Genomic DNA, 72,089 nt, shown 5'->3' with positions numbered 1-72,089 from the left:
TCACCCGGTTGACCAATGGTCGTATCCTAATCGAATACGATGAGACACATTCGGCAGCACCAACGGTGGAGCAGCATAGTGCATTGGCCCACGACATTGGGCATGTCGTGCAGACCTTTTGCCCTATGCGGTGGAAGTCTTGGAAGGTGATGCCGGAGGAGAGGAAGAACACAGTGCGCAATCAATTGTCCGTAAGTAACGTCGCCTTTTTAATGTTTTTCATGTAAAATTTATATGTTTATATTTATTACTAATACTTTCAAAATATTTATTACATTGCAGACAAACTATAATTTGGAGGACATGGACGCGGACATGTTCGCGTACCTCAATCAGCTCTTCTGCGAACGTTACAAGCAGTGGAAGAATGACCTGCACCATTGTTTCTAGTAGTTTGATGATCCGTAAGTCGCTCTCGAGGAGGGTTGTCCAAAGGAGTTGGACGACCGACAAGATAGTTGGGTTTGGCTTTATGGTCATTTTAAGGAGCCGGGTTATGTGGTGCGTTTTTAATTACGAATTCTTTCATTTTCCTTATCTTTTTCGATTTTATGAAGGTTCAAAATTTCTGGAGATCGACGTCTTTGCTAACGTTTATGTCCAACCTGGGGACGAGTTAACCGAGTCCCTTCATGTAAGTAATTTCTTATGCATTAAACATTTATACTAATTATTTCAAATTGTTTTCTATTAATAATCCATGTTTTTTTCACAAGCAATTATAGTGGAGAAGAGTCAGTCGGTGCTTCAAGAGTCCGCCTCCCAGCTTTCCTCAGACACGCTGATCGAGTATTGGATCCCCCTAAGGATGCAGGGTTTCACATCGTCACAGAGACGTTCGACCAGACTTTCGGTTAGAGGCCAAGGACATATTGTCGGCGGATTGGAAATGCTAGGCGGCGAGAGAATGGAGCCTCTTCATCCTCACAGTCAAAGAGCCAGGTTATGGCTTTGACGTAGGAAGTCGCTGGCCTGAGGAGTGAGCTAGCATCGTACAAGTCTCAAATGTCAATGCTTGTACAAGCCCTCAGTTCCTCCGAAATATGTCTCCCCTGTTTTGTTGCACCATCGCCCTCAGAGCCCTTCCACACCAAGCAAGCATAGCAATCAGGCCGGTTGACCTCCGAACCCGTCCCCAACCAGCAGCAAGATTACCAAGCACCTCCAAATGACATGCCTACAGATTTTTCCGCTTTTTTTTCATAGTTTTGTTCCCGCTTTTTTTTTAAACTTTATATTTGTACGTACATTTTTTTTATATTATAAATAAAATTTTGTTTTTTTGTTACACTTACACGACGCTGACCAATCGTCGCGCAAAATTAAGCGCATCTTACTACTTCGTCGTGCATTACCATGCGCCTTACATTTTTTGTCGCGCAAACTTTTTGAGACAAACTAGTCACAAAGCGCACTCGTACCCTTTTATATTGTACGACGAAAACCTTTATCTATATAACTTTAGTGTGACGAGTAATAAAGCGTCGCGCAATTGTTTAGATGCGCGACAAATTTGAAATTGTTCGTCACGCAATGTCTTTTTTCACAACCTTTGCGCGACGATTTTCTGTTCACCATAGTTTTGTGCGGCCTAAGAATGCTTTGCGCGACAAAATCTCCCTCGTCGCGCAAACTGTTTAATTTAGTAGTGCAAAAAACTTTGCGTGATGAAATTAGATTTGTTGTGGAAAGTATGATTTCATTGCACAAAACCTTGAGTGACGAAAATTTTGTCACGCAAGATTCATAGTGCAAAGTCCAAAAAAAAAAAAAAAAAGGTTTTGCGTGACGACAGTTCAATCATATTGCTAAACCTCTATGCTTGGTGAGCCGATGATAACGTGTGATTGATCTAGCTGGTTTAATTAATTAGTCCATATAGATAGAATATAACCTTCCTTTTGAGTAGCATAACAACTTAGAATTTTTTTAATACAAGCGATATTTCTTCTAAATTACATTACGAGACGGTAGAGGATTTAAAGAGGCAGACGCTAATTACTAGAGCAATTCGACCACTACTTGGAGTAACACATTATTTAAGCTTTCGAGATAATTGCATTGTTTTATTTTTTTTTTTTTTGTTTTTTACTTTTTCGCATTAAACCACATTGTTTCATTTCAGAGGCATAACAAACCAGGTTCTAAAAGTTTTCGTTTATATGGTATATTTTTATTCAGTGTTATTTGCAATGCATGGCATGACATGCTTACTTACAATACAAGGATGAGAATGCAATATATGTGATCATTTTTCATTCATGATAAATCATTTGTTTACTAACACAAAAAGATTAAATAAATAAGTGGGTCTTATGTTGAAATATGTGTTCCATTATTTCTTATTTTAACACGGGATTAGGATTGAGGGACATCTTTTTTTGACACACAATTTATAGGATCTATTTTTTAATGTATTTTAACGATCAAACTGTCTATCTTTAGGTTTTTCCTCAAATATCATTTCTACCAAAAATCACCTAAATTCGAAATCAGATGACCGTTTGATTAAATGATAGTCATTTTAGTGTTTATTTGACAAATGAATGTCTCAATGGTTTTGAATTTGTCTAATTTTTTTGTAAAGATAATTTATGAATGATGAATTAAAATAATTCTTGAAACAGTTACGAAGTGAGCTCTACAAAATATGTGTAAAGAAAATGAGTGTCTCCCGATCTCAACCCTTTAACACGATATCCTTACTAGTTAAGGGGGTATGTCTATCCCGCATATCAACAATTTAATTATCATTTCTTCACTACCCCATTTATCATTTTGATCTCCAAAAATCTAATAATACAATTCATTTCTTTATTGTCCATTTTTTTAGGGATTTAGGCGCACATTTACCCACACAAAACAATTGTACGTACCCTATCAAATGTATTCGATAGTTGTAGGAATATATATATATATATATATATATATAATGGCTGATTTGTGCTAGCTTTATCCATGAGTTAAGAATATTTAATAGATATTACGCTTTGACCAAATTAAAAGGAAACTCAATACCGTGAGTGACCCTCATGGCACTCTGGAGACCACCACCCACTTCAATTAAAAGGAAAGATGATTATAGCAATGCCACTTTTTATAGCCCTTTGACGTCCAGCAACTTTTACATCCACATCATTATGAGACGGGCACTGGGCCCTCTCTCTCTCTCTCTCGCTTTTAACATTACCGATTTCCAGTGGGGGTAATTGCCGGATTGTCATTGGGTTCTTGGATGAGTTTGTTGAAGGCAGAAGTATGTCGTTGGATTCCTTTCTGTAGATTAACAATGAAGTTCTTGTCATGTGATTATGTGTTCCTTCTGCTCTGCAGGTTCGTGCATTTTTTGTGGCTAGCAATCTAAATACGTTAATGTCAGCCTGTAGTTTGGCTGTTTTTGGGAGCCCCAAATGAGAGAAATTTGTTCAAGTACCGAGTTTTTAAGTAGTACTTCACATGTTACAATGTAAGTATCATTATCAAAACTTACCATTTGCCTACAAAATTTTGTCGGATGGAGGAATTTTTGTTGGCTCAAGACACTTTACTCAACAAAATATAAATTTGGTTGGGTAAACCCAGTCAATGTTTAGGTTTTTGTCAGCAACTTCACGTGACGAAATATATTGGAAGGGCAAAGGAAAGTTCGTTGGGTAGATTTTTGGCGCCAAGGTAAAAATTATTGTTGTGTCATAGTTTGTCGACGAAATTTCAATTCATCGGTGTTTTGGAACTTTGCCTGATGACTATTTTTGTTGCGTAAAGTTCCATGATGACTTGTCAAAAAACCCACCAACACTATTTTGCTCGACGGCATTGTAGTTAATTAAAATAGGCCATGGGGCGATCTCTTTCATCACTAGTAGGGAAAACTATTTGCGCAACAGATGTTTGTGCGACAAAGCAAAATCCGTCGCGCAAGTGCGTTTTGCGCAACAAAAAAATAGCTTTGTCGTGCAAGATTAGTGCCACTTTGCACAATGGAGAACTTTGTCGTGCAAAATAGTTTTCACGTCGAAAAAAAAAATATTCGTCATGCAAAGTCAGTAAGAAAATTGCAAGTCTTTTTTTTTTGCCGCAAAAAAAATGTGCAACGAAGTTTTTCCCACGGCAACCTTGGACGACAAAGGCATCGTCGCGCAAAGTTCGTTTAGTTTTTGGGTTAGAGCATTCAATCATGGTAATCAGCAGAACACTTGCACAACAAAGGCTTCGTCGTGCAAAGTCCAGTCAGTTTTTGATTTAGCGCATTCAGTGCATATGAATCGAAGGAATCAATATTGTATTTAGTGCAGATGTTTGTGCGAAAAAGGCTTCGTCGCGCAAAGTCCATAACCTTTCTGTAAATATGCACTTTTGCTCTCCTTGTTCTTCACAAGTCTCCTTGTGCTCGAATAAAGGATAAAAATCGGGAGCAGAACATGCCCTTCGGGCCTTATGATATGAGGCAATATGTGGAGTTTGTGCATGCAATTGGTGTAGCAATGCAGAATAATTGTCCTACTGTTGAGTGACGTTCTTGGAAATATGTGCCCAAGAATGTGAAGAAGGCGGTGATGGATCAATTATTAGTAAGTGTGACAAATGTTGAAAATAATTAGTTTTGTGAAATTTTTTGTTATATATTGGAATTAATTATTTGCATATATATGTAATAGTGTAACTATACTCTTGATGATACAAATGAAGAGTTGATGAAGTTGATGGAGGAGGTGTTGAAGGGGGGTTACAAGTGGTGGCATTATGACGTGGAGCGAAATGGAAGACCAGCGAAACAGTAGTTTTAAATTTATGTTTTTGAGGACAATATTATGTATTTGGACTTACTTAGGCTTTAATGCATGTTTTGTTGTTTAAATAATTGCATGGATTAATTCAATTTATTTAAGTTTTTAATTATTTTTAGAATAAATATTATAACTGAATATGACACACCCCGACCCAGAAAGTCCACTTGGACCCTGAATCGAGTTGTGCTGGCCGACACCTGGAAGGTGACGAAGCCATAAAATGTGATAATGTATAAAAAAGTGAATAAATTTGAATCTAAAAGTGTCTAAATACCAGAGTGCGCTACGAGTGGGGGCGAACCCATTTCACACGCGATGTCAGAGCATAAGTAAGGTACAGTAGTGTGGGTAAGAATCATACCCTTAAAAGTAGCCACCAATACTAAGATTAGCTATATATATATCCTCGTCGATACGAACTCAGCAGTTAAAACCTGAAGGGATACAAAACAAAAAGTGTGAGTAAGCAGTAAAACCAAGCTTCCCAAAACTATTACCTTTCTAACAGTAATAACCCCTCACTCTAATTCCCTTATCATTTCCTATACAGTACAACATATATACATATATCCAAACCATACTCAGAAATGACCAAAACCACGGCTTGCCATCAACTCCACCATGCATTAATAAATAGGCCAAATGAACTTAATCAATACAAAATGATATGTCAACTAGAGTCATCTAAAATGACATGCACAACTTATCCATATCTCATCAATCATGGCTAGCATATAAGTCGGAGTCACCTATAGTGACCTGTACGACTTATCTATATCTCATCAATCATGGCTATCATATAAGTCAGAGTCACCTATAGTGACCTGTACGACTTATCCATATCTCATCAATCATGGCTATCCAATAGCTCAATAAGTATACCTGCACACGAGTCGAAACCACCTAAAGTGGTTTGTACGACAGGACTGGGTGTAATATATATACGCTCAAGTGCTACAATCACGTGAAGGCTGGGCGACGAATCGCGGGTCGCCTACTAGTTGGAACCACCTAAAGTGGTCTGTATGACAGGACTGTGCACCTACCTTGGATCCAAGGTGAGCATAAGGTGCGGGATGTGAACATCACGTGAAAGACTGTGCCCTGGCCACGGGCGGGAGCACTAACACCGGGGTGCAGGTTTATGAGCTATACTATATCTCAACACAATCGTACTCACTACCATCACTAACATCAACATGTACTCACCTGAAGCTTACCTGGGTGTCCCGCGTTCACCTTTGCACTTGAAGCATTCCCAATAATTATATGCAAGTAATATACATATGGATATACCATGATGCAATCTAATCCTTAACCATGTTGTAGCATTTTCAATTATAAACAATACAGTGTGAAATGTACAATCCATAACGCCTTACTCCCGAACTACTTATTTTCAGGGATAATTATCCATGACAACCCAATTAACACTAATTAACTAACTAATTCACAAAACTAAAACTTGCCTTTACCAATTTCCTTCGCATTACTCAATTTACCAAATAAGGTTCTTGTCTCAAATATATTATGGCTGCATCTAACGTCTCGTTAGACTGCCTACGTACCCTAAACAGGGATCAAGCCATTCGTAGTTCATATAGTACTTCAAGCATTCACAATAATTACATAAGAAAGTAATATACCTAATCAATTTAAAAGTGTTGATAGAACTCTCAATAATATGTACGATAAAAAGGAAAAGATGCACTCACCTGGAATCCACGTTATGATTCTCTAGCGCACGCATCGAGGCGTCCTGAATGATTGGTCCTTGTGACCAATTATCAAATTACATCTCAGAATTCTTATCCGTAGAATACGTAATTCACATAAAACACAACCTCAAGGGCATTCTAAAATAGTTTGAGATCCATTGACCACATGTCAACAGTCGATCAAAGATCGACGGTAGGGTCTACAACCCTGTATAACTCAACCCGGAAGATCTGCACATCAGATTTCCAATCCGTAACTCCCAACGATCCACAATATGTTTCTAGAACAACATATTAAAATTTCATTACGATCCAACGGTTGGATCTCCACCATTTGCCCAAAACCAAGTGGACGTGAACATTTATTTTTCTAACTTACAAATTCAATTCGGAAAGATCCGTACATCGGATTCCCGATCCATAAATTCCTATGAACTTTAAATATTACGTATTATAATGTATCCAAGTTTGGTGACGATCCAACGGTCGGATCGTCGATTCACATTTTCATCAAGCAACGTATCGTAACGAATTTAGGTTCCAACGATCAACCTATGTCATTCAAATAACAAAACTGAATTCAAAACATTCGACATAGCCTAAAAATAGCATTGGCGGTTCACTGGCCACGCGTCGCCGCGGGTGGCAGTCGGCCGCCCCGACTCGTCGGAAAATCCAACTATTTCTAAAAATTCTCAAACTTCACATAAATGAAGATCTCAGTGAGTGGAGCAACTTTCATACCTAGCATGAAGTCCAAAAGTGGACGGAAGATGGTCAATTTTGCCCACAAAGCCGGCGGGTGCCTAAAACTTCCCGACGTCGATTCGTCGTCTACGGTGGTCCAACGGGGTCAAAGTTGGTTGGGTTTTGCTCTTGGGATAATGGGCTACAAAGCCCAAGTGGTGGCATCGGCCATCGCTTTGCCGATTTGCCGGAAAATCGAAAAGGGTGGCCGGAGCACTATTGATTTTCGTCAACTTTTGTGGCCTCAAACCGCCACATCCCATGGTTAATCAAGGTGGTTCTTAGGTGGGTTTTGTAGAGGGGAATGAGAGCTTCAAGATGGTGGTGGTGGCATCGAAAAACTCCACTGGAGTTGGCCGGAATCGGCCTTGGAAAATGGGACCGCGAGTGGGAAAAACCCACGGGAAAGCTGGGATTTTTTTTTTTTTTTTTCTTTCTATTTCTGATTGGCTCTCACCCTCTCTCTCTAATTTAATTGGTTCCTTCCTATTTATGCCTAAAATCAGATTGGCCACTTTCCCACAAGGTGGGAATTCAAATAATTTATAACTAAACTTTAAATAGCCATTTTCAAACGTCGATAACTATACCGTTATAATCCGGACTTGCAAACGGCTTTCGCCTATGCATTCACATCCACGAGTACTACGAGAATATGTTAAAAGAATAAGTCATACGTCTCTTTAGACGATGGTCAACATAAGTCAAAATCTTTGCCTCTATGGCATTTTCGTAAATTCATGCTTTTAAAATAAAATAAAAACGTAAAATTTGGAACGGGTTGTCACAGAATATTTATTTGTAATTATTAAGTTTACATAAATATAGATACTAAAGATCTATGTTTATATAAACGTCATAATTACAATCCATTACGTTCGTCACGCAAAATTTTTAGCGACGACAATTTCGTTGCGCAAAGGGCACAAAAAACACGAATAACCTTACCGTCATATTTCGAATCTATCTGTTTTGCGAAACGAAACATTCGTTCGTGTTAGGTGATAAAACCTTGTGTGACAAAGACTTCGTCGTGCAAAGATGGTTCAATTTTTAGGTTAGAGCATTCAATGCATATGAATCAGAGGAATCAAAACCATATTTACTGCAGATGTTTGCGCGACAAAGGCTTCGTTGCACAAGGTCCCTAATCTTCCTATAAATATGTGCTTCTACGCTCCTTCTTCTTCAGAATGCATTTTGGAAATGCTTTACATTTTTGCAGATTATAATCAATTTGTTCTTTTGATTGTTGGTGCGATGGCCGATGGTGGTGCGCGTTCGTCAAAGACAATGGATGGCGAAGGTTTCGGAAAAGGTTTGCATTGTAAATTTTGCATTTTGTATAAAGTTTTTATTTAGTTTCAGTATTATGAATATATATTTTGTTCATATACAAGAAGAAAAGAGCTGCGGTACGGGTCCGACACACTTATGGTGGGAGCCATTACCAAATCACTGCTGACGAATTAATGGGGGTTGTGAAGTCAGATATGCGCACCAGCTTTTGGTCCAGCGTTGGAGCATTGGTGCGTGAGAAATGTGCTGCAAAATGGAAATCTTGGAGAGCCATCCCCGAGGAGCTGAAGATGCACATGATTGATGAGTTAGCTGTATGTGTTAAGTTATTAGTTAAATAATAATTATGTTTGTTAAATTTAATATAATAGTGAGATTATAATTTATTAATTTTCACATGACAGACTAATTGGGACATTGACAAAAGTAACCCAAATTTGATGAGGGCAATCGATAACATGTTCAGGTCTCGTTTCCAGGAGTGGAAGTTTGATAATCAATATGCAGCAGAACTACAGCGAGAACCATAACTACCTGCAGAGGAGTAGAATAGTGTTTTTTATTTTAATTTAGTGCTTATTTAATAATGGGATTTGAATTAGAAGTTTTTTATTATGAATGGTTTACTTAAATATGTACTTTAGGTTTATTTTGAATAAAATTAATGCATTTTAATAAATATTTATATTAATTAATTATGCACAAATGGTATAATGAAATAAGTTCTTGATTTATTTAGTATTTATGTGGTTTGAAAAAAAAATTGGAGATTGAAAGGAAAAATTCAATTTTTTTTCAAAAAATGAAATTTAAAATAAATAAATAAACCATAGTTTGTCACGCAAAGTTTTATAAAAAAAAAACACGGCAAAGCATAATTGGATGGCGCCAAAATTGGAAGCAACATGTTTTGCGCGACGGTGCTTTCGTCGCGCATGGTCTTTTCACTTTATTGAATTTAAATAGAATGCAGGAAGGCAGAAGCTGCAAAACAATTGCAATAGCTACCTTCCTACAGGAATTTCTAGATGAATCTGTGTTGATGTTAATCTCAGAGGTATATTTTCTTAACTAACTTATTTACTTTCCATTCATTTAAATTATGTTGTAAGTAGTTTATAATTGTTGTGAGTTTATGTATTTGTATGCAAACAATTTTGTGTGGATGTACAAAAAGCAGTGTTCTAAAAAATGGCCTAGGCGGCCGCCTAGGCGCTGGGTGGAAGGTGGCCGAGGCGTTTTCTTACAAAACGGTGGGAAAAAACGGATGGGCTCTAGGCGGCCCTATGCAGTTTTTTTTTTTTTAATTGAAATTAAAAAAAAATATCCTATCTTTATTCTAACTCTAAGTTCCCGTTCCCTACATGCGCCTATGTTTATACCTTGAAATTTTGTTAATTTTATAGAATAAGTGTGTATCAACTTAAATTCCAGGATGTTAAATACAATTACTATATTTCCTTATTTTCCTCCTATTTTGCATTTTATGTGGTTTTAAATTGTGAACTTTTTGTACATGTGTCATTCTACAATACTTCTCACTATGGTTATATGGCATATATGCTTAATATGTTTTTAAATTTTGGACTTGTTGAATACTCTTTTTGCATTTTATCGTTCTTTTATTATCTTAATCCTTTAATTTCTTCATACAAGTATAATTTTTTGTAAGTGTCAATATACACTTATTTACAAAAAATTTGCCTAAATCCGCCTAGCCGCTGGGCCCTAGCCCGCCGCCCAACTAGCGCCTAGCGTTTTTTAGAACCTTGACAAAAAGATGGTTTGCAATGTTCATATGTGTTTAGTTTCTTGTTTGAGAATTAGTTGGATTTCGCAAATGGATGCGAAGCATGACTGCAGTCCAATTAATTCTTGAATTGTCCCAAAATTTTGGACAGTTTGAGAATGCAAAGTTACATGTTCTATTTTGCGGTTCACGAAAGTTTGAACATGGGAAATTTGGTAGCATCTAATGGGTTGATTTTATACTATATATTATTTCCCTATTCTTGGTATATTTTGGCCATTATTTTGGTGAGATTTTGATACTTTGTTATGTATTTTTAATGTAAGACATGCAAACTTGTTTTGAGCATAAAGTAATCAAACGGTGGAATTTTTTAGTGATTCCAATTGGAGCGGGTTTGTGAATCTTTCAAGAAGGTTGTCTCAAAATTTCATAATTTTACTCCGAAGCATCTGATCATGGAATATTAATTTATGCTCAGCGTGCAGTGCTGGCAGATTGGGATGCAGAGCTTATTTGCAACTTTTGGGCCGGAAGAAGATGGATTTTGGACTTGGGCTCTTCTTGGAACTTGAAGAGGAGATCCTAATCTTTAGTTTGAGTAGTTTTGGGCCTGTTTTGAAGCCCTGAAGGTGTAAAAACGTGGTTATCTCTATGTTGGGCAGATTTCCTAGTCATAATAGGAATGTAATTCCTAGTTACCCTTTTATTATTTTATTTCCTAATTTTTAGAAAACCTTTTCTATGAGGGTTTTGATTTGGAGTAGTATAAATAAGGCCTTTTAGCCATTAGAGGGGGGTGGGAGAACACAGGCATCAATTTGGAAAACTTAGCTAAGCTTTGACAATTTGTATTTCAAGGTGTTTTCTATCATTTTTCTATTTCAATAAAATTCCTTTTGTTTTATAGTTGTTCATAACTAATTTCCATTTGCTAGGGCGAAGCCACAAGCCTTAGCATGAATATGTGATTTTATTAATTTGCTTATGAATGGATGCAAGCTTACTTTGAATTATTAATCACCGCGATTAAACTATCTAATTGTCTTAGTGATTCGCGACCATTAGGGTTTTTTAGACAAGTAATTTAATGCAATTTATGTTGGAACATCACCCTAAAATTGAGGAGGGCTTCTCGTGATTAGTAATTGTAAGTTCACTTAAGGCTAACATCACACTCTTAAGGGTTGCATGGTTTTTTAAAGCGTTTTCACAAAGCTTAATGAGTCTTGCATGTTTATATTTGATCTGAACATCACAGACGGGTTGCATGTTAGATATACGTTTTCTCTTGAACATCATGAGGAAAATATGTATTAGGAAAATCTAACCTTCAAAGCATGTATGAAGAAATTCATAAGTAATTGGTAGAATTGCATAGGATTGTTTAGGGGACGGCGGAATCCTAGGCTTTTACAATTTGGTTTTCAAAACGTTTTCCTTTATTTTCTTTACTTTGCTAATTTCTTTACCCTTTTTAATTAAATTCGTTTTTATTATTTTTAAATTCAAAATCAACCTTTCCAATCATTGTTTTCAAATAATTAATTAAGATTTGGTATTTACACAAATTATTCTTCAATCCCTGTGAAAAATGACCTCACTTGAGCTACTATACTATGATGACCTTGTACTCTTGCAAGTATTTTTAAGTATTTTTATCCCTACTTTTGTAGGTAGTAAAATCCTATCAGCATCTCTTTGCGTTCTTCGGATGCATCGTAGTTTTTTGTATCTACGTCATGCACTTGAAGAACTGCAGAGAGATGCTGCCGAAGTTTTCCCATGATCAACTCTAATGTGTTGGAATCGTAAATTACAGCACGTAACTGTGCATTCTCAAATAAGATAGGACCTATACCAGAGGCATAAGGCGGCATGTCATAATTGAAGTTGTTGTAATGCTTGTAAATTTTTTGTGTTTGCAAGTGATATGGACAAACAGTAGATACATAATCCTAACAGATGTGCTGATGATTATTTGGATGGAATAAATCAGTTCATTGATTTTTCAATGGCAAACAACTGGTGTTCAACTCAAATTCGGTATCCTTGTAGCTAACAACTCAATGATTCAATATTTTGAAATTGTTCGATACCATTTAGTCAGAAATGGGATGATGGAGACCTATACTACGTGGAATCATCATGGAGAACAAATACAACGTGCTTCATCCTCACACATTACTCGACAAGTAGAGATAATTGAATTTGTTGTGGATCCAAATAAACAAATTATGGACATTATCAATGATGCTTTTTCAAACGCTAGTTCGAATACGAATGAGGAAGTAAAAAATGATGTCCCTCCCACCATGGATAGTGAAGCATTTGAAAAATATGAAAAACTATTAAAAAGTGCCAAGCAAGAATTAGACCCCGGTTGTGAAGGATTTTCGGTGCTCATGGTCATTGTTGAGTTGATGCATGGCAAAATAAAGTTTTGTATGTCGAACCAGTGTTTTGATTACTTTTTGGGGGTTTTCAAGAGGATGCTTCCAAAGGATAATCGCATGCCTAAAGATCATAAAAGTGCAAAGAAGATGCTGAGTGGTACTGGATTGGGAAAAGAAAAATTCATTCATTTAAAAATAATTGCATTTTATTCTACAAAGAGAATGAAGCGTTGGATAAATGTCCTGTATGTAATGAGTCGCGGTTTAAAATGACCTTTCAGAATAAAACAACGAAGATTCCACAAAAAGTTATGTGTTATCTCCCATTAAAGCCCAGGTTGAAGTGATTCTATATGTCGATGCACACTACAAGCGACATGAGGTGGCATAAGGATAGACAAGTGGATGACGATGTTATTAGACATCCTGCAGATGGATATGCCTAGAAAGAGTTTCATCGGCTATACCCCGGTTTTGGACGTGAGCCCCATAAGGTTAGATTGGGACTTGCAACAGACAGATTTAATCTGTTCGGGGTTCTAAACCAAAATCACAACACTTGGCTAATCTTCTCAATTCTGTATAATTTTCCACCTTGGAAGTGTATGAAAAAATAATATATGATGATGACATTGTTGATAACGGAAGATCTGGGCACGTCTATTGATGTTTATTTACAATCGTTAGTCGATAAACTAAAAGAATTATGGGAAAATGGTGTTCCCACGTACGATAAATCTACCGAGAAGATGTTCACTTTAAGAGCAGCAATGATGTGGACTATAAACGATTTTTCTGCGTACGCTATGATGTCTGGGTGGAGCACTAAGGATTATTATGCATGCCCAATTTGCAAAGAGAACACAACGTCTGGTAGGCACGCGAGAAAAGTTTGTTACCTAAGGTATCGTAGATGGTTGCTGTGAGACCATGAGTGGCGTCAGAACAAGACAGCCTTCTTCAATGGCATAGAGCTTCACCCAAGACCCAAAGAATGGTTCAAAGATGAAATTTTGGCTCAGGTGAATCGTTTGGATTTTGCTCTGTTGCGAAAATCCCTAAATAGGACAAAACCAGACATACATTTGAACTGGACACACAATACGAAGTTATTCGAGCTCCCGTACTGGTCCAAATTAAAGTTGAGATACAACATCGATGTAATGCATGTTGAGAAAAATGTGTTTGAAACACTGGTCAAAACTATACTAGACATCAAGGGAAAAACAAAAGACACAATAAAAGCTCAGATTGATCTAGAAAAAATGGGCATTAGGCCAGGTTTATGGATGACAAAGGACGGAGACATAGCCAGAAATAAGCTTGCATCGTTTTCAGTGAAATCGAATAAAAGGAAAGAGTTTTTGCAGTTTCTATCTTCTATACCATTTCCGGATAGGTATGCTTCAAACATCAGCCGTTGTGCAATCATGCATGAAGGCAAATTTTCAGGTCTCAAGAGTCATAATTGTCATGTGATACTTCAACGTCTTCTCCCAGTGAAAATTCGACACCGCTTGCCCGAAGATGTGGGGAAACTGATTATGTTGTTGGCGAGATATTTTTCTCAATTAACTGCAAGATCTTTGCTCAAATCCAATGTTAAACAGTTGCACGACAATATTATTAAAGTGCTTTGCAAGTTTGAACAAATATTTCCTCCAGCTTTCTTCACAAGCACAATCCATGTCATGATTCACTTGTCGGATGAGGCACTTCTAGCCAGACCCGTCAACTATCGATGGATATATCCAATAGAAAGGTATTTAAGCACCATAAATACTTTAGTATTTTACACATTATTTTGTTTATTGATGCAGACTACTGGGTGAATTAAAAAATAGTATACGGAACAAGGCAAAGCCCGAAGGATTAATTGTGGAAGCATGGGTCGCATTTGAGTCGTTTATATTTTGTACCTACAAGACGTTGAGACTACGTTCAATCGACAACAATGCAATAGTGACGGTGGTGTGAGAAGTGAAAAAATTTCTGTTTTTGCCCAAATTGCATGACCCTTTTGGTGAACCAATCAGAGGGGAGTCATTTAACAAAATGAACATTGAGTTAGCACATCACACTTTAATTGAACACTAAAAGATAAAAGTGCTTAAAAAAAAAAAAGATACAAGTGCTACGTGTAGTTTACATACTGTATGTACACTGCTACGTATAGTTTACATACCGTATGTATACATATACGTACAGGCATGCATATGCATGGATGTACAAATAATAATTTTGTATCTGCAAATATAACTAGGTTATTAAACTATAGATGGTTTCGGGTGAGGGCCGGTAAACGCGAAGTTTAATGATTCCACATATATATGATGATTTGACAAGACGAGTAAGAGTGGTGCATGTGATGAGGGACATGACATATGAGAACTGACCTTTCAATCCATCCCAGTACGCAGCAGGTAGCTGTGCCCAACACACAGCCACACAAAAAGTGAGACTCGAGAAGCTTTTTATGTTTTTACCAGAAAACGGCTTAGACCCATACCATCGAGTACAAACGGTGTCCATGGCCTTACCTACTTCCACTACTCTACACGTATCACAAACCCATGTATCATTTCCCACACTATCATGCCCTCCATCATCTCTCTCTCTCTCTCTTAACACGTAATGAATTGCAGCAATAGTATTGCAGCAACAGTGACAAGTAGTAGCAGGCAGAGAGGCTGTGATTTTGTTTGTTGGAAGTAGCTAGATGGCAGGTAGTTGTGTGTATTTTTTTGTAATTGTTAGCTAGAAGGGGCACTAACTCACTGACTCCCACGTGCCAACTATCACCCATGACCCATGAAGCCAGGCACTGACACTGCTCAATCTCTCTCTCTCTCTCTAAACCTCAGTGATTGCCGATTGCCATGGGACTTTTCATTAAAGCAGTTTAGAGAGAGAGAGAAAGATGGTACATCATGTATGCATCCTACCCCCATCATATGATACGTCTAATCTTTGTTTCAAAGTCCCTCATCCCTCTTATATATTCCTTTTGCCTTTTGCCTTTTGCCTACATCTCAGATTCTGAGATTTCAACCAAAGAAAAAAGATTCTGAGAGATTGACGCATGTTAACTTATGGATCATTGAAATGAACCATTTGTTCACTTCACCTCTACCTCACACACACACACACTCTCTCTCTCTCTCTCTCTCAAAAGAGAGAGAGACAGTAATGTGTTAACTGCAGTTAGGAGCCTGTGACCCTTGGACATTAGGTTATTGCCGCCAGCAGACAATATTAAACACCAAACCCTGTCTCTTTCTGTTTTCTGCTTCTGTTAATTTCCCTCCAAACGTTTTTCTTTGTTATCAACTGTAAGTTCGAAAAGTTGGTCCACACCACACACACACTCTCTCTCTCTCTCTCTCGATGCAAGCAAGCAGAGAATTTGATGAGAATTACATATGTCGATGTGGTTTTTATAAAGGCCCTAGAAAAAAGTGTAAACGTATTAATGAGTAACTGTTGTGTAAAACTGCCTAGTCTTTTTTTTGTTTGTTTTTAAAACTGCTTTTGTGTGTTAATTGATGAATTCAGACTTCCCCCCAGGTCACATCAATGTAAACTGTATTGGGCGCAGTCAGTCAATCGCAATTTGTGTTGGATCGATCATCTAATGAATTTTCCACATACGACACAGTTGCGAGACGTACGTCCCTCAACCTGCTCCCTGCTTGTTGTCAGCAGAATTGTCTCCATGAATATTGTTTGAAAGAGGATTTTCTATCTATCTATTCTCATCATCCTCTTATCTCACTCATTATGTTGACGTAGTTTAATGATGACCGTTCAAATACGAAGGCATAAAAGGATAGAAAAATTAAGAGGGTAGAAAATCATCCTCTATATTGTTTAGGGTTTGGATCAGAGCTCCGCAAATTGAATTATGAAATCTTGTATATTTATTTGTGCCACGTATAAGTAAATTCTTTTAAGGAACAATACATAATAAGTTTGTGCACTTTCATTTATTCGTAATTGTACCTTTAACTTTGATCCAATTTAGTTTTTTTACATTGTTAAATATATAGTACATAAATTTTTAAAATACAACAATGCAAATAAATGAGATCAATGTTAATAAGAAATTCATCACGTAACAATTGGCAAAAATATAAAGTCCAAGCCATCGATTAAAAATCAATCCTACTTTTTTTGGGTTAGCTATACCTCAAACTCTAAATTATGATTTTAGTCTAATAAAAAAAGGCCTAACTACATTTTGCACTGTCCAAGTTGGGGTGATTTTCAAAATAGGTCACGAAGTTTTAATTTTCTCACATGACCCTTTTAGCTATAAAAAATTGTACATTAAAACTTCTCTAAAGTGATACTCTATATATAGGAATAACCTCATTAAAGTCACAAAAACTTTTGGTCCCAACTTGGGACTAGTTATACTATTATATATAGAAATAAACTCCACATTATGTAAGTTACAATTTTTCTTGGTCTTACTTAATAAAACACACATCCACATGATTAAAAATTTTGCTTCCAGTTGGGGTTTACTAATTTCTTTTTGCACAACTCATTACGAATATTTTCAGTTCACTGATTTTTCATATTGACCTTGAGTGGGCATGACTGATTTGATAGGAGAAAAAAGGAAAGGTATTCAACCCCCTTTACATACACAACGGGGCATTGGGCGTCAAGGAATAATGCCTTGGAGTACAAGTAAAGAAAATACATGTGTAAGAAATAAAATGTTTGGCGCCCCAAGCATCACATCTAGGAAATAAGTCAATAAATAATATTATTTAACTACACCACTAGCTAATGACTTCCTTAAAGTTATAAAATTTGTTTGGTCCCACATTTATGACTTATAAAGGTTTTACTTTATCGATTTAAGTCTTTTGTCTAATGATTTATTTCAATGTTTAATCAATTGGCGACATGGTTAGAATAAAATTCGTAACTAAAGTTGCCATGTAAATCACATTTGCACCACACAGCCTAAAATACTCATCAATTTAATGGATAATACATGTTGAAATATACTAAAGATGTAAAATGATGCAATTTCAAAACTTTAGGGATCAATGTGAGAAAATTTAAACCTCATAGTCCAATTTTAGACTCAAACGAAAATTATGTGTGTCAATAAATGACTCAAAGTCGAAGAAAATTGATAGAAATGAGGATTTCTCAATGTTTCATACACAAAGAAAACTATTAAGTGACCCTTATTTTATATTAGTGAAAAAGTTAACCCCTTTCTTCATGCGTGCTATTGTAGAGTTGTAGAAAATAAAGTGAAAATAAGTGGATGCACGAGGGTTTTGGAACCTATAATAATCTCCAAGAAATAGAGCACTACTTAGGAATTGTGGTAGGGTTACATATCCCGTCCTATTTTGGACTTGCAACCAAAGTAGAAATCTCGTCCATGATGCCATTTTGATCGCATGGCATCAAACAGCGGTAATGGACTTGAGTCCATTTTAATGTGTCATCACTTGTCTCATCCACCTCACCACTCAGGCCCTAAAACTCTTGTAAAAAAAGTAGCCTCTTTGACAGTCATCTTTGTGGATTAGAAAAATGTTTAATTAGAAGTAAAAATAAAAAAAGTATAATATGACAATTTATGCATGAAGCAGTTTTTGCTGGAAATTTTTAGAAGAGATAAGTTCATGTATTTCAAAGTGTTGATAATCCATTACACAAGCTCAGTAACTTCTATTTTTGATCATATTTATAAATGAGCTTCGAAAGTTAGAAAACGCATTAAAATTTTACAAATGGTTAAATAATGAGAAGCAGACGTAATATTCATTTATGGCCCACCAAAAATATTGACAATGTTCATATGGTTTCTCTTTGTACCATTTGACTGCACAATCACAACTTCTTTCTTGCACATCTTGCATGAAATCTGGAAAGTCAAAAAGAAAGCGTGAGGATTTTGCAAAGCTTATTAATTAGATAGTGGATTATGAAACTTTAATATCTTCACGTACCAAATCTTCACGCGTCCGTTACGAAAGTTTGGCAGTACGGATGCTTGGATTATGATATGTCTGCTTTTAAAGACCACAAAGTGCAATTTATACCCAAAACTAGAAGTTAATTGCTTTTACTGTCAGAGAAAGAGCGGACAAGTATTAGCAAAATTGGCAAGTAGAAGATAAGAATCCGTTAAAGAGTTTGGTTCAAGCTCTTGAGACATTATATTTACTTGTTAAGTAACGGTGAACAAAGGACACGAAATCTTCAAGCACCACACCAGCAACTAATTTTATAACGTTGAAAAAGTAAAAGTATATTTTTTCCAGCTGCTACTGAATTCGCAACAAAATCCATAATTTTAATCCCCCTCCAATTCATGCCAAGTTTCATTCATCATTTTAATAATATAAGTAACCAACTAATTTAGTAGTTAATTAAAATGTCTTTGGCCTTTTTAGTGTAACATTCTTAGCAACAATAATATATATGGCTAAAGTTGAATGGATGCAAGTGATTATTGATAGAAGAGATAGAATATACTGTAGTCCTTACTACTCCACTCACAAGCCAGAAAACCAAATTTTGGAGATATCTATAAGTTAGAAAAGGATGCCTAGTGCCCATTGACTAAATTTTAGAGACAATGTTTGAGAAATGTAACACCTAGATCAGTAAAGAAAATATTTTCAGAGTTCAAAAATGTCACATGCAGGCCCAATCAGATCTCGAGGTCTGATTATCATAAAAGTTCCCAGCCAAACTTAAACATGTGCAAATGTGAGGGATCGAGAAAGGAAAATATACACAATCATGCCATGCTATTAAAGTAATGATAATTCACGGATCGGACGTTTGTATAAATCATGCCATACCCATGCAAATCCATGCATATTCACTACACCAAGCTTTATAATGCTGACTATTATTCGCGCTAAAATGACAACAAGCCATGTGTCAGGGCTTGCCAAGTAAATCATGGTGTGGATGGTTACGGAAGTTTATCAAGCCTACATGGAGTCAAGATTATGAAGGACTTTGGGCTGCTTGAGATCCCAAAGATACAAGCTCACAATCTTTGAATTTTACGTAGGTAAGGCTGAGAGAGAACAAACTCAAACCTTGTTTTCCCTTTTCCCTAGCAAGCCAACCAATCTAGTTAAAACCAGACTTAAAGCCTTAAGTTCACGCAAAGGCCAACACAGAGCCCGCATTTAATGAGGAGAGAGGTGGACTTTCTCTTCCTAGCTCACGTAGGAGAATGATGGACGAAAGCAAGGAGACGCATTACCAGAATTAACACCTATGGAAGTTGACTTGGGGAAGCAGCACATGCCATTGTCTTCAAGGGAGTAGCGATGCTCATCTTTTTACACCAAAAAGGAAGGTCGTAGTTGCGCTAGGAAAAAGAGGAATGAAGACTTAGCTATAATGGGAGAAGACAGAGAAGCCTAGAGATTCTCTAAGGAAGCATGTAAAGATGACTATGGACCTACAAAGGGGATGTTCAACTCAATGTAGGGGGACAGAATGTTAGAGAGAGGGAGAGAGGGGAATTCAAAGTTGTATCGCACCAAGCAAGGGAAATCACTCTCTAAGTGCAAACATACTAGAATCCTAGAGATAGCCATTTTCTTACAATCTTAGGGTTCCTCCTAGCTTCCTTTGATCTTCCTCAGTCAATAGAAGTTCCCTTAGAACCTTAGGAAGTCCAGATTACCTATCCCTATACATCACATAACCATGCAAAGTTCTCTCTCACACTAAATTGGTAAACTTCTAGCTTCCACACCACATATCACTTAAGCAAGCCAATATTTGCTTAATCATGTTGTCTTTGAGCCATTAATTCAACCGAATACTTCCTAAGACACACTATTTCTTCAAGGTATATCAGGACTTAGTATTCAAACAGACCAAGAGAACGAAGATACCCGTCAAAACCCAAATCCAGCTCAGCCTAAAAATTCCCGAACAAATATATATATTGAGTTACATATAAAAAAAATTGTACGTACGTCTTGACATATATATTATGCTCCTTATGTAATCTTTTTCAATCCAATTACCATAATAGGCGATATTGGTGGAAACCCTCAGAGCTATAATAAGGATGTCCCTGCTCTCTCTAGACCATGTTCCATTACTCGAGCAATCCCTATTACTTGCTGGAACTCTTCTGCTAGAAGAGAGGAGAATACACCTTGCAATTCACTGAATTAAATGGCTCCCATCAGTGCAGGTTTGTTCACTTTCATTCTCTATGCATTACTGCGTGTGCCTGTATATTTACATGTTCTTCTTGTGATGCTAGTAACATGTTGCAACTGATACATCTTACAACCCCAACTTTTTTCATATATATGGGTCAGGATCGGGTGACACCTATTTTGGCACATATTTTAGAACACTTTCTAGTGTGGTTCTCATTTTGTAACTATTTTCAAGAATCCAAACTATCTATATTTCAGTTCATCAATCATAGACTATCTTTGGAAAAAATTAGACAATTCCAAAACCATTAAAACATTGATTAGTTGCGAAGAAAATGGACGATACAGTTACAAAGAAACACTTAAAATGACTAGCATTGAACCTAATGGTCATACAATTTAGAATTTTGGTTATTTTTGGTAGAGATGATCATTGAGGGAATACCTAAAACATAAACAATTGGATTGTCGAAATACATTATGGAGTTGGCCTCAACAAAAATATACCAAAATATGTGTCAAAAAAGTCTATGTCCTCCGATCCTAAAAACCGTTATTCAAGAACGTATGAAGGCTTTCAATAGTGTAGACTGAACACATTAATTAAAAAAAAAAAAAACCACAATAGTACATAAATTAAACTTGGATGCCTTGCTCCGCATCAGAATTCTTATGCATGCATGCTCAAGTATCAGATCGTCTCATCCTTGATTCCATATATAATGACGTATAATGGGCTGCTGAGTATGGATTGTTGACAGTGCCTGATAGTGAAAGTGAACTTAAAAGGAATAATATATATTGTAGGAAGAAGAACATCGACCGCCCATTAATATACATGATGGAGTAGCTAGGGTCGTAGCTTTCCTCAAGAGATGAGTAATATATCCTATGATCCAGCGTAGGGTGTAGTACTCTATAATTTTCCATCGCTTTCGCATTCTTTTAAGTTTTTCCTTCATGGATTAGACTGCTAATTAGTAATTAATTAACCAAAGAGATGATAACATGTCTAGTCGAGCTCTCTGGTAAAGGACATCATGTTTCAACATATTAATTGCGGCAAAAGTAACATTTTATGTCACAAAATGTCAGTTAGTATATGCCAGATAGTGAATTGCAGTCACCAAGCATTATATAACTTATTGCTATTTGGGAAGAAAAACGATACACATTAACCTTTTTTTTTTTTTTTGCAGGCAGGTGTGTGTGTGTGTGTGTATTTATGTATGTATGTATGTATGTATGTCTTTGAGATACTTGTCATTTGGCACCCTTAAGGACTTGAAAGGTCCAAATTTCTCTATGAAACGCAAATAAGGAACCAGGAATTTTTCGACCGTGGACTACCATTTTTATTCATACAAAGATTTAAATGAAAATTCATTCATTCTTTTATTCAGAAAAAATAAAAAACAAAAAACAAAACAAAACAAAACAAAGTTTGAAGTATTCATTGTCAAAAGCTTTGATCCTTGAAAAAACGTTGGAGTTCAAATTTAATCTGCTAGCAGAGTCATCCAACAAACATTAGCAACTATCCCAGAAGCACAAACATGAACCTCAAGTTTTAGTTTTAACAATTTATTGGGTGTATGCATTGGGGATAGTTGAAATAAAAAACTCAAATGTTATTTTTCTTCTACTACAATGGAATGTTCTCCTGTTGGTGGATTTCTCTTTTGGACTCGTGCATTATGAGTTTTAACTTTTGGGTACATTAGAAAAAATAAAAAATAAATATCAAGGGTGATCTATTATTAAAAGGCTACATGTGGAGTGAGATGTAAAGGGATTTTAGCCAACGTTGTTAATGGTATTCATTGTTGTACTAATTAATGTTTCAAGTCGATTCATTTCTCCTCCAATATTGTTATTTAAAAAATTAAAAAAAAGCAACAAGGAGCGATGATAACTTTCGTAAGTTTTAATTAGTTTATGGTAGAGTAATGTGAGCAACTAAATAATTCGAGCTGGTTAGTTGCTTCATTATCAAGTCAAATGATGAAAGCCATTAATTCAAGTAGCTGGTTACGCATGCCTAATTAAATAATTTGTTGTACTTGTGTGAATAAACTTGTGGCCCAAATTAAACAAGTTGAAGAACTTTTTGAATTTAAGAGAAATGTTAATGAGACTTTGACAAAAGTAGAATATTCATAGACTCTTTGTCACTTTACATTTTTAGCACAATTTTTGTGTTAAAATTATAAAATATTGTGTCAAAATCCTGAAGTGACGAAGAGTTTTTAAGAGAGTCTCACTTTGAGAGTCACTCAATAGCATTTCTCTTTGTCCATTGTGTCCATGCATATGTACAGCGCAATAATCGAGTTCATAAAATCCCAGCAGAAGAAGCAAAAATTTTAAGCGTATGTCCAGTTTGTGTTTGATAAAAGGCTAAAATTTCTTGCAAACCTTAAACACCAGAAGAAGAAGAGGGCAATGCAAGTGCAACAGAAATAAATACTAAATTGATAATTAATTGGGTGGATAAATTGATAATCATAATATATTTGTGGGGGCAAAGGGGACAAAGCGTGGGTTGACTGGTCATGTCACCTTCAAATTATTATTAGTGGCCTACCCCTTCTCCCTCTGTCGACGCATCTAAGAAGAATAAATGGGTTAGCCTTGCAATAATAAAAATATTATTCTTACTATTTATAAAGAGCTACATGTATTGATGGATTATATTTCTATTAGAAAGATAATATAAGTGATGGTATAATTAGATGGTAAATCTAGCATTATTCTTACAATAATTAAGGAAAGTGGAGAGTTTTAAACTCGGAACGCAACGCTTAGGTAGAAAAAACTCCACCCCTATTCACCCAGATATGGTACCATATGTAAATGACCTCTTTTTGAAATTACTAGCAAATTGGGATGTAACTACATTGACGGAGCGAATGTACTTTCTTTAGGCTCTGAATTTAAATCTCTCGTTTCCTAATTCAGGTTAGAGTGAACTAAAACTTCGTAATGAAAAAAACAAATACAAGATAGAAGCATAAATTACAAAAACTAAGAACTAGATAGTTTTGTTTCTTAATTTTAAGAAGGGGAAGGAAAGGCTAAAATACTGCATGTTGTAGGTGTGAATTGTTTTTGGGGGTAATACAACAGGAGTACTAACCAGCCCCACTGAAAAGACAAGAAAAATCTAATTTGGGAGAGATTCTTGGGTAGGGGAATCGAATTGGGGTGAGTGTGAGAAAGATAGTGAGGCCAGGGTAGGATATGTGTGGGCCTCAAAATCAAGAGAAGTAGGGTATGTGGTGTTTAATGTGTCTTGGGCCGTAGGAATTACATGGTCCGGGTTTTGGACCATAGAATTTCTTCTAATTTAGAGAAGGTAAACAAATGACTCTCTATATTGTTTTGCGAAAGTGTCTTATGATCGTTGTTAAGTAACTTTTTTAGTACAAGCGATATTCTACGTTAATATGATAATTTGAACCGGGGAGCTGTGGTAATCTTCAGTACTTGACTAGTTGATTTAGTCACAATCCAGTCCAGCCCACCCTCAATCCAATCCGCACAAAGCAAACTTAAAACTTCATTTTTTGAGTCTCAACTCTCTAAATTCCGCCCACCAAGCAACCCGAAAACGAAATCAAACTCGAAAAAAAGTGTAATTTGTGGTGTAATGGAGCCCTAAGTCCAAGTAAGAACTGCAACCAATTACCAGGAAAATGACTACAACCAAAACCACACTGCCAAGGGAACATGAATCATCCAAACCACTCAACCACAAAGGAGCAGTTGTGCATCACATAAGTTGATTTTCAATGCTACACTGACACACAGTTAACAGTAGACTGAAACTTTTGACGGCTGATAGGATAGTCTACAGTAGATTCATTTAAGCTACGGGGAGGAGGGAGAGTTTGAACCCGGGATGCATCAGGGTTGAAGAGGAAGACCCAATCCACCAAGAGGATCCACCAATTGCAACAGTAAACTAAAACTTAAGTGAGCAGAAAAATTACAGATCAAATTAAGATATATGAAAATCTAATCATATTTCATCGAGATATTCGTTACCTGTAATCAGAGTTTATACAACACATGCATCTCAAATTTAGCATCTGAGCTGATAACTACTCAACAGCAACAAACAAGGCTATGGTTGATAATTAATCAGTCTCGGAACTTTACAAAAACGGAACATGTAGCTGCACTTGTCTCTAGCAACCGCATTCAATTTCATTGCCATCAACAACATGGCTGTTCTTACAACTGCTCCCTGCACTCCCATCCGCAGCTCTTTTAACCGTAACAATAGCCAAGTGCAGCCGAGGGTGGGTTCCTGAATAACCCACACTTAAGTGTCAATAAGTATCATGGTATCATGGTACAGGCAATCTACATAGTCAGAATAAAACTTGTAATGGCAAAGTTCTGTTGGTGCATTTCAGACGATTGCCCAAAACTTCTTCCTACAAATTAACACAGTTTCAGGTTTCTTCTCTATGTTTTCCAGCATATGCGATTCAACCTCCCATAAAAATTTTGGAGCAAGATCCTGGATCCTTGCTGTAATGGTTTCCGCATCCCTAATGATGATGAATCCCTGCACAATAACTCAGTATAAGTCTGAATAATAAGAAACTTCGAACATAAAGGAGTGGCAAGAAATCTCTTCGTGGTTTGATAGAGAAAAGGAGTTCTACTCAACAACATGAAAATGATCTAAAATGTTGTAGAACAAGACAAAAGCTAAAGTAAATATTTCATGTATAGATATAATGAGCTCCCAATATAGGTAGGATAATGGCACTAGGTCCTTATCTATTTAAAATAGTGCTGGAAGAAATAACTAAAGATATATAAGCGGACATCACATGAAGTTTGTTGTTTGCTGATGACAAAGTTTATTGGAAGCACTTGTCACAAAACAGAAACCATGAAGTAACGCATTAGAATGAAGGGGCATAAGAATTGGGAGAGCAAATTTAACAATGACACCAAACATGATAAACAAGGGCAGGTGTGAATTTATGTCCGACTCCATATGCATGTAACAAGGGAAGGAAGAAGATGACGATGACGATGATAAAAGTTGGAATTGAAACTTAGTATGTGAAATGTAATTATATTACTAGCCATGACTATATAAAAAAATTTTTCCTTTCTTTTTCTCTTGATATTCTTTAACTTTATGTTTCTGAAACTCCACACAAAGAAAAATAAGAGATAACATTAAATCGGATTTATTACCTGAGGTCTAATCATCCTGTCCATCTCTAGAAGGATATCCGCCAATACACAACCTTGTTGCCCCAGGTTCTTATAATGAGAGAAGAGGTGGTTGGCATGTAACAGATCATAGGTACGTGGATAAGTGGAAAATGGTTCGCACCTACATTAAACATGGATTAGATGGCCAATACTAATTCTTTTTTGTGGGGGGGAGCAGAATATTCCGCATTTAGGTAATAGAAAAAGAACTTACCAATCATGGAAAGCACCAATCAGACCACGATTGTAAATGGCAGACAATGTATTGCTCATGCTTGCAGGAACTATATTCATCACCCATGTAGGCGAGTCATTTAAAGCCACAGCAAATCCACCACAAAATGCATTCATGTCCATGACATTCCGTATTTCTGTCTTATTGACATTCAGCAACCTCCAGTAACGCTGAACTTGATCTTGCCAAAAGGCAGTCTCTAAAGAAAATACCTCTTGAGTAACACCTGTTATAAACATATGACATATTGATGGAATCAGACTGGATAACTTTGTTTTCTACACATTAAAAATAATAATAATAACAAACCAAAAGTGGTACGCTAGTAATCCATCTCATGTAACTAACTAAATAGATAACGGTCATTGAAGTAGTTTAATGTTAATAGTCATCAAATTCAGCCTCACATATGGTACCAAAAAACATCTTTACAACAACAAGGGTTTAGGAGAAAAATGAAAGAGAAACAGAAAGGCTTGTCATATAAATAAAGAAAAGGGACAAACCTATTCTGCTAAGACTCTCTGAGTATACTGAAAGGCGCTCAGATCTAGAAGCAAGTTTTGGAGAATCTGATTGTGCACCCCTAACTTGTATACAATTCCTCAGCTGTGTATTCCATGATGACTTGGAATCATCCCCAGCATCACATAAATCTACAAGCTTCTGTTCAGAATTGTGCTGGAGGCATGACAGATCACCTTGTTTAATCCAGATCGCAGTCTGAACTTTTCGAGCAATGAGTTTCCAGCACATTGCTGAAGTCAGATTCATTAACTTCTCCCAAATTATAGGATAATCTTTATCCTTCCTATAAGCAGGTGGAGCTGAATAGACAAAGTACCCATTAGAACGCAAAAGGCGATTCACTTCTTTTAGCAAAATGCCATCTGCACAAAACAAATTACAACAAAACACACAATAAGCAAACTCCATGAAGATACAAAAAATAAAAATATACTAATAGGATTAACATTGTAAGCTTATAAACCCATTAATGGTCAAAATTGGCCTCACCAAATCTAGCATATTGCTTCTTTATACCTTTCATCCCATCTAAAAAATCATTATCTAGTTCAGTGTTTAAACTAATCAATATCCGCTTACTGAAGCCACCTCATATTGATAAGGAGTGGAGACTGAGATGTCAATGGTTTTTGGTGTCCGTGTGAACTCTTGCAAAGTTAATTCAAGATTTTTTTATAAGACCTCGATAATTCGAGATCAAATCAGCACGCTCCAAAACTCAAATGAACAGATTCTGTAGTAGAGATCTAGCAATACCTATGGACAACAACTAAAACACCAATATAAACAAAGTTTAGGATAGAAAAATACCATTTTCATGCCAATCAACTCGACACCTAGAACAATGAACCATCTCAAAAGAGCTAGAGGGATATGGCATTTGTTTTGTTGCTATAGCAGAAATCATTGCACCAATGCCTCTCTCTAAAGCAAATTGAATTTGATTCTCATGACCATCCTTTGGAGCAAAGGACATTGTTTGTATATCCAAGGCAAGAAGAAAAGCAGAAAAACTGGCAACCCCACAACCAACATCCAAGACTTGACTAACTCCTGCAGAACGTAGATCACCGGTTCCATTTGTTATCATATCTCCCAATCTGCAAAATCCGGTAAAGTTAATTAAGAGATAATCATATGCCTAATTGTCATAAATACTAATTCTAGTGTCGAGGAAATGAAGGACATCAAAAGCAAAAGAAGGTAAATATAATGATTACAGATACCTTTGAATGTACTCGGGTGCACCGTGCTTAAAATGAGTACCACCACCAGGGAACCACCAGAATTGATCCTTTGGATGCACCCAATTTTGTCCTCCTTTGACTTCAGCAAGATGTGTATGATTCACATTGCTTCGCCACACATAATCCCTGCTGGTTGGCCATCTTATTGGTTTCTTATAATCTTTTGGTGGTGGAACCAAGCAAAACAAGCGCTTTTCAATGGGAGGGCAGTGCCTCTCTAGTTCTTCTCTTCTATTGGTGTCCAAGCTTGGAAGCAAAGTTTTTACATAAGCAACATCATGGCAGGGAATGTACTCATTTAAATTCAATGGGCATACATTGATACCCGTCTCAGGGATCAATGGTGGTGTTTTTCTGTAAGTAAGAGCAATTGTATTCGTAAATGTTGAAGTACCTGCAACACCATTTATCACAAGTAGATTAAATTCCAAAAACCAATAGCATACAGAAACAAATATTTTTAGTTTACAACTAGACGCCATCTTTGAAATTACAGTGCTAACAATATTTGAGCTTTCTAGAAATTAAAAGCGATGCCTAGATTCCCTTTCTCTGTTTCTCAGGTATTCCCGATCTACTTTTAAAGATTAAAAATAAAAAGAAAAATGGCAGTACCACTGAGAGTCCCAATCAAATATTTTCACCATAAATTTGGGAAATTGGCTATTAGAATGATCCGAAACCAAACCCCAACTGTTGAACTGATCAAATTTAAACATCGACGACATAGCGAAATTTGACATGCTGTAACATCGTATACATCAAACCAAAACATTTTGTCACTTCCCATCTAGATGATTAACTTTGAAATCCAAATTAAACATGCTGTAACATTATGTACATCAATTTGCAGAAAACATAAATAGAAACCAAAAAACAAACGGTCTATAAATAGATGGTAAAAAAAATAACACATTTACTAAGAATCGCCACAAATATTTGATTCAAGCTAACCTTTTTATCCCGCAAACAAAAATTTCAAATACAATGCATTCTTAAATCTGACTTGGGCTGCAAAACAAGCTCGTACATACATATATGGAGAGAGAGAGAGAGAACAAACCAGGGGACGGAGGAGAACTGGAGGAGCTTAGTTGAGATGCATAAATGGTAGCATTGTTGGCATATAGACTTCCAGCATAGAAGCAACCAACCATCAGCAGCAGACCCACCATTATCATCTGCCCCAATTTCCATTCAAACGCCTGCCCACCTCCCATTTCCTCAATTCCCCAACTGGGTCACTTCCAATTTCCCACCAACCAAACAGATCCACTGAGAATTTCAGGATGTGAGAGAAAGAGAAGAGAGAAGGAGAGGACGACGTTGGAGAGATTTGCTTCTTGTGTACTGTAGAAGTCCAAACAGATTCTTTCCCACAAAAAAAATTGTCCGAACGGATTGACCTCACGTGGTAAGTCTTCACGACGCACGTGACCCTGGCTAAGAATTAAATGGAGAAATTTCTAAATTGATAGATTTTTGTATTTTTAACGATGAATTAGGATACTTTTATACTTACAAATCCAGATGGTTGAGAATTATAACTAATAACTCTCACTTAACCAATTGGCAACAAGATTAAATTTTTTTCCCTTAATTAATCTACAACTGAAAATGTCTTAACAAATATTTGAACTCGTTAACTACCTTGATTATAATTAGTAACTTTTTACTTAAACACATTAACAAATCTGTCAACTATTACCCTACCCAAAAATTGCACTTTGCTAACTTTTTTGTCTCACTTTCATGCCTAAATTTTGATTTTTATGTTACTTTGATACATTCATTAGCACGTCTGTTAAGTCATACGTTAACTGATGACGTGACATATCTTTGAACCATCAAACTTGCATGTGAAGTAAAATATTAAATAATAATTAACTAATAATTTAAAAATAAAAAATAAATTCCACCTTTTCCTCTCATCTTCTTCTCCCCCCCTCCCCCAAAAAAAAAAAAACCCCTAATTCCTTCTTGAGAAATTAGCTAAAGGACTTCAAACTTTAGTTGCTAAAATGGAAAGATAGACGCTCTATCTGGATATTCCTTAATGTCTCGGCTACTCAGGGAATGTGCAAATCAAATGAATAAGCATTTGCCTCTCTATTTTTTATTGACAAAAATAGATTCATCTTTTCATTCCAATTGATTCAAGTATGGGAGAAAGAACTAATGTCATGTCCCGGTATATAGATTGAAATACCATAAATGATGTTTTTCATAGAAATAGGAATACACAAGTGACATGGGTGAAAGGATGGAAATGCTTAAAGTACCTTGTATAAATATGGTAGGGTGAATTACCAATTTAGTCCTTGAATTATTACCTAAGTGAAAGTTAGGTTCCTAAACTATTTTTTCATAAAATCAACCATTGAATTTTAAAAATCTTCCAATCACATCCCTAATATTAGATTCAAAACTAGTATATTCAATTTTCCTTCAATTTAAGTCACGTTACTTGCATGTGATACACATTGGAGGGTAGATTGGTAATTTTTCATAAAGAAATAGCGTATGGAGTTAATTTTAGAGGGTAAATTAGACGTTAGATTCATAACCTGTATGAATGTTAAGGGTTTAGAGGTGAGAAAATGACAGTGTTACACTCTAAAATATGTCAAGTGCTTTAAGTTGACAAAAAATTGGAAAAATTAGTTGTGAATATAATAGTAGGGATGAAATTAACAATTATAATTGAATTTAAGGACTTGACTTTTTTTACTAAAAGAAATAATTCAGGGACCTAATTTTCACTGAGGTGATAGTTCAAGGACTAAATTGGCACTTCAACCAATATAGTATAGAGAAGTGTAGATATTGTTGGTACGATGTCTATACTATCGAGATAGTGTAGATATTGGTGATACGATGTCCATATTGACATTCATTTATAGATATAATATCGTAGATATTTTGAGTATATCGTCTATATGTTCAAAATAACATTTCGGGCATATATATATATATATATATATATATATATTAGTACAATGATATATTTTATATTAAGAGAATGGGGAGTTTGTTTAAGCCACACAATAGACAATCTAATTTGGTATTGAATTCGACACCTATGAGTCCAATTAGATATTTTTATCGGTGTATCTGATCAACAAAAAAAAAGTAGGAAATTCAAACAAAAAACACGCTTGCTCACTCATAAATTAAAGATTTTTTTACACTTTTACTGACTAATAGTAACAGGATATTAGAGATTTTCGATAGAAAGACAATCAACAAGAAGGAATCATTGATGCACCTTTAGTTTAGTAGCCACTGTAGTGCTCTGGCGGCTCAGCACAAAGGTGCTTATGAGACGCTACAGGGTCTTTCAATGCATTGTCATCAAAGACCCTCGCTTCCCATAAAGTAGTTCTTTACTTACCGTTCATGTGCCACAACTGTACCCCATTTACTCAATGAAAACGCGGAAAGGGTAGTTTACTTGCTATTGTGCAGCTAAGCAAGAAAGTCAATGAAATTGAAACAAAGCATAGAGTACAAAGATGTATTTACATTAAGGGGAGGGCATATATATTTCCTAAACTATCTACTTAAACCATATTTTGTACACCACATCGGTCACCACCAAAAATATTCCCTTAAAAATATTAGCCTTTAAAAATAGGAAAAACTGTCCAAATTAAAATTATGTTCACATTCCTCTTTTTTTTCAACTCTATTGATTGAAACCTTATTCCTTTTCAAATTTTCATCAAGGTCCCTCGGTTTTAATAAACGTTATTAATTATTTCAATAATAAAATATTTTACATGTCAAGATAATTAAATTTTATTTCCAAATATATTCATTTAGTGTTAGAAACGTTACATTTAATATATATATATATATATATATATATATGGCTTAATTTTGTATCATATATTTACTTTGTACCCATTTTAATTTGCAACCCTTTTTTTTATAAATTGTACCAATTTTCTTTTCAATTTTAGTTTGTATACATATATTAATTTCTTTTTGTGTACATATTTTTCAAACTTTTATTTGTACTCATTTTTTTAACCTTTTATTTGCATAAATAATGTAACATTCCACATCGTCCAGGGAAGTGGATCCTGTAAATCTTATATGTATATTCCTATCTCTACCTAGCACTAGGCCTTTTGGAAGCTCACTGGCTTTGGGTTCCATTGTAACTCTGAAATTAAGCGAGTTCACGCAAGAGCAATCCTAGGATGGGTGACCTACTGGGAAGTTCTCGTGTGAGTTCCCAGAAATAAAACCATGAGGGCGTGGTCGTGGTTGTGGTTGGGACCCAAAGCGGACAATATCGTACTATGGTGGAGTCGTTTCCGAGATGTAGTGAGAGCCCAGGCGGGGATGTGATAAATAATTTACTAATAATGTATCCATTTGTCTTTAAAAATGTATCAGTTTGTTATATATATATAAATGTACCTTTTTTTTTTTTTTTTTTTTTAAGTACCCTATTTTATGTAAAATGTACCCGTTTTCTAATGTAAGACCTATTTTTTTTTTAATCTAAAATGTACCAATTGTTCTTTTATATAAAATGTATCCATTTTTTTTAAACAAAATGTACCCATTTTTTTTATATAAAATGTACCACCTTTTTTATATAAAAGGTACCAAGTTTTTGTATGTAAAATGTAGTGTATAACAATTTCTAATTTCTTGTATGTAAAATGTCAATAATTTAAGTAATGGCAAATCATAGGTTTTATTTAAATATAATTTATCTTAATGACAAATCATGTCATTAGAATAAACTATACTTTTTTATATAAGTATAATTTATTTTTTAATATTTTTAATCCCACAAATCTTTAATTTTATTTAAAATCTGATTAATATAAGTAACTACAAATATCAAATTTTAATTTAAACTTATAATAACTTACATAGAAATGCATTATTGCATTAATTTTAAATGTTTTAATTAAAAACTAAATACTAACAAAATTTCAGTCAAGGATAATTGATAAATAGAGATGGTATCCAAAGTTACACAACGCCCAATTTTAAAAATTAAAAAAAATTAAAAAATAAAACCCAGCGTTGCAGACAAAACCCCCGAGCTTAAACCCTAACACTTGCCCATCCGGACGCAGTTAACAAATTCCAAAATCTCTCCGGCCTCAACCGTCTAATGCTGCCGCAGGATCTTCTTCAACCTCTCACCAATGTCCTTCCCCTTCCCCTTCCCCTCTTGGTACGTCTCTGAATCTCTCTCCCCGTCTCTTCTGCAACTGGTGGCTCCACTTTTTGTTTTTTGGCATGCTCGGTGATTGATTTTGATTCCTTTTAATTCTATGGTGTTAGTTTTCTGGGTCACTGAAATATTAGGGTTTGAATTTGGAAGAATTAGATTACGAATCGCCAGTTAGGGCTACACTTTAGGATTCTGGGGGCTGTTCTTGTGGATATTTCCTGCAGAAATTCTAGTTTCTCTGAAATTCACAGCCACTGTCGCCGTTACAAGGAAGATACGCGCCTCAACCCCCCACCCCCTTTTATCTATGTTGAGAATTATCAGCGATTTTGTGGATAATCGTGTTCGTGTATGCATGAGTTTACATTTCTTATACTGACACACTGGTTCGTTGTGTAGCAATTGGTATGTCTTTGGTCTTACTTGTATTTGTTTTCCATGAGCTGTGATATTTGCTTCTTGCTTGCCCTTTTTGTTCACCTGTCAATACACAAGAATTGCAAGTATGAAGCATCACATTCGTAGGTTTTATTGGGATTGCCGGAAAATAAAAATGTTTTCTTGTTACAGATTCTACTAGTCGGAGAAGCTACAGCAACTAGTTCTTTTCAGTTCTGGCTCCTATTATGCTTGCCAACCGCAGACAAGTTCTCAACCCTTCTCGTTGCTCTATGAGATTTGCTTCTTCTGAAGGTTATTCTGTTCTTAATTCAAGTGGTCTTCAGCACTGGTTCAAAAATTGGCAAGGACTCAGAAAAAATAAACTGACAGCAAGCACTTTTGCTGCGGCGGTTGGTTTTTTTCATCGCAGAAGACGCCAGCTTTGGCTAGAGAAGATTGGAGCCCTGGAACCATTTTCGGGTAATTTGGCTACCTGTTGGAGCAATATCAAAGAAGAGGAAGCACTTGAAAGATACAAGCTGATAACAGGAAATTCTGTTTTGTTTCCTGAATTTCAAGTTTATGGTAATAGGAATGTTGGAGAGGATTGGCTGGGAGCTTCACCGGATGGGGTGATTGATATGCTGGTATACGGATTGCCTTCACGAGGAGTACTGGAGATTAAGTGTCCATTTTTTGATGGAAATATGAAGAAGGCTACCCCTTGGTCACGAATTCCTCTATACTGTGTTCCACAGGCTCAGGGTTTAATGGAAATACTTGACAGGGATTGGATGGATTTCTATGTTTGGACTCCTAAAGGGAGCAGCCTATTCAGGGTATATCGGGATGCAGAATACTGGGATGTTCTGAAAATAGTTCTCTCGGATTTTTGGTGGAATCATGTCCAGCCAGCGAGGGAGATCTTGAGCAAGTCTCAGATTAGAGATCCCCTCGTTGAATTAAAATGGCTCAAGCCAGCACCCAGGCATGAACTGTGTAGTTATGTAGTTTATGAAAGCAAACGCGTTGTTGATAACTCCAAGTTATTGATGCGTGAAATCAATGGCAAACTGGTAAACTGATTCATCTATAACCACAGTATAGGCACTTCAGCTTACTGATTCGTGAAATCAATGGCACATCAAGTAGCTGGAATGTGACTTTGATGAGTTGAGTAAATGATTTTATGTCCGTTGTTTTCTTTTGTATTAATTGCGTTCAAATTTCTTCTTCATCATATATGTCCTTCCCAAGACTCTATTCACTTTGTAATTACATTGCTGTAGAGTATTGTTGTTGATGGGGTTTGCACAAATCATATTGGTTTCGTAGTTTTACTTGTAGGAAAATTTAATTAGACAGATCTAAGTAGTACATAAGTCTCAGCCGAGGATTGGTCGAACAATGCATTTTTCTATTAAAGTTTAAGTCTTCATGAAAGTCTCGTTTAAATTTAGCATGTGATCCTGAACTAGGTCTCTTGGTATTTTTTATTTGTTCTTGCAGAAGATTTTACTGGAGTTGGATTTTACATTATCTCAAAGGCAAGTAGAAGGCTGTAAAGACAGTCTCAATTATTTCAGGTACAGTATCTTTATTTTACTAATTTAAAGAAATGAATGATGCTATTGATCGACTCAGAAATACATAAAGCCTTACATAATTTTGCTCATCTGTTCTTTTGGATTGAAAGTAGTGGTTGGGAGTGCTCTCTACTTTAATTTAGTATCCAAGGATCTTCTGCGTATGAACGGATCGCAGAAATATGACAGATAGCTAGCTAGTAGGTTATGCAGAGGTATTTGCTAGAAATCCCTTATCGAATTGAGGTATCCATCAATTTCCCCCCTGAACTTGTGACCATTGGCCAATTTCCCCCCTCAACTTTAATTTTGGCCAATTTCCCCCCTCAACTCTCATAATTAGTCAATTTCCCCCCTCAACTCTCAAAATTAGTCAATTTGCACCCTATTGTTAATTTTTTTTTTTTTAATTTTCTATCTATTCTTTTCTTAATTTTCAATCTTTCTAATAACTTCCAACAAAGTACTAAAATTAACATAAACTCACCCGCATAATATAGGGTAAAATGTACAAAAACATAATACAGTTAGTATGTGATATGGGTTGATTATAAGAAAAAGTTATTAATCGGGTTTAAAGCATGTAGAAGAAGAAATAATAAAAAAAAGAAATAATAATCCTAAACTCATGGATCAGACCTATTTCAATAAAATGGTTATTCTTAATAAGGAGTCAAAAATTATGAATAGATTAGCCATTTTTTCACTAAAGCTCGATTCTCTGCAATTTACTTGAACTTAGCTTTCACTTTTATAAAGAAAATTGTATTCACATACAAAAATTTACACATCAATCCTTTTTGTTATCAATTTTGTATAGTCAAAAATCAAATAAAATTACTCCATACTGATTTATTATGACTAATAATACTATCTATGATAAATTGTAAAATTCTAAATTTTAATCTATTTGTAATAGGATAAAGATATAGGAACATGATTAACATACATCTTATTTAGTTTCTTACACACACTTGTTTAATTATGATCAAATTAAAAAATTATCAGTAGGGTGCAAATTGACTAATTATAAGAGTTGAGGGGGGGAAATTGGCTAAATTAAAGTTGAGGGGGGAAATTGACTAATTATGAGAGTTGAGGGGGGAAATTGGCCAAAATTAAAGTTGAGGGGAGAAATTGGCTAATGGTCACAAGTTCAGGGGGGAAATTGATGAATACCTCTATCGAATTTGAAGGGGTTGAAATGTGTCCTAAAAGTCCGCAAGTAATGTACGAATGAATAAGGTCATTTGCAAAACAATCTGTGATTTGTTTAAGCTAGTCAATCTGTGATTTGTCGCTTCCTTGGCTGATCAGATTCAAGAAACTTAAATTTATAGTTACTCGTTTTTGAGAGGTGAATCTATAAATTATCGTTAGTTTTTTCATCATATTCGAGCTCTCGTTTTTCCTCACTATGTTCGAATGGCATTGTGCGGGCTGGGCATCTTCTGCTTCGGGTCTTTTGAGTTGGTGATTGTCATCAAATTGTTATTTGAATTAAATTCTGTTGGAATTATATGTTGATACTTCTTTCAGTCTTGGTTGTCCTGATATCTGAATGCAATGATTAAATTGTTTTGCAGATACTACCAGGTCTAGGTGTTCGAACAACGAAGCGGATAACGAACAATCCTTCATACAGATGACTTGCTTACACGAAAGGGAAGTGTTATTGGCACTTCAAAAATCTCATTTTACACTTTTCACAAGTGTATTTTTCTTTCCAAATATAGAAAGTTTGGAGTGTAATGAGATTTTTAGAGTGTCAATAACAATTCCTAGACAAAATTATTGAACCATTTGTAAGTACAGATTTCCGTGGCAAGCTTAGCGTTTGATTGCTGGTTTCCTGTATTTTGTCTATACGACTGGTATCAGACTATGCCAAGTACAAGAGACGCATGTGAATGTTTTTGGTTTACACGAGTGTGTGTTACACATGATGATTACCATCTCTTCGATACACTTGGTCTATTTTATAGTCTTAATTTCTACGTTGACGGTATTCAAATGAGTAATGATTTCCGCACTCCTTTTCCTCTTCTCTGATTGGCATAACCCAACGCCAATGGAGGTAACAAAAAGACCGAGTACGGAAATCACTCCCTCATTCAAATTTCTACTTAGCGTTTTATTTGGGGAACGTAAATGAGACCGCATGTAAGGAAATGTATGTGCCAAGGGATACCTGCATCTTCATTCCTACCACCCTATTTTGATAAGTCGTCCACGCCGCCACATCACCATCTCCGTCACCACCATCGTCCCCACTTCTATGTTTACTAAACTTCCACCACCACCACCACCACCTCGTGTTTCCGAGACATGAACACGTCGGTTTACCAGCCGGAGATTCAGAGTTATTCAGATTTATGACTTGGCTTAAATTTGTACGTGACATTTTTTATGTTCTCGGAGGAATGCTATTACGATATGTCGACCTGTATTAGGTGTTTAGTTCAAGCACCTTGCTCTAACTCTGAGATGGTTTTGAGTTAGGCATGAAAGGAGACGAGCTTGCCTGAGAGATCAAGGACGATGGCTGTGATCCATCTCTTGCAGTTTCAGATGCTCAACTTGAGCATGACGTTCGAGCGATTTCATATTTCTGTCTCAACGACGATGCTCATCATGCCAGCAGCCTCCAGTAATGGCGAACTTGATCCGCCAACGGACAGCCTCCGAAGCAAACTGCTCTTGAGTATCACTTGCTACTAACGTGCTTATGACGGGCAGAAAGGAACTTCAAATACTTCATGAATCGCGGCTTATTACAAATCCCTGTTTCACATCAGATGGAATTCGCCGTTCTTTAGCAACTAAAATAGAAAAGGCTGTATCACATTGAGAACCTGTAGCCGCTTGTTTTCCTACTTAAGCATCCAAACTTAATGAATCGCAACCCACTTGATGGCGTGAGATCGATCTCCAAAAGCCAGAAACAAACCCAAAAGGCCTTCCCCTTCTTGTGCCTTGCCATCTTAAAACTCACTTGGCACTTATCTTCTCAAGTTCGGACTAACCACTTGGATGTTGCTACCGTGCTGCTATCGCTGCAAAGCAAAGTCCTGATAGTATCACAAACCATTGTCCCTTAGAGTAGGCAGCTATATCCGTCAATTAACATGTCAACTTAGCTGATCAGCAACTTCAAATCAATCCCTATTGCATCCTGCATAGACATTCCAATACTTCATAAATTTCCTCCACTTGATGGTGCGATCTATCTCCCGAAACAAACCCATAAATTCTTCCTTCAGCCTCAATGCAGCTCCACCCTGGCATCTTCTTTAGATCCATCTCGCTCATAACTCTCCTCGTCTCTTCTACTTCATCCCACTGTCCAACACTAGCTTGTGTGTTACTCAACAGAGTATAGTACCCAGCGTTATCAGGTTCTAGTTCCAAGAGCCTCTGAGCAGCATACTCCCCAACATCTCTGAGACTGTAAATTCTACATCCTGAAAGAAGAGCACCCCAAATCCTACTATCCGGAAAAGTCATCATTTTCATAATGACAGCTAAGGCCTCTTTAAGCTTCCCAGATCGACCCAAGAGATCGACAATGCTAGTGTAATGGTCTAAATCAGGTTCGATACCAAACTTCCATTTCATGGAATAAAAAGCATCACAACCTTCAGTCACAAGACCGGAATGGCTACAAGCAGATAACAAGCTTATGAAGGTGACACTATTTGGTCTTATTCCTTCTCTAATCATCAGGTCAAAAAGTTTCAAGGCTTCAAAACCAAGTCCGTGGCTCCCATAGCCCTCAATCATTGATGTCCAAGTCACTATATCTTTGACCAACATTCTATCAAAACACACTCTAGCTGCAGATAGGCTACCACATCTTATGTACATGTTTATTATGGAGGTTTCGAGATGAGTATAGCTTTCATCGCCTTCATACAATGATTTCCTTATGATATAGCCATGAATTTGTTTTCCCAACTTCAAAGCACCTAGGTTTGCAAATGCATCAACGAGGCTTCTTAGTATCTCAGCCCTTGGTTCTGGACCCGAAGCTTGCATTTCGCGTAACAGTCCAACAGCTTCATTAAACCAACCATTTTGAATGAAGCCAAACATCATTGCACCCCAAGTAATGGTGTTCCTGTGAGGGATTTCTCTGAACAGCCTATCTGAGATTCCCAATTCTCCACACTTGGCATAGAGGTCTAACAAAGATGTCTGCAAAACGTGATCACAAAGCCCACGTTTTATCGCCAAACAATGCAAGCTTTCACCTTGGGAAAGAATCCCATGTTTGGCCAATGCTGATATAACCAAAGTTAATGTCTCAACGCCCGGCGCCACTTTGCCCTGCATATCATTGAACAACTCTCTTACTTTCGCAACATCCCCTCTCGAAGAAAAAATGGAAATGCAGATATTCCAGGAGACGACATCCCTTCTATCAAGTTCGCTGAAAAAGCCTTCAACTTCGTTGATTGTACCTAATTTAGCATACATTCTCAAGATTGAGTTCTGCACGGATGCATCATACAGCAAACCATTCTTAATCACATAACCATGAAATTGACTTCCACATATTGCACTTTCAGTGCCACAACATCCTTGCAACATGATCAACATAGTAACGGAATTCGGTTCCAACTCCAACCTCATTTCATTGAACAAGCTCAACCCACAGGCAACATTCCCCTCCGAAACATACCCGGAAATCATCGATGTCCAAGAAACCAAATCTCTTTGACACATTTCATCAAACAACATACGAGCATGATCAATTGCTCCGCATTTCACATAAAAATCAATCATTGTATTACCAAAATACACATCCATTCCAAAACCCATTTGAATTGCCACACAGTGAACCATTCCTGCATACCCAACTTCACCCCCAAGCAACATAACCACCCTGTTTACAATCGGGAACGTAAAGCAATCATGCGAAACACCCAACTCACGCATCTTCTTGTACAGCAACAGAGCCGAATCAACAAGACCGCATTCGACATGGGACTTCATCATTAAATTCCACAGCATGGTATTTGGTTCTCGAATCGAACCGAAAACCGAAACGGCGCTGCCGAGGTCATCGAAACGAGCGTACAGAGTGAATAACTTTGAAAAATGGGAAGAGGGCTGGATCCCAGTTGAGACCAGGATACGAGCGTGGACCTGTTTCAGGGTCTGGAGGTTCTGGCATGAATGCAGCAGCACCGAGCTTGACGAAGAAGAAAAAGAAGAAGGAGAGGGGGCGATGTGGTGGTAGTGGGATTTCAAGTGATGGGTTCGAAGTAGCAGAGCAAGCTTGGAGTGGAGAGACGAGAACTCGAAACGTTGGAAAACATGGAAACGGGAAGAAATCTTGAAAGATTAAGACGAAGACTTGAAATCTGGAAAAGCTAGAGAGACTGTATTCTCAGTTTTGTGCACAGAGGAGGTTCAAATCAGTGAGCGAATGAATAAAACTTAGTGCCAAAGGGTCCCACATCGACCAGTCGCAAGGAAATGATGCAGTTTATATAGCTTGACTTGTCCACACGTGTCACGACCTCACTTGAACATTATCTGTTTTATGGGATTGTACTTCTGTATCCTTGATCTCTAAGAAGACAAAAACCCTAACCTGGTGGATGAATCATGACCGTCTGATAAAAGCGTGATTAACAGATGATGGTTCTTTGGTTCCATCAAGCGGTAGAGGATCGTCCTCAGTCGGTTCGACTGGCTGGGGTGGTCGCAATACAGGTTTACCTTTTGCATTTTTTTTTTAATTTAATTTCTTATTAGCTGGATTGAAAATTGTATGACCAAGTCTTGTATGGTGCATGTCTAAGAACCAAGAAATGATATATATACTATTTGAGGTATTTGTATATAAACTCATCAATCCTCATGATAATTTAATTTCTTATTAGCTGGATTGAAAATTGTATGACCAAGTCTTGTATGGTACATGTCTAAGAACCAAGAAATGATATATATACTATTTGAGGTATTTGTATATAAACTCATCAATCCTCATGATAAAAGTGTTGTATGCTCGTTATTCACAAAGCGTTTATGCGCAATTTATCTGAGAAGTGGATGATTGACCAACTCAAATCATTTATGAATAATCATATATCAGTGCTAGACTTGGAGTCTAAAGAAGTTCTTGACATTCATAAAACATCATTTTGATTATTATATCACCATAGGATTGACATAAGATCCTTCGTGGAAAAATGTTTGTTCAAGGTGCAAGAAATTTCATGGCTACTCACGGTTGAAATATGTTCTCAATAGAGTGATGAAAATGTACTTGCATCTACTTTATATGAAATTGAAACAAGCCACCTACTTGTGAAAACATAGGCAAAAAAAACTATTTTGGAGGTGTTTTGCATTAACTAGAGAGATTTTATGTGAGTCTGCCCTACTCTATGCAAAAGAAGTTCCTAAATTGGGGGGACCCAAATTTGTTCATGATTACTTGCAATTGTGCAAAATGATGAGTCTTAAGATGTAGCCTTAGAGGTAGTTGTGATATATGTCATACTTTTAGACATAAGAGACTTAGAGCCGTAAAGAAGTTCTTGACATTCATAAACTCCTATGATACTTGCAAAAGGTTTAAAAACTCCTATGATACTTGCAAGAATGACAAGGTTATTGTAGTATAAATGGTTATCGTAAGGTTGTTCTCCACCAGGATTATTAAATAAATTGAAGCAAACCAAATTCCAATTAATTATTGTAACGCAGAAATTGAGATGATTGATTTTTATGACCTAATTTAATAAAATGAATTTAATTAATAAAAGTAAACTAATATGCAACATTAAGGTGAAGAAAAAAGAAACAGTTTTGTGGAAATCAAATTAAGAACACACTAGGATCCGCCGTCACCTTAACAATCCTATATAGTTCTCTCAATTACTTATGACTTATACTTGCATATTTGAAGGTTAGGTTTTCCTAATATATGCCTACTTGGACCCCCAACATAGAGCGTATATCAAACATGCAATCCATCTGTGGTATTCAGATCAAATTTAAACATGCATGACTCATTAAGTTATGTGAAACCTTTTGAAAAACCATGCAACCCTTAAGACGTGGTATTCATCCTAAGTGAACTTGCACATATTAATCACAAAAAGCTTTCATCAATTTCAGGACTGACCTCCGACCAAAATTGCATCGAATTACTTTTCTAAACATCCTAATGATGATCAAGCATCAAGACAATTAGATAGTTAAAACCAGTGATCAATAATTCGAAAACCTGCATACATATAATCATAAGCAAATTGAAGAGAAAATACATATTCTTACTAAGACTCGTGGCCTCACCCTAGCAAAAAGAGAATTAGTTACGCATATTCATAATAGAAATCACAAAGTTCTTTATTGAATTAACAAAAGAACGAAAACACCTTGAATGGAAAAAGTCTAAAAATCTATACACTTGGCCAATTTCCTCTCTTCAAGAATGCACGGAGAAGAAGTTGATGCTAGGAATAGGGTGGCCAAGCTTATTTAACCTAGAAATTAAATTCTCTTAATAAAAGGTCTTTCAATCGAACTAGGAAACTAACTAAATAAAATAAAATAGGAAACATAACCCTAAATTAAATGGTAAAACTTGCCTAAAATCTGAACAGTCACGTTTTAGACCCCTAAGCTGCTCCAAAACTAGCCCAATATAGCTAGATTTAAGGTTTGGAATATTCTAAACACTTATCCAGAAAGCCACAAACCCAACAGAGGTCATCTTGGGCTCCACAAACGCAATTTAAGCCCAAAAACGTCATTTTCCAACATTGCGCACTGCTCCTTTATTCCGTTGCCAGAAAATAACCGCTTGGTAGAAAAATCCCAAATTTTGATACGAACACGCCAAGAGGCACACGAACGTCCCCCACCTTAAATCATTGCTAAATTCATCCGTTTGATCATGTTTTGCTTCAGAGGAAGTCAAATGTCCTATATTAGAAATATAAACCAAAGTATCAAAATTCTACCAAAATAATTACCAAAACATACTAAGAATAGGGTAAAATATATAATATGAAATTGACTCATCAAAAAGCTCGCTACATGGGTGCTCCTTAAGCTCACTACATGGGTGATGAAAATATGTTCTCAATAGAGTGATGAAAATGTACTTGCATTTACTTTATATGAAATCGAAAGAAGCCACCTACTTGTGAAAACATAGGTGCTCCTTAAGAAAAAAACTATTTTGGAGGTGTTTTGCATTAACTAGAGAGATTGTTATGTGAGTCTGCCCTAATCTATGCAAAAGAAATCCCTAAATTGGGGAGGGGGGAGGGACCCAAATTTGTTCATGATTACTTGCAATTGTGCAAAATAATGAGTCTTAATATGTAGCCCTAGAGGTAGTTGTGATATATGTCATACTTTTAGACATAAGAGCTACAAAAGACTCATTATATTAACATTTTTATAGAACGTTATGATGCACATTTATACGACTATCACCAAGATACAGTTGGTTTCACTTCCATGATATGATTCGCCTTGGCACTCAAGTAGCCAGTGTGATGAGAAATATGTGTTTGAAACGCCTTGGCACTCACATACAAAACGTACACTAGATATACATATATCATATATGTCTCCTTAAAAGTGTCTAAGATGAGACCTAACAAAGGTCAAACCGGGAGATTTTTTCATTAAAGTTCATGTTAAAGCTTATCAAGTTGGATGTGAATAACTAGGTAGGCATCATGAGAGAGAATAGGTTTGATGCTCAAATTAGGCATTTGTTTAGCACTTAGACTAAGATCCATATGGTGTATGTCAAGTGGCCATGTGACACGTTCATTAAAATGAGAATACACTATATCATACATTCCATACTATATGTGCTAACTGCAGCTGATAGTTGGATGACAAATTGGTCCCTCTTCAAGTCAGTGTGTGAGCCCCTAGATCTATATGATCCTACACTTATACCCTTTAGAGTTTAGACTAAAGCCTATGTTAGAAGAAGAGATTTAATGATCGATACTTTAGCACGTTTATCTAAGACGGTCAAGTTAGCTACTATCTCTAGAGGCATGTCTAGGCAAGCAGTAAAACCATATTAGATTGACATGAGAGCTTAGGGAATATAGTTTGAAGACTACACTATGTCATGACTTTAAATTTGGAGATTTGTGAAGTGGATATACACATTTGGAAATATTTTTCTGTCGCCCTCAAATGACGGTGATGCTTACAACCTTATTTATCACAGTTAAATGATTTAAGTTTCGAAATTTGTATAGTATATAAACACAAACATAAAAAAAATTAAACTCACTCAATAGTAGTAAGTAAGGTGGTAAATATTACCACCTACTTTAGGGTGAGGAAAAATGCACCCTACTCGTTTAATTCTAAAGCTCGATAGTTTCAATACTATCAACCCTTCCTGTTTAGATTGGAAATAAATATTTGGGCCTATCACATGGCCCAATCTATTTATTTCATGTACAAAGATTTGGGCCTTTAATAATGAAGAAGAATGAATAGTGCAAGGCTCAAGGGCTTTGTTTTATTCAGCACGTGATAGATACGTAACATCTAATTTGAACTTCTTAACTGATAAGTGAGAGGTCTTAAGTATGATTCTTATTAAAGACGAATTTAAACCTCATTATTGCTAGCTCATTGTGAAGCTTAGCCCACTTCCTCACTCTCTTAGTGAGATGATACCGTTTGTTAAAAAAAAAGAAAAAAAAAACTCATATTTGAATGCCTTTCTCCTTTCCTCATCAAAATTTTCATGGTTATAAAAATGGAAAAATTATATATACCATATAAAAATTAACCTTGTGAAGATGTTCACAGAATCAAATGACTAAGAAAGGACATATGGTAAAATGGAAATTAATTTTGAGAATAAAAATCCACTAACATAGAGCCATAATATGAAAAATAAATAAAATCGTCTCTTAGAGCAATTTCACCCGCACCTTTGTGCAAGGACAAGGACGATAAAATTGCCCGACGTCAACCATACTTACTGCTCTTTTTTTTTTCTTTTTTTTTTTTGCGCGTGGCTCGTGCAATGCACACATAATCTGGGCTAGTTAAACCCAGCTCCTAAGTTGTCATTGGGCTTGTGGCTGAAAAATAGTAGCAACCCATTTGGCAAGCCACGGTGCCCGTTATTCCTGCTATTTGACCTTCATCGATTAAGCGACTAAACGGTTTTTATTTTTTATATAAATACCCAACTATCATTTTAACTCTCGTACCAAAATCTAACACCTTCGTTAATTATTAAATATCTTAATTATACTTAAAAAAAATATATATATATATATTTGTGAATAGTAATCTCAATAGTAAATGCAAAACGATTGAAGCTGTACAAAAACAATTACCTTTCAGAATGAATAGTAACTGCCATTAGGCTGCTCTGGTTGGTGTCCTTACCCATCGGGTGAAATTGCTCTTATGGACAACAAATTTGACTCCAAATGTTATTGCATTTCAATTACATCAAATAAGAGTCAAATATAACTTTTGGAATTAATTGCATGATTATATATGACTCGAGTTAAATCAGAACCAAATATAACTTTACAATTAAACTTTTGAGTCATATATGACTCAAACTTTTCTCATGCATTTGAGAGAAATTTAATAAACTTTTGAGTCATATATGACTCAAACTTTTCTCACTGCATTTGAGAGAAATTCAATTAAACTTAAAAGTCAAAAGTTATACTTGGCTTCAATTTTCATATGCAATGGAGAAAGTTTTACCTTTGGTAAATGGTAATTTGTCTGCTTGGAATACAAGAACTCAAACTGATCTCCAAATTGATCTATAGAATCTAAAATTTGAAATTTGTAAAGGTTTTTTTTTAGCTAAAATGGCCTTTGAGATTAGTATAACTCCCTACATTGGTATTTGAGATTTAAAATTAATAGAAGTGGTTTATGAGACTGTCTACCGTCAGTAATTTTAGTCATTATATAAAAAAATTCCGTTAAATTGAAGAAACCACGAGTTTAAGTGGAGATGATTTATTTGACAAAAATACGCTCAATTTAATGAGGTTTTTTACGGAATGACCAAAATGATTGACGGTGTACAATCTTAGGGACCATTTCTATCGATGTTAAATTTCAAAGATTAAAATAAGAAATTATAACAATCTGAAAAAGCATTTTAGTTAAACGAAAAAGTTTTTTTTTTAATAGTGTTTTGGCACCTAAAAACGTTTTTTTCTAATAGTGTTTTGGCCCTTGTCCTACTCCAACTCCCGCTCACCAACACAAGAATCCAGCCAAACAATTTCTGTCCTTGTCAGGTGATGGGGTAGAGGCATTGAAGTTTCCTGGAAAAGGTCCCAAACAGGACAAGTAACATGGGTTAACCAACTTTACATAAAATTCTCTCTTCTTCCACAACATTCTTTTATATTTTGATTTTCTTTTATAATAAAATGGTAGGATAATTATATTAAATTTATTAAAAAGGAAGAAAGAGAAATTTAATTTGATCGCTGAGGATGAGGCACACCACACTTTAGCCGGCGCCGGCACGACTAAAATTAAGGGATTAGGATCCTCTCCTAATATAAGGATGAGGATCCTCATGACCAATAGATGTGGGTTGTTGGATGAAAATTTAACAGCTACAAACAGGAAGGTCCCTTTAAAGTTATAATAATTATAACCGTTGGATTTTCATCCAACAGCCTACATCCCTTGGTCATGAGGATCCTCTTCCTTAAATTAGGAGAGGATCCTGGTCCAAAATTAAGTATATTTTTAAAGAAGATATAAAAAATTGTTGTTTTAAAAAAAAAAAAAGTCATACAAATATTATTTATAACAAAAAAAATATGGGTTAGAAGAAGAGAAAATTTGATATTGCCGCATAAGCTATCAAATTAACGTTTAATATTTATCTTTTAACATCTCGATTAGAAATACTCTAAGGGCTGGTTTGAATTGTGGTGCTTTAAAAATAAAATAGCTTATTAAAAAAATCTAGAACTTCAAATATGTTTGGTAAAACTAAAATAAAAAAAGCGTATTTTTTAAATTATTGTTAATGACAATAGAAAAACATAAAAAGCAGAAGTAAGGTATACCATATTTCTTAAAAAAGTAAAAAAAGTCCTTTTTTTTTCAAAGCATAATAATTAGTGGCCATATAATGAAACTTTCAAATGATGAATATACCCCCATGTATTTTACAAAATTACAATCATTGCTTCTTCATTATTCTCTTTGATAATTATTATATCATATTAAATATCATATCATTCTTAGTCATTTAACATATTCACAACAATTTATATAAAAGTTAACCAAAGTCTCAAACACTATTTTTTTAGTTAAAAGCTTTTACCAAAAAAAAGTTTACTAAACACTCATTAACGTTATTTTACAACTATTTATTCTCACGTAACAACATAAATAGTTTTTTTAAAAAGCGCCACATACCAAACTAGCCACAAGCATCCTACATTTGAATTTTCTTTGCGTAAAATTGTAAAATTGTATCTTTCTACTATACAACAAATTAAAGGACATTTTCAAACCAGCAAATAGCCCAAAAAAGATGGGGATTGTTGGTGACATGTTGTGTAGTCCTATGCATAGTACTACAAATCACTCATCCCAGTCATTAAAGAAGTAGGAACACTATCAACCCCACCTTCACTTTACGCCAAACCGCCCATATTCCAAGACTTTGTCCATATTTTCCAAGAATTTAATTAAATAATATTGTACAACTAATATATCAGCAGTTTAGAACTATAATACAATAGTATTTCTTTTTATTTGTAAGTGAGAGATATTAAGTTTGATTTCTTGACAAATACGAATTTAAACTACATTATTACTAGCCCATTGTGAATTTATACTCACATCCTCCTCTTTAGATAAATAATATCGTTTGTAACAAAAAAACTAATAAATTTATTTATTTAATTTTACATGCGTTGGACTCAGACAAATATGAAAATGGGAATCGAATATAGACCAAAAAACAAAGAATTGGGAGTATTAAAAATAATAATCTAGAAGGTGTCTAATGTTTACTTTTCTTTTTCTTATTAAACTTAACATGCTTTATATGGTATCATGCTGATTAACGAGTCAGGCAGTAAGTCGTCCCAATGCCATCACCGTTTATATGGTCATCATAACTCTCTTATACCGTGGAGATTGTCAAAACGAAAATGTATTTGTTACTACATTTCTATACTTTTAATTTCAATTTAATTTTCATAATCATTTACGATGAAAACACAACTTTGAATGTTATGCCACTTAAAACTACGGTTTAGTAGTATTCGTTTTCACTTGTAAGTGACATGTCTTAGGCTCGATTCTCGCCAAATGTGTGTTTGAACCACATTATTGCTAGCCCATTGTGAGGCTAAGGCCACCCCCTCCCCTTAGTGTAGATAATATCGTTTGTTCAAAAAAAAAAATTGAATGTTATACAAACAAGGCTTAATTGGATTAATAGACCTAGTGGTGATAGGGTAGTCGAAAGATAGCACATGTGGTAAAAAAAATTAGGATTTAAGCCCTAGTGGTGAAGTTTATTAGGATTTAAGCTCAAAATTAAAAATTTCATAAACTTTATGTTAATTATTAACACATGTGTCACACATATGAGCTTAAAACGGAACTTTTTGTTAGTTGTTAGCATGTGAGGCTAACTTTATATTTTTAAAATCACATGTGAGCCTCATGTGCTAGCAATTAAAAGGAAAATTAATGAAATTTACAATTTTAGGCTTAAATCCTAATAAACTTCACCATACGGGCTTAAATTCTAATATTTTTTAGCCCCATAACTATCTCCACACTACCATATCAACGCGAGAACTAATAATCCAATTAGGCTTACAAACTAACTGAGAACATGTTACAAAAGTATTATTTGATCCTCTCAATCTAAAATAATAGAAGATATACAAGGATGCAAAACTTAAATATGCATTTACATAATAATTGAGTGGAATTCGTAAAGTAAATATTAAGCAATTTATGTTGTCAGAAGCATATCCCTTAAAAAATTGCAGAAAGTGTAAACTATTGGGGACATTCATTCTTTTATGTTTATTCTTATAAATTAATCGGTCAAATGAAATAGTTGGTGCCACCACAAGCTTTTAACTTGTAAGTAGGGAGGGATGTTTAGAGTATATATATTTATTAATTAAGCAAGAATCTTGCATAAGGAAACTATCCAAGTTGAAGTAAACCAAATATATGGTAAAACAACTGTTTGTTTGGTCAGTCTTCATCATACTAATCAAATGAGACTGAGTTGTTGATTTTCATATTAATTACTGATTTTTAGTATGTTTCGGAGTATTTTATAGCGTTCATTACTTTTTACACTTTTGAGGTTTGGAGTGGGTTTTATATTGGGGTCATACTTTTAATTTTTTCATGTTACGCTCTAAGGTATTGAAATGGTCTATAATTGTTGTGTCTACGGTCAGATTGATTGTATGATGCAAATACAAGCTAACGTGCAAGTCATGTTTTACCATATTGATTAAATAGTTCATCAATTCAATAGAGGATTACAGGTTCAAAGAGATAAAATGTGTAAATAAAAGCAATTTCAAAACCTCTCATTGTGCAATTTAAAATTAGAATCTCATGACCAATTTTAAAATTATCTCAAACCTGAAATGTGTAAAAGATGGTTAACCCTATTTTATATAACAAAACTTTAACTTTTAAATTATTCGTCGAGTATCGAATAGTTAAAATCGAACAAATATCTGTAAATAAGATACATAGGAGCATCAAGGAATTTTCGTTATCTCAAGATTAGCTTTAACTTTAGAAGGGATTGAAGGGAAATGGACAACAACTTCCCATGAAAAATAATATCTTAGGTAAATTCCAAAGTTTTGCTTTGTTTTTTTTAGGATGCTATCCACACGTTTTCTTTTACTTCTCACACATCCTTCTTGATTTTTGACCATTAGATCAATTGAACTGAAAAAGATCAAAGGATAAAAAGTAACAAGAAATGTATGAGAAGTAAAAATAAATATGTGAACAGCACACTCTTTCTTTATTTCGCTTATTTAATCCGTTCTCTTTTGGACAACCGAAGTAGTCACAACTTTCCACCATTTTTCCTTTCTTTTTTAATGAAAATGAAGTTACAATTTAAAAGTAACATAAGACAAGTATTCCATGCCAAGTTTGAACAACGATAAAAAATTCTTATTTTTACTAAGAAAATGGTTAACATTTTTCTGATATCAACACATGTTCAAAGAGCAATTTATATGAAACGAGTTTATGGTCAAGCGATGTTCTAATTCAATAATATGATATTATGTGGAGAAAAATTTATAAATGACATGACATTATTGAACTGAGACATTACAATGATGGTAAATATATTTCATGTAAGTCATTTTCCATATCTAGACATTAGCCAACTCTCTAGTCCATTATTGGCCAATGTTCTAAAAGACGTCATGCGTTAGTTAGTCGGGTGGTGGGATGGGGCCTAGTGCCTAGGCGGACTAGGTGGAGCTGAGGCGGATTTAAGTATTTATTCTATATTGTAAAAATAAACGCTTGCTTATACTTATATATATATATATATATATAATTGCACTTGGATACATAAATTGTAAAATACAATGACATAGATTATGAAGTATTAGAACATAATACAAAAAAGAAAGTTATCTATTTTCTGTCTAATTTGAGGGTCGCAACCTATGAGGGTTTAGGAGGGTTAGGTGGGTGCCTAGGTGGTCTAGACAGGCCCCTAGGCAATCTAGGCAGGACGCTTAAGCAGTTATAGGCGTCATTTCTTAATTTTCAAAAGTCTAAAGATTAATCGGGACAGTGAACTAGCCAGCCGTCTAGCGTCTAAGCTGGGATTTTTAAAACAATGTTATAGGCTGACCGTGTCAAACTATGATTTAGTTACAAATGTGTGATGGTCACATAATCATGCGTCCTTTTAATTAAATGGGAAAGTGAGAAAACTAGTGTGCAAGTGAGAAAATAGGTTGGGCCAATGGTTGGATTTCCCTTCAGGAAAACGTTTCTGAATGCTTAAAAAGTGTTTAAAATGGTCCGTTGAATTAATTTAATTTTTAATTTTTAATTTTATTTTTAATGTAGTTAAAAGGCCAAAAATGAAAGGTTAGAAGCCAAGATGCATACCAGAAATGAGGAGTTTCAAATCCAAGGTACATTGGTTATAAAAAACACTTTCAATTATTCTCAAACTTTTATATCAAACCTAATTAGGGCTAGTTCGATGTAGGATACTGAATCCGAAGCGAACAGTTTCAAAACAGGAATTCGACGATTGATTCCGAACCGAAATTTTGGTATTACCAAATTTTGGGAATCCATAAATGTTTTGGGTGTTTAGGAATTTCCAAAACCGAACCTACATCAAAATCCAAATAATCTATATTGAAATGGAAATCATCCGAACCTGCATTAAAACTCCAAATTGAAATCAGAGACAAAATGACAGTGAATCGATGAAGATTGAAGATCGAGAGAGAGAGAGACAGAGTGAAGAGATAGTCAGACCTGCGTCTTCCTCCTAACTTGGAAAGAGACTTTAAAAAAAGACTTGGACTACTTGAATCTAATGGAAGACATGACACAAAACCGAGTCCAGTAGCGTTTTAAGATTCATATAACCGACGCCACTCGGTGGGATAAAATTTTTTTGTTCTTTGATTTATACTTAAGCAGGTACTATTATGACAGATGTAGTACCTTTTGAATACCAAGTACTTGAAAAATCTCTCCCTACGCCAAATAGGTTCCTTAATGAGAAAAAAAAAAAGGAAAAGACATCACCAAATAATTTCGTAATTACAAATCCATTTGGCTTGACATTCCCAAATAATTCATATGGAAAATTTGATTGCATAAAATAATTCCGAACCTAATTCCTTGATTTTTTATTTGAAGAGATTTTAAATTAGGGTGTGATATCCACAAACTCCTTTTTACTTCTCCCTTACCATTTTGATTTTCGACCGACGGATCGAATGAATTGAAAAAGATTAACGAACATAAATTAATAAAGGATGTGTAAGAAATAAAAAAATATGTGTGAATAGTACATCCCTTTTAAATTTTGTGCACAATTATTTTTTCGTAACCCTTAATGTAAATTCATATGGCACTTTATCATAATGTTGTGCGCAATCATTCTTATGTACCCTAATGCAAATTGTGCACAATCATTCTTATGTAATATAGTGCAAGTTGACTCCACCGATTTTACAAATTAAACAATTAACTATTTAACTCAATAGTTATTGAATCATTTTTATGTACCCTATTGCAAATTCGCTCCATCAATTTTACTGTCTTTAACGACTAACTAGCACAATTTTTCTAACATAACTAAATATTAGAGGTCTCGAATTCGAAACCGCTGCTAGTATGAAAACCAAACTTGTGATATGAGAAAAGCTTAAATGCCTCTGTAAATCTTTCCGATCTCCGATAAAGGAAAGCTAAATTGCCTCTACAAGTCTTTCCAACCTTCAGATAAAGCGCATAACCGTAACTTACCACCAATTGTCCATTTAAAAAAAAAAACCATCATAATAATATCATTAGGTGTTCTTTGCTTTTTACTTGAAATAGGAGATTAAAAAAAGAGGAAGAACATTGAGCAGCAAAAAAAAAAAAAAAAAAAAAAAAATCGAAGAAAGAAAATAAAAGTAGGACAAATGTAGTTTGAGACTGATTAAATCCAAGCCGTCAGATCCTCTGATCATTTCAATATTTTTAAGACTCTTAAATACCATACATCCATTTCATCTCTGCAGCTCCATCATATGAACAAACTCCTCAAAGCACACGAACCCATCCCCGTCCTTATCTACCCCGTCTATCATACGCCGGCACTCCTCTAACGTGCACCGTTCGTCCCCTATAGCCGTGAAAACCCTCAAAAGTTCCTCCGCCGATATTTTGCCGTCGTTATCCGTGTCAAACACTTCAAACGCATCCCGAAGCTCCGAGTCGGCAGCTGGACCGGAAACCGGTCCGACCTGGTTCAATAAAGCCTCAAGGGTTATCGAACCGTTGCCGTCTCGGTCCACCTCGCTCAGCATCAACGTCACCTCCTCTTGACTCGGCGGGTCGTTCCCGAGCCGGCACAGAAGCGCCTCGAGTTCTTTCCTCGACACCACTCCGTCGTTGTCCCGGTCTATAAGCTTAAACGCTTGGGCCATGTCGAGATCAGCCGAAAAATCGGACCAGTCACCCGATTTTTCGGGCAAAACGCTGGTGGGCGTGGTGATACCGCCGGCTCCGGCCCCGGGCTTGTGAATTGAGTCCGAGGAAGAGGAGGAGGAAGAATCCGTTCCGGAACCGAACGACGGCGGCTCGGAGCGGGACACGGAGGACCGGTCCTTCTTGGACCCGAAGAGGCGTTTCGGACTGAGATTTTTAGGGCTAATTTTGATGAGCTTCATGGTTGAAGATGAAAACCCAGATGGGGGAAGAAGTTGTAGAGAAAGAAAGGATGATGATGATGATGATGATGATGATGATGAGCAGGAGGAGAGAGAAAGGAAGAGATGGGAAGCAGAGAGGAAGGGATGGGGGGTTAAATGGTGGGAGTGAAGGCACTGCCATGGCAACTTCCAGGAAGCTTCGTGGGTGAACCTTTTCAATCGGCTGATTTATATATGTGCTAATTACGAAATTTCACCCGTTCCGTTAACTTAACAATATCCCACTAATTATGCCAATTTAATAATAATAGGAAAAAATAAATAAATTTAATATATTCTTTTTACAGCTAGTAATGTTTGCGACAATTTTATTCTAACTCACTACAATCTCTTATCGTGTGAGGCAAACTTGATACGTTGAACTAAAATTAAAAAAATTAGTGACCTATTAAAACTATTATGAAATCAAAATATGTAACTTTTGTCAAAATTAACAAAACAATTACGTTTTATCTCATTAAGTAAGTGGGTTATATAAATTTTAAAGCTTCACTGTGACCGATTTTATACCAAAACTTCCGTTAATTCTAAATATACCATATCTTTTTTTTTTATAACCCAGTTCAAAATCTTCCTCTACCTTTTTGTTTTAAACTTAAAAACATGTCGTTGCAGTACTGTGATTTATATCTTAAAAGAAGCTTTATAAAGTAACATGCTAATTTTGACGAAAATTCTCACAAATGTAAATGGAAAGCGTTTCAATCGATGATTTCTTCATTTTGGTCGAATCAATCGATGACCTCTTCAATTGTTTTGTTTTTACATTGCGTGATGCTTACATTTACCATCTTTATATGGGCCCCGCCCTTTTTGGTATGACTTTAGTGCTTGTTTGTTTGTTTGTTGTTGGGTTGTGTGTCTTACATTTTTATTGCAAAAGTGAGTTTTCTTTTGTACGCCCCTTTCTTTTTCTTTTAACACCAACTTTAATGGTTAGGTTGAAAGTCAACTTTTTTAACTTAATACAATTGATAATTCATAAACCACATAATTAATAAACTACATAAATTTAATACAATGATAATTAATAAACTTGATTAATAAAACACATAATTCATACACTACATAAACTTAATAATCATATCCATCATCTTCACTAGGTGATGAACTTCGTAATTGAATTGGGATACAAGTTTCAGAGGATTCATCATCTTAAAACATACTCATTAAGGCAGACTTTCGCAAAATTTCTTTTTGCTTACCACGTAAGAACTTCTTCCTCTCTGTAGTGTATTTGTTGAGGTCCTCCATCACCAAATTAACTTCAAACCTCTCTTGCTCCCTATCTGAGATTTCCTTCATTTGCAAACGCATTCGGGTCGTTTCTTCTTAGCGAGCGCTATGGGTTTCATTCAATTTTGCAATTTCAATAGCAAAGTGTCCACTCATCGGATCTTGGGACTTCCTTTTCTTTTTGCTTCCTTTTGCTTATCTCTTCCCGATGGCCTTGCAAAAGAAGGAGATGAGGTCATTTCATTAACACCTTCATCTCCGGCATTTGTCTGTGCGACTTCATGTTGAAATAATCTTCCCCATTGTTGGTCTACATCGGTTCCCTACCTCGGACAATCCTTGAGGATGTCTCAAGCATGTTGCAACTTAAAAACTTGATTTTTTGGTGTTACTCTTGTCTTGTAAATTTTCATTGCTTTGTCACCCTATGCAAAAAACACATAAAAATAATTAGTTGCAAACTAATATTATATACATGACAAATAAAATATCAAGAACAAAACTCACAATTTCTATGGTGCTCCTTTCACTAGGCATGCCAACCATGACTCTCTTCAAGCTTCCCTTCCATAAAGTGCATGCTTTGTTGATAGTCTTCCACTGATCATAAACACCACCACTGTCCCTGCCTGCCGCCGTTGTAGTTTTCTTGAAACTTTGCAATGATTTTATTCCACAAAACCTTTTTATTTTGATTTGTGCCAACTGCACCATCTTCGCTAACAGAAACCCATGCCAAGCATAAAACAACAACTTCCTCACAGGTCCAATTACGACCTTTAATATGCTCTCTTACCATGTTGAACAATTTAGAAATGGTAGAAAGATAAATTGGAAGAATTGTAGGAGAAAATTGAGTTTTGTGTGGATGTTTGAACAAATACATAGGTATTTATACAGTTTTTGGGTGAATTTTGTGTTAAATAATTTTTTTTTAATTATTTTAACAGTTGGATTTAAATTTGGGGCGTTAGATCTTTTTTTTACCGTTAGATTTAATTATATTCGATCTTAGCTGTTGAATTCAATGTATTTTAAAATAACATATTATAAAAAGAATGAAATTTAAATCTGGACTGTTGGATCAACCAACGGTCCTTAAATCACAACCCTTGGATGTAATTATAGCCGTTGGGAGTCCAAGTGGGTGGCTGACACACGGCCTGACAGAGGGGCCCACCCTATCTAGAAACCCTAGCAGGCGCACACGTGGGGCGTGTTGGAGCGTGGACGGGCCGAGACTGGCCCAATTACCAGCGAATCCACTCGCACAGGGGGGAATTTTTTTTGGGGGGGGGGTATTTGGTCCAGCTTTAGCATTTGGCTTTTAGCGCAATGTTTTAGCTTGGGTTGGAGAATGTTTGGGTGGGGGGGATTTGGGAGGAAAATTTGGCATTTAGCCCACCATTGGAGTTGGTTTAACGGCAGGAGATTTTTTTTTAACAAGACACGACACTTAGTAGCAGATTACAAAAACATTTGGTAGTTCCTCAAACTAATAAGAATCTGGAAAAAAAAAAAGAAGAAAAAAGCTATTCTATCTGACATTGGATTGGCAAAATGCCGTTAAAAGAGCAGAGCTACAACTTGATGTATGTGTGATTGGATTGAGAGCGAAAACATCAGCTAGATAGAGAAATTCTTGGGGCGTGCTTGGTTAGTTGTAAGATGGGATGTTTTAATATAGACGTCTCGTTTTTAAATGTCATAGAATAAACATATATTCCTTTTGCAAATTTGATTAAATCCCTACAATTTTGGTACTTTAATTTTTATTTTATTAGATGTCTATTCATGTTAGCATTCCCTTTTTCTTCCTATTTTTATGCATCTCTTATTATGATGATTTAAGATTTTTTTATTTTTTATTAAAATTTTTATTTTAATAAATTAAATAGAATGTAACAAAACTCGTTGTTAGGTACGTTTGGTTATATTAGTACGTTCGATTATAATGGTATATTTAATTACTTAGTGCATTTGAATTTTGGTACATTTGTTTTCAAAACATAAGTTTTATTACTTTTTGTCCTAATAATAAGAAATTACTTTAATTAATTATTCCTTTTATAGAAAGAGTCATTAATCAACAGACAATAGCCTTTTTGTTAATTCAAAATTATATGATTTATCCTTATTACTTAGCATTATCTACAATAATAAGGATTTATCTCCGATCAACTAAAAGTTGTTCCAGAGACTTATCTACCAAAAAACAAGACTACCTAGAGCATTGTGTATGAATTAAACATATTTTTAAACATTCCAAAAAGATGAATATTCATTTTAATATAGTTTATAATTGGGTACATTTTAATTCGGGGTTAATACGTTTTCGTTTGACGTTGGAATGTTTTCATTTAATGTTGGTATGTTTCCATTTGGTACGGGTGTACATTTAGATTTGAAAAGTTTAAATTTTTAGAGTTAAATATAGTTGAATTCATTTAAAATATATAGCATATATTTAAATGTAAATTAATTTCAATTAATCTAAAGTAGTTCAACTCTGAGTATCTTAATCAAATGCTTCAAAAGCTTAATCAAAAACTTAAAAAGCATAAATGTTTAGTCTACAAAAGTCTAAAATAAGACATCTAATTCTAATTTGGGTTTTAAGATTCGGGTCAGTTGCTTAATTTGATTGGGTTTACCATTTTGATATATGTGGCAAGAGACTCTTTATCACAATGGTAGAAAGTTGTTGAGTCTTCATTGATGGTGTGGGTTTTAATTATATCGGTAGCTAGTCTAACACCTAATCTAATAAAATCTATCATTTGATAAGATTAAAAAAAAAAAAAAAATCACCTTTTTAATATATGTGACGGTTTAAGAGATTCTTCTTTAGGGTTAAGAATGATTTGTTGAATTATTGGGGATTCTATAACAGATTAGGAGATTTTTTAGATCCTATAATTGTGGTTTGTTAAGCACTTTTGTAAGCCTGTGGTGGGTTAACTTAAGAATTTATTTTGATTGGTATGGCTGTTCTGTGACAGTAATTTTTACAAGATGGTTGTGTTTTTTTCCCCTCTAAAAGGTATTAACCGGTGGTTTTGCCATGACAATTCATCCATTCGATGTTCGAGAAGACTCACATAGGCATTTCAGCCTTTTCCTCGCCACCATATTTTTCTTTTCCAGTTAAGGGTTTTTAGCAAAAATGGTCTCTAACATTGGCATAACTCTTCACTTTAGTCTCTGAGATTGAAATTGATATAAATAGTCTCTGAGTTTGTCTATTATCAATCATCTTGGTCCTTCTATGAAATTTTCTGTTACGTAAAAAACAAAATGACAAAAATAACCTTAATTAATAAACAATGGTCCAAAAGATATAAATAATTCAAGATTTCCTTGCTCTGTTTTTTTTTTTTTTTTTTTTTTTTTTGATGAAAGTTCAATATTTTATTGATTTCAAAGGAATTACATAAAATTTTGGTAGAGGAGGTCCTAAATGAAGTCAGGAGGGTTCTCTATTCATACAATTTCATTGCTAATAGAAACGGCAAACTTGGCTAATTTATGGACAACCCCATTACATGATAAGGAGTGGGATTGTGGGTGTTTAGTAAGTTTATTATTTTTTAAAATATAGATTTTATTGTTTTTTTTTTCTTTCTTCTTTCAAACTAAAAAAATAAATGATAAAATAAAAATTCAATTGTCGCATCCGTATGCATGTAGCAAGATGCGAGTTATATATAAAAAAAAAGAATTTTTGCTCACCACTATAAATTATTGTGTATACTCACTACACACCAAATTATCTGACACGTGTCTTTCACTTAACCTTGATTATTTTATTTTATTTTTTAAATTGAACAGATAATTAAGTGTAGAATGATATAGAACAGATAATTAAGTGTAGAATGAGCATACTCGGTCAATAGCGGAGCTAGAAATTTTTTTTTAGGTGGCCTAGCTAAAATTATTAGCATGTAATCATATGATTTTTTTTTTCGCCTACATAAACTTATATAATAATCTACATAAAAGTAAGAACATGAAGTACTAATCCGAACCAGTTTATTAATTACTTTCCAACTAATTTTACACAAATAAAACATGTGTACAAAAAAGCAATAGAAAGAGAACAAATATTATCACTTTTGTTGATAACAAGTACCCAAAATAAAAAAAAAAAAAGGTTATGGGATGCCAATTCAAGTTGTGCCGTAGGTATCTGTAATGAAATTGAAATCTTTTGTTACTATCAGAATCGATATTGTCGTTGAGTCCTTTTTATTAGTTACAAATACAAGAACCATGAAACATGAACTATTCTCAAAATCCTTAACCCTAATAGACAAATTCAAGGACTTAAAAAAAAATTAACCTAACAATTGAATCAAGAAATAAGTTAAATGGAGATATGAAGAACATACCTAGTGTTGAATTTCATTAGAAAATAATTTGATGGTGATTTATAGTTTTTCTTTTCTTGGGAAAGCAACACAGCTTCGTGGAATATGGTAGAGGGTTTTTTTTCTTGTTTTGAATGAATAGGGTAAAAAGCATGGGGAGTAGGAAAAACCTAATTATGTATTAATTTATCATTTTTACTTTTAGCCTAATAAAATAATATATAAGATAATAAAAATATTATTTATTAATTAAGAAACACATTAACTAATAGTTTTGGCAGGATTTGGGTGGGCTATTATACCTACAATGAGCAATAACAAGCTTATATATAGACTATTATAGCTGCAATTTGTTAAAATCTTCCCTAGGCTACAGCCCACCCCCACTGTAGCTGTGGATGTGGCTTCGCCAGTGGTTATGATGATTAACAAAAATGCACCTATACGAAAAAATAAAAATAAAAAACAAATGTTTTTACTGTACTTTTGTTAGAAAGATCAAAGATAAGGTACTAAATGTTTTTACTTTACTTTTGTTAGAAAGATCAAAGATAAGGTGTACATATCATCGTGAGTTGTTGTTTTTACTTCTTTAGGGTACACGAGTTGCACATTCGAATATTCAGTTATTCAGTTGTTTGTCAAATTCAAATTTTTATTCATTTTTCCATTTTGGTAAATTCAGGATTGGAATCGTGAGGGTACAAGTTTTTTTTTTTCCTCTTTTTGATTAGAGAAGAAGTCAGAAATTTAACTAAGAGGGGCATCTTAAAACATTTAAGCTCTTTTTTTTGGACAAATAAAGCTAGTTTTTTTTTACAAATGCTGAAAAAATTAGTTATCAAATGCCTAATTTTGTTACTCTATTGTCTAATTTTATCTTTCATTGTTGTATTGACAATCCAATATTCATTTGTATTAATTAATCAAATGCATGTAACTCAACAAGATTTAGACATTAGAGTGCGTGGAAAAAAAAATGAAGGACGAAGAGACATTTAAAAACTAAAAAGAAAATTTCACTATTTTGATATGATTAATAGAATAATTTTTAATGCATAAAAATGGGTGAGAGGGGGCATGTGCCCTCCTAGGCCTTACCTCCCTCTGTCCATATGCTTCTGATGGTAATTAACCTCTGTCTACTTTTGATGCTTCATGGTGTTCCTTCGTTTCGTGTAGTGTTTATAGAGTCTAAATCCTCTACACCCATTTGGATATGTGGCCTTTTTATAATTTGTCTAATTTTTTGCATATGGTTATCCAGTACTATGATCTGGTAGTATATTTTTTTCACTTAGAAGTGAGAGGTCTTAGATTCGAATTTCGTAGATGACGAATTCAATACCAAATTAGGCTGTCCATTGTGTGGTTTAGCCAACTTAAGAGCATTAACTCTTCAATTTGATTATGTTCTCTCTTAAATTAAAAATCAAAATCATAACACCAAACAAGTCTCTTCATCTCCTTTACTTTCCATGCTACGTATTTTCTTCGCCTCGTTTTCTCTTTACGGGGAATTTAACCGAGAAAGCTTCTTATGCCTGTGAATTATGGGGTTTTTGCTCGTAGATGATGAACAATTAAATGGGTTTTCAAAACTGTGTTTTTCCCGTTATGACGCAGTGGAATGTATAGATTAGCTTTCACGAACGATTCCTCTAATAAGGTTCCTAAAACTCTTGGTATATTTGGGGTAAGGAAATTTTATTCAATGGAAAAGCTGCTGAAATACAGTATAGGCTTCCACAAAACCCTAATGACAAAGGAAATAAATGCAAAACAATATAAAATTTGCGAAATTATCAAAACAACCTCAAAATTAATAAAAACATTGTTTTGACCCTTTAAACGACTTCGAATGTCTCTAAACAGCCGCATCGTCAAGTAATTTCTCTATTCCTACGTTAGTCTCCTCTTATTTAAAAAGAACTCGTCATCGAGTGATGAAGATATAATGGAACGTCATCAGGATGGAAAGGATGAAGATCTGCAACATTAAAAGTCCTATAAATCCCCATCGATGCCAGCAAATCCACCACACGCGTTGTCATTGATTTTGTGTACAATCTTGCATGGGTCAAGCTTACTGTACATGCCAAATGGAAAATGCAACGTTCACAGGAACACCATGACTAAATCACCAACATGAAAAACCTGTGAGCGACGATGTTTATTAGCAACAGCCTTGTTTTTGGAATTCATTTGAGCTATTTTCTCAGCAACATCGTTCTTTACTGCCTGAACCCTTCAGCCATTTGTTCAGCTGCAACACTCACTCCTAGGCCACGAGGAAGGTTTACAAGATCAACCACATGCCAGGGAACCGAAGTATAGATAATTAAAAATGTTGACTTGCCCGTTGTGGTATGCACACCACTACGGCTCTTCGGTTACTTTACTCTCCATGCTACGTATTCTCTTCGCCTCATTTTCTCTTCATGAGGAATTCAACTGAGAAAGCTTCTTATGGTTGTGAATTATGGGGTTTTCTGCTCGTAGGGCATGAACAATCAAATGGGTATTCCAAACTATGTTATTCTCGTTGTGCCAAAACGGAATGTATAGGTTAGGGTTCACGAACGATTCCTCTAGAAAGGCTCCTGAAACTCTAGGGTTATTTGAGAATAAAGAAATTTTATTCAATGGAAAAGCTGCTGAAATACAACTGTAGGCTTTGCTTATATAGTTCCACAAAACCTAACGACAAAGGAAATAAATCCAAAATAAAATTTGCAAAATTAACAAAACAACCCCAAACTAATAAAAACATTGTTATGACCCTTTAAACGACTCTGAACGTCTCTATACTGCTGCATTGTCAAGCAATTTTTTGACCCCTACGTCAGTCTCATCTGCTTGTAAAGAACTTGTCATCGAGTGATCAAGATATAATGGAACATTATCAGGATGAAAATGTTGCAGATCAGCAACATTGAAAATGCTACAAATCCCCATCGATGCCAGCAAGTCTACCACACACGCGTTGTCATTAATTTTGCGCACAATCCAATATGAGTCAAGCTTACCGTATTGACGAAATGGAAAACGCTACTTTCGTAGGAACACCATGACTTAATCACCAACTTGAAAAACCTGTGAGCGAAGATGTTTATTAGCAGCAGCCTTGTTTTTGGAATTTGTTTGAGCTAGTTTTCGCAACAACCGTCGTTCTTTACTGCCTAAACACTTTCAGCCATATATTCAGCTGCAACACTCACTCCTAGGCGACGAGGAAGCTTTACAGGATCCACCACATGCCGGGGAACCGAAGTATATACAATAAAAAATGGTGATTTACCCATTGTGGTATGCACACCACTACGTCTCTTCGTTTCCTTTACTCTTCGTGTTGCGTATTCCTTTCGCCTCCCTTTCTCTTCACGAGGAATTCAACTGAGAAAGCTTCTTATGGCTGTGAATTATGGGATTTTCTGCTTGTAGGTCATGAAGAATCAAATGGGTCTTCAAAACTGTGTTTTTCCCGTTGTGATGCAACGGAATGTATAGGTTAGGGTTCACGAATGATTCCTCTAAAAAGGTTCCTGAAACTCTAGAAATATTTGAGAGTAAGGAAATTTTATTCAATGGAAAAGCTGATGAAATACAACAATAGGCTTTGCTTATATAGTTCCACAAAACCTAACGACAAAGCAAATAAATACAAAATAAAATAAAATTTGCAAAATTTACAAAACAACCCCAAAACTATTTAAAAAACGTTGTTTTGACCCTTTAAACTCCTCCGAATGTCTGTATACTGCCGCATCGTCAAACAATTTCTTTATTCCGATCCGACGTCAGTCTCCTCTCCTTGTAAAGAACTCAGTCATCGAGTGATCAAGATATAATGGAACATTATCAGGATGGAAATGATGCAGATCAACAACATTGAAAGTGGTACAAATTCCCATCGATGCCAGCAAATCCACCACACATGCGTTGTCATTGATTTTGTGCACAATCTTGTGTGGGCCAGATTTACTGTATTGACTAATGGAAAACGCTACTTTCGTAGGAACACCATGACTGAATCACCAACTTGAAAAACATGTGAGCGACTGTGTTTATTAGCAGCAGCCTTGATTTTGGAATTTGTTTGAGTTAGTTTTCGCAACAACCTCGTTCTTTACTGCCTGAACCCTTTCAACTATATGTTCAACAGCAACACTCACTTCTGGACCATGAGGAAAGTTGAAATTAGCATACATTGGTGTTATATTTAAAGTCACATATTTAGAGTCATATGTGACTTTGGATATAATGGAAGGTTAAAAGTATTTAAATAAAAAAAAGGAATTAGACGTCACCTTTGATAGATACAAATTTTAATGCTAAAATTAACTTAATTCCTCAATTATGCATAAAAGTTAGCAAAGTTTGATTTCATTAAATTTGAATGCGTACCAATGGAAATGTAACTTGCATGCGTTATTTGGAGCCAAAGATGACTTTATAACTTACTTTTATCTTTTGAATATAATACTTTTAGTAGTATCCTATTTCTTCATCCAAACACATGATTATGTAGAATTGTAGCTAGAGAAAAATGACGAAATTATCAATTTGTAAGAAGACAATAATCAAAAGGTAATACTAAGGAGATCAAATTTTATAAACCAAATGATGTGGAATCAATAAAAAATAAGAATGTTAATCAATATTTAAGTAATAATAATATCATTTGATTTACAAATTTAATTTAAAATTTTGATTTCTTTATTATATTACCCGCAACAAAATATCAGACACGCCAAATCAATAACCAAAAACTGATTTGAGTTTCCACAGTACAGGCGAGAGGTGAAAACGATGGGCAGCACGCGGAGACAACTGGAGAAACCGAGGCGCACAGCAGACAACTGGATATTCAATTTTAGTTTCTCTGTGATGCTACCTTTTGGCCATTGGGGGAGACGGCGGGCACTTTGTTTTTTTGACAACCCACGTCGTTCTAATTTCCCCAAACTCAGTGGGCAATGTTGGACCACCCCCACACATGCTACACACTGACACTATCCACACGACGCATATTGTATTTTAATTGCATTTTGCATTCATAGAAAACGAAGCTAATGGTGTTTGACTCTTTGCTATCCACTACTTTTCTCCGCCTTCCAATACACGATCACGAATGGTTCCAAATAATCTGTGTATTTTTTTCCAGCTAATTCATGTATAGCTTGAGATTTTTCTAGTTCTACCATGTTTTCTGTATTGCTGCTTTATTAAGAGCATGAATCTCGCATTAAGAAGAGAAAAAACTTTGCATGTACTTATTTTGGCAATGTGATGTAATTAGATCCTTCTTCGACATCAAGGCCCTTTAGAGAAAGGGGCGAGGCACAGGAGGATCTACTAGGCCAACCATGACCTTTTCAAGCATTTCTTTCAAGGGGTGTGATATTCACACATCCCATTTTACTTCTCACACACCTTTTTAATTTTCGGTCGTCGGATCAGATGAATTGAAAAAGATCAACGGACATAAATTATCAAAGGTGTGTGAAAAGTAAAATGAGGTGTGTGGATAGCACACCCCTTCTTTCAATTGCTGCCTAATCTCCTTAATGGCCAATGTCGACGTCCTGTAACGCCGTTGGGTAAGAAAGCTCTGTGTGTGAGTTTAGACGAGTTAGTATTCATATTTTCCATTAATTTTTTAATGAAATCTCAATTTCTTTATAGTATGAATTTCACGTCGAAAAGAGAAAAGACTTATGCATTACTTTGGATGCTGGGAACACAATAAAATATATTCCCAGAATGCTAAAATGTTTAATACTTTTAAGTATGTGATGTATACAGAATTAGAAGTGGAATCCCAATTCAGGTTATAGAACTTTCATACTTTGAAAAGGGGTTTTCGATGTCATGTCTGTGTGTGTGAAAATTGGAACCCATTGGTCCCACTCTCTCCTATTTAGGAAAAGTCCTCTCTCTCCATTATGATTATGAAACAGCAGAACCAGAAAAGAAGTCGGTCCACTTTGGACACATTATAAAAGCAAGAAAGGAAAAGATGAGGGACCTACGACAAATCAATTAATCTGTCAAAGATTAATAATTTGACCGAAAGGATTTCATTACTTTCTCGTTGTTAACTGTTCCGGTTAGTACTACCAGCAATTTTCGTTGCTAGCAGCTGTTATTGTTAATGCATGATCTGTAAATTCATATTTAAATTTATACTGATAATAACTGATAGTTAGTTGTTATGCGTAAGTTCTTTCGGATCAAAATTGTGGATATACATGATGATGAGACTATCTAATCTCGCTAGACTTTTTGTAACCAAAAGGAAAAGAAAGATCATTTCAAGTGTTTCCACGAGAAGAAGTAACATTACCTTCGCTCACCTTTCTTAAAATCAAAGCTTCAACCGCTAATGTCAAAAGCTATGTGATTTTATTGCTTTCTTTTATATATTATCTTGGGCACTTCTTTTTATGAATTTATCTTGTTTTAGTTTTTGTTATTTTTATATAAATTTCTCTTCACCCTCGGGACAAGGCAAACCTTGGTGCCTAAATTTAGATATAGAATTAAAATTAAATAAGTGTCACACATGAAATGCGTTTTAGGGATGACAAAGTTGTGCAATATTTTATCACAAGTGGTTTGACAAGAAATTCCATGAGACATCCATCCACAATCAAGTTTCTTAACTTTTGCCCACATGAACGTTATTGGATGATATCATATAGCTTTGTATTGGCTAATTCGCGAGTTGGAGATAAGCAGACTCAAACTGCTGATATCCATCACATGGTAAACTACTGTCTCTCAAGCTTCCGACTGATTCTACTATACAGGCCAACTATAAACAATAATTCCCTCCCTGAACACAGCTTACAACTTTTATCGTACTGTGCTCTCCAAAGAACAACTCTTCTCAAAATCTCAAAAGGAAACGTGTTGAGTTGGAATCCCATTCTAACTAAGGGGTTTGACATGATTCAAGGTTACTACCTATTTTATTTGATATCAAGAGTTGAGATAAATCATTAAATGCACATCAATTTGTTTCCAAATATTGATATTAAATCTACGGATGAGCGACCATGAGAATATTTCTAAAACTTCCTAATGCACAGAGAGTACTCCTTTTTTCATTCATTGATCCATATGAATCACAATCGTGTACAACTTGTGTAAGCAAGTAATTTACATATTCATGGGCTAGATGTATGCAGAGCTCAAGATCATTTTCTTTTACTAATTACCTGCAGAAGCAAATGAGTGCAACGCTAAAACGTAAGCTTCAAGCAACTACAGTATTTATTTTGGATCGAATTGTCGAATAAAATACGTAAGCAGAACGTACGGTCAAATTAGCCATCCACAGTGCTCTGATGATTACAATCTTCTTCCTTAGGTTGATCCATTGACAGGCAATTGGGTTCCGTTTCATTTAAGAAGGCTGCGGAAGTGATATCGGCATCATCATCTTCAGATGCAGACCTAGCGTCCATGTCATTTTCCAGACTGTCAAGTTGCACACATTCAGCTTCTTCACTCCTGTAATTTTCCCCGTCATGACTACTCCTACTTGACAATGTTTCTTTCTTCACAACATTAAATACAATCCCATTAGGTATCCTTTCAGGCTGCAACAGATCACCTTCAGTCACCGTGATGCTAGAACCATTTGCTGAAACCATGCTTCCAAACTCCCTCTTATCAAATTTTATGCTTTCGGGACTTCTTTCAGGTGTTGTACCTCTCGGGCTTTGATAATAATGATTATTGCCTCCCATCTGAAGCGTCATTGAGTTAGGATTAGTCAGCACCCTTCTGTTCAATTCAGCATCAATGTCCAAATCTTGGACAAAGTCGATGAGCTTATTTGCTGATGTTGTCCTCATCAAGGGTCCACCAGATCTCGTCCAAGAATTAAAATCAACGTTCTCGGATTGACTGTCACTTCCATCATGTATATTATGGTGGGTTTGAAAGCTTTTACCAGAATGAACTCCACTGGTAGATGTGCCAACACCATGATGGAATGAGGAACCACCATCTCCAATGAGGTCTTCTTCAAGGGAACCACTTGAATTCTCTCGAGCAATGCAATTCCAGGACGGAATTCTTCTAGATGCACTAAATTTGTTTGTACTAGCTAGGCCATGAGAAGAAGAAGAAGCCGCAGCTCTTTCTGCACTCCTTTTGAGTCTACGCATGTGGTTGAGAATTACAACACACTCATCAAGAGCAAGCTCAATGCCACAGTTTGCCTTTATGGCCGAGAGCTTCTCCCAAGTGCACCTTCTACCTTGGTTGGCTGCCTTTTGAAGCTCAATATGTGTTGGGTTTTGTATAATTTTAGAGTACTGGTAAATATGTCAGAAAAACAAAACGCTAGTTAGTCTCCATCAAGGATTATTAAAAATGATCCAGATGATTAAAGAAAATAGAAAGATATCTTCAAAATAGTCCCTAACGAAATTTGGTAAACTTGACTGTGATCAATCTTCAATGTAGTTATCAAATACTTTAATGGAAGTTATAGAAAGAACTTTAAGTAAGGTTCCATGGAAACAACGACCAATCATAATTCAGTAGTTATGCCTAGCGATACTCAGACCATCATAATCATTATTTTCTCCGCGCACCTGAGCAAGTGTAGCCGGCATAACAACAGTAACGTCACCCTCCCAATCTTGAGCGAACAGCTTGGCAAGTCCACCTAATGGAAAACCAAGTTCCAGGATCTGATTACATCTATGCTTCACCTCCATTTCAGCAAGATGAGCAAGCTACATAGTTAAATACTGAAATGGATTAATATTCATCTCATCAGAGTGTCAACGTAACAAAATCATGTAACAGACCGAAAAGAATCCAAAGAATATGTTACAACCAATGCACAAATGATAAGAAAATCTAGCTTAATGTTCCTACACTGTCAATAAGGTGCTTGCTAATTAACCAAGATGACAGACTAATTCAATTGATTAAAAATGCTTTTTGCAAAGCCATTGGACAAGTCCGTAAAGATGTGGCCTGAAGCTTAGTTCAAAACAAATAATTCTTAAGCCAGTGCAAATCTAACCACATCTCAGTGACGCATCCCGGGTTTTTGCATCAGCTGTTATCCCAACTGAGGATTACCTTTTTTTTTTTTTTCGGCTTGCTACTGAGGATACCTTTAGTGCTAGATGATCATACAACATTTCATCAGCTATAAGAAAACATCACTTTTTCCTTCTACCTTCTACAAAGTTGTTAGGTACAGAAAAGAAAAAACAGCATTAAGAAGGCAGATGCATGTTGATAAGCATAAGCCATTTCATATTCCTAATTAGCAAAAAAAAAAAAAAAAAAAAAAAAACGACAGTGACAGACGCAAAAAAATTGGATAAAATCATAAATTTCAAAAGGATATGAATTGAGGTCCATCAAACAATACCTTAGCAGCAAAGTTGCCTCCACAAGCTCTCACAAATTCCTTTAGCCTTAACAATGGTGCAATATGAGGATTTGCCTGACTGACAATAAAATGATTAACGTTGAACAGTTCTTTCAGTTGCATCATAGGTAAATCTATCTCCAAGCTACCATCCCTCCACCTACGCACTGGCATCGACCCTTCCTCTGGACCCAAATTAAAAGGAGGATGATATGGAACAATCTCTCCACTTCTATCCTTTGCCATTAGTTCCTGAGCCTCAAAAAGGCCAGGAAAAGCACAAGAAGCTGTCACTGCACTCCATATGACAACATGAGGTGAAGTCAAGTAATTAAGGCATCTAGGTGGCTCATGCTTCCTTGGCGAGCAAACAGTTATCCCAAGAATTCGACCTGTCATGTCATAAGCTTCTTGAAACGTCAGGTTACTCGTTAGATGCCTTAGCATCATTTGTAACTGCCTGATCTCATGAACTGCCCCACGTGTCATGACCCTCTTGACAACTGTAAAAATCCCACCCATCTGATCAAAAAACTGCAATGAGTGCCAAGAATCCTCAAAAAAGCTCTGGAGCTCAGGCCAAGACCTAGTGGCAACAACAGAACACATAATGGATCCTACACTGGAACCAGCAATTATTCTCGGCAAAAACTTATGTTCGACCAGCGTTTTAACCACACCAACATGGAAAGACCCAAGAGAAGCGCCCCCACTCAAGAGCAAGGCAGTTCTCCCAAAAGCATGTCTAGTTTCATGCACAAAAGCCAGCTTTTCTTCCAACGAGAGCTCTTCTGAGTCTGAATCACAAACCATTCTCAACTGAGTTGAGACCTCATGTATGTATTCCTTGATGAGTTTGGGAACATGAAGTTTCTCTTGTGAAGCTCAGGGTTGCACATATTACCGAGATTTCTAACAAGATCTGCTCTCATGCAGAACATGATATCTCTGAGAGAACCCTCTTCACGACGGTGGTGGAGCTCTTGAAGCTTGTTCCTAACTACTTCTTCGTCATAAAGGTCTGATTCATCCATCTTCGGTGTCTCTTTATCAAGCATCCTAGCAGCATGAGCCCACTCCTCATAGGTCAATGCCGTTCTCATCATATTTCTCCAGAATTTCCTTCGATAAGGCCATTTCTGCCTTGACTTTGACATTCGTATATCGTTTCAACAGAAAAGCAATGATTGTCACCATTGCCAATATCCCTTGAGGGTTTCGGAGATGCAACCATAAGAGCATGGGAGCCAAAAAGTTATTGAATCTATAGACGAGACTCAAACAGATATGAAACATTTGATGCCTCAAATGTGACATTGACTTGCAAAATAAAACCCTGAAAGCAATCGTCCGGCCAACAATGGTTGAAGGTCCAATAGGAAATGGTTCAACACTGGCCTCATTACTTATATCCATGTTTTTGGAGTCAGGAAATGTTTGTATTTCTCTATTTCTACGGCAACAAAGCTGAAGAGCTATAAAACCTACAGCAGATTATACAACTACAATACGGTTTTCGAGCTCTCAAGGTTTTCGAAAGAACGACAAATCAATCCTGGATGTATGAAGAACTAAAAACACAAGTCGATGAGATATGATTCCAATGTTCAACAAATAGATTTATCTAATGCCACAACCTTTTAGCTCAAATGAAAGGAAAAACTAGTTGCAGATAAAATATTAGTTACCAATTTTCCAAGTCTTGAAGCTTTTCCAAATTCCAGAGAAATCTCCCAAATGCAACAAAAAGAGACAGAATTTGACCCCAAATTTTCCAGCAACCCCACCAACTCAACAGCTAGGTGGGTACTTTCCCAATCTTCTCCTACCAAAAGCCCTAAGAAACCCCCAGAATTTCAAATCCTTCAACTCCACCCAGAAAAACTTGATCAACAAGCAAAACAAAAACACAACTTCGCAAATAAAAAATCCAACTGGGTTCCTTCCACCTCAAATCCTCATGGCAATCAAATTAACAGACAAATGGGTTATCAGATCAGAACCCAAGTTTCTCAATTACCTCCAAAAACAACCCCAAGAAATTGAAACTCCAAACAACAACAGGTCCTTCAAATGGATTGGGATTGGATTATATTTGCTTAAAGTATTATTGGGAATTGTGAAGGGATAAAGATATGGGTGTGGCGACGCCGCCTCGATCAGTTTGAATGGGATTCGGATTTGGGAGAAATTTACAAAAATATGGATAGGGTGGCAGAGAGGGGAGGGAGAGAGAGAGAGAGAGCCCTCCGGCTAGGGCCTCCGCTACCTATCTGACACAATTGTCTGTTTGATGGAAGTTTCTAATTATATTTCTATTTCTGGAAAGTTAGCAGACAAAATGGAACGCCCAAAAAACTCAGATGAAACAAAAGAGCGTTCAAATTTTAGGATCTTCCGTAGCAAAAATTTTTGGTGCTTCAAAGCTGTGGGACACATGCCCACGCCTGACACCTCGCAACGATCTTTGAAATAAGACTGCATTTTTGTTTTTGTTTTTTAAACCCGGAATAATAGAATTTTAAATTTGAAATGCATAAGTAGAAATCTAATACCTAACTTTTGTGATATTGAACCATATGCGAGAAAGTGGTTTTGCTTATCATCCTATTAATTAGAGTTAAAAGACTTAAGTATGTAGTCTGTAGGGGAGTTTTCTCATCTTCGTAGGAGACTAATACAAACAAAGCCTTTGTGTTACTGCATTTTCAATATTAATTGATTTAATTTATTACCACTCAGTACTACGGTCTGGTGATATTTTTGTTCCCTTAGAATTGAGAGGTCTTACGTTCGAATCTCGTAGATGGTGAATTCGATATCAAGTTAGGCTGCTCATTATGTGGCTTAGCCGAACTCCCCTCTCTTTAATGTAAAAATATTGATGTACTCAACAAAAAAAAATTATTATTTTCATTATTATTATTCGTAGTGGGGATTATGAAGGAGTTTTTCTTTTTATTTTTTATTTTTTCATATTTTGAACAAATAATAGTATCTACACTAAACGGGTGGGGGAGTGGGTTAAGCCCTATAATGGGTTTGCCATAGTAATGTGGTTCAACTTCTTCTTTGATGAGAATCAAACCTAAGACTTTTCACTTATAAATAAAGAGGAATACCACTAGACTATAGTACTAAGCAGTGTTTTAAAAATCACCCTAGACGCTCAGAGGTGGGGCCCCGCTCCGATTTTAGCCAGGACGTTTACAAAAAGCGGAGAGGATCAGGCGGTCTGGGTGGCCCTAG

General features: G+C 35.6%; 5 protein-coding genes and 1 non-coding gene across 7 annotated transcripts; 2 read left to right on the top strand and 4 right to left on the bottom strand.

Annotated features, from left to right (window-relative positions):
* Window positions 1–24,865: 24,865 nt before the first annotated feature.
* LOC103940636 (probable methyltransferase PMT7) lies at window positions 24,866–29,505 on the bottom strand. The gene is made up of 7 exons (XM_009350785.3): window positions 29,207–29,505; window positions 28,123–28,537; window positions 27,707–27,996; window positions 26,875–27,258; window positions 26,348–26,594; window positions 26,113–26,254; window positions 24,866–25,465 (listed from the first exon to the last, which is right to left on the bottom strand). The coding sequence occupies exons 1-7, from the start codon at window positions 29,361–29,363 to the stop codon at window positions 25,307–25,309; spliced, it is 1,794 nt and encodes a 597-aa protein (XP_009349060.2). The 5' UTR covers window positions 29,364–29,505; the 3' UTR covers window positions 24,866–25,306.
* A 3,577-nt stretch (window positions 29,506–33,082) lies between these two features.
* LOC103933971 lies at window positions 33,083–37,282 on the top strand. 2 transcript variants are annotated; one of them, XM_018644158.2, is made up of 4 exons: window positions 33,083–33,349; window positions 33,920–34,902; window positions 35,240–35,316; window positions 36,903–37,282. In XM_018644158.2, exon 2 carries the CDS (start codon window positions 33,976–33,978, stop codon window positions 34,813–34,815), a length of 840 nt encoding a protein of 279 aa, XP_018499674.1. In that variant the 5' UTR covers window positions 33,083–33,349; window positions 33,920–33,975; the 3' UTR covers window positions 34,816–34,902; window positions 35,240–35,316; window positions 36,903–37,282. The 2 variants fall into 2 exon arrangements, with proteins under 2 accessions (XP_018499674.1, XP_048432480.1); XM_048576523.1 differs by lacking the exon at window positions 33,083–33,349 and adding an exon at window positions 33,374–33,754.
* Window positions 37,220–40,662, bottom strand: LOC103933983 (pentatricopeptide repeat-containing protein At1g15510, chloroplastic; the record flags this gene model as incomplete). Its single annotated transcript, XM_018644157.2, has 1 exon — window positions 37,220–40,662. A coding segment is annotated over one exon (2,181 nt), but the record flags the coding sequence as incomplete, so codon positions are not given.
* Window positions 40,663–40,839: 177 nt separating this feature from the next.
* LOC125473626 lies at window positions 40,840–41,043 on the top strand. The gene has a single exon (XR_007255463.1). It is a non-coding gene; the product is annotated as a small nucleolar RNA U3 (small nucleolar RNA).
* Window positions 41,044–53,047: 12,004 nt separating this feature from the next.
* On the bottom strand, window positions 53,048–53,846 carry LOC125467814 (probable calcium-binding protein CML36). Its single transcript, XM_009343683.3, has one exon. The coding sequence runs from the start codon at window positions 53,778–53,780 to the stop codon at window positions 53,118–53,120; it is 663 nt and encodes a 220-aa protein (XP_009341958.3). The 5' UTR covers window positions 53,781–53,846; the 3' UTR covers window positions 53,048–53,117.
* Window positions 53,847–66,529: 12,683 nt separating this feature from the next.
* Window positions 66,530–71,229, bottom strand: LOC103933970 (triacylglycerol lipase SDP1-like). The gene is given in 5 exon segments (XM_009343669.3): window positions 66,530–67,761; window positions 68,044–68,187; window positions 68,841–69,715; window positions 69,718–69,970; window positions 69,972–71,229. Coding segments are annotated over 5 exon segments (2,556 nt in total). The 5' UTR covers window positions 70,257–71,229; the 3' UTR covers window positions 66,530–66,762.
* Window positions 71,230–72,089: the final 860 nt, after the last annotated feature.

This window comes from the organism of the source record quoted next, unplaced genomic scaffold, assembly GCF_019419815.1.
Source record: "Pyrus x bretschneideri cultivar Hongxiangsu unplaced genomic scaffold, Pyrus_bretschneideri_v1 Contig9, whole genome shotgun sequence".
NCBI lineage: Eukaryota > Viridiplantae > Streptophyta > Magnoliopsida > Rosales > Rosaceae > Pyrus > Pyrus x bretschneideri.
The sequence above is the reverse complement of the archived record's forward strand: the minus strand, read 5'-3'. Positions and strand labels throughout refer to the sequence as shown.

Bases quoted from the DNA above. Each gene is read 5' to 3' on its own strand.
- LOC103940636 (XM_009350785.3), bottom strand. From the start codon at position 29,363: ATGGGAGGTGGGCAGGCGTTTGAATGGAAATTGGGGCAGATGATAATG. The intron at 28,538-29,206 runs GTTTGTTCTCTC...ATGGTGTTGCAG, and splicing joins CAGTTCTCCTCCGTCCCCTG to GTACTTCAACATTTACGAAT. The intron at 26,255-26,347 runs GTAAGTTCTTTT...TGTTTAATGTAG, and splicing joins ATTGGTGCTTTCCATGATTG to GTGCGAACCATTTTCCACTT.
- LOC103933971 (XM_018644158.2), top strand. From the start codon at position 33,976: ATGCTTGCCAACCGCAGACAAGTTCTCAACCCTTCTCGTTGCTCTATG.
- LOC125467814 (XM_009343683.3), bottom strand. From the start codon at position 53,780: ATGAAGCTCATCAAAATTAGCCCTAAAAATCTCAGTCCGAAACGCCTC.